This window comes from Salmo trutta, unplaced genomic scaffold (genome assembly GCF_901001165.1).
Source record: "Salmo trutta unplaced genomic scaffold, fSalTru1.1, whole genome shotgun sequence".
Lineage (NCBI taxonomy): Eukaryota > Metazoa > Chordata > Actinopteri > Salmoniformes > Salmonidae > Salmo > Salmo trutta.
In genome coordinates this window covers 1,105,072-1,162,022 of record NW_021823434.1, presented here as the reverse complement: position 1 = coordinate 1,162,022, position 56,951 = coordinate 1,105,072, and the positions used below count along the sequence as shown (strand labels likewise).

Below are 56,951 nucleotides of genomic sequence, written 5' to 3'. Positions count from 1 at the left end.
TGCAAGTGTAGCGCACGGTGCATCTGGCGCTAGGCTACTAGCTAATATGTACATCTCCGTTAGGCTATTATCTAATATGTACATCTCCGTTAGGCTACTAGCTACCATATACACATTAGTGTTAGGCTACTATCTACCATATACATTAGTGTTAGGCTACTATCTACCATATACATTAGTGTTAGGCTACTATCTACCATATACATTAGTGTTAGGCTACTATCTACCATATACATTAGTGTTAGGCTACTATCTACCATATACATTAGTGTTAGGCTACTATCTACCATATACACATTAGTGTTAGGCTACTAGCTACCATATACACATTAGTGTTAGGCTACTAGCTACCATATACACATTAGTGTTAGGCTACTAGCTACCATATACACATTAGTGTTAGGCTACTAGCTACCATATACACATTAGTGTTAGGCTACTAGCTACCATATACACATTAGTGTTAGGCTACTAGCTACCATATACACATTAGTGTTAGGCTACTAGCTACCATATACACATTAGTGTTAGGCTACTAGCTACCATATACACATTAGTGTTAGGCTACTAGCTACCATATACACATTAGTGTTAGGCTACTAGCTACCATATACACATTAGTGTTAGGCTACTAGCTACCATATACACATTAGTGTTAGGCTACTAGCTACCATATACACATTAGTGTTAGGCTACTAGCTACCATATACACATTAGTGTTAGGCTACTAGCTACCATATACACATTAGTGTTAGGCTACTAGCTACCATATACACATTAGTGTTAGGCTACTAGCTACCATATACACATTAGTGTTAGGCTACTAGCTACCATATACACATTAGTGTTAGGCTACTAGCTACCATATACACATTAGTGTTAGGCTACTAGCTACCATATACACATTAGTGTTAGGCTACTAACTACCATACACATTAGTGTTAGGCTACTAGCTACCATACACATTAGTGTTAGGCTACTAACTACCATACACATTAGTGTTAGGCTACTAACTACCATACACATTAGTGTTAGGCTACTATCTACCATATACATTAGTGTTAGGCTACTAGCTACCATATACATTAGTGTTAGGCTACTAGCTACCATATACATTAGTGTTAGGCTACTAGCTACCATATACATTAGTGTTAGGCTACTATCTACCATATACATTAGTGTTAGGCTACTAGCTACCATACACATTAGTGTTAGGCTACTAGCTACCATACACATTAGTGTTAGGCTACTAGCTACCATACACATTAGTGTTAGGCTACTAGCTACCATATACATTAGTGTTAGGCTACTAGCTACATTAGTGTTAGGCTACTAGCTACCATATACATTAGTGTTAGGCTACTAGCTACCATATACACATTAGTGTTAGGCTACTAGCTACCATATACACATTAGTGTTAGGCTACTAGCTACCATATACACATTAGTGTTAGGCTACTAGCTACCATACACATTAGTGTTAGGCTACTAACTTATATGTACAGATTACAGATTACTACTACTACTACTACTACTACTACTACTACAACAACAATCAGTACCACCACCACCATTACTAATCCTTCTACCATTACCATCATTACTACTACTACCACCACCACCATCACTACTGCTACTAGCATCTTCATCATTACTACTATTACTACTACTACCACCACCACTACTGCTACAACTACTACCACCATCATCACTACTGCTACTGCTACTAGCATCTTCATCATTACTACTACTACTACCACCATTACTACCATCATCATCACTACTGCCCAATTGTACTACATCCCAGAATTTGAGAATTGAACAATATTCCTATTTTGGAGAATGTGTAAACGGTCGGTGGAGAAGCCAGCTACGACCCGGTCCGTTTTGTTTCATGTTTGTGACCTCATGAAAAACAATACAGCCACATTACCCTTTAAACAGGTACCTCAGTTATGAGGTTTGCATCCAATTCTTGTATAAAATGAATGAGAAAAGATGAAACTTTCTGCAAAATTATGTAATGTGATGTTAACTTTTAAAATGAGAAAATCGTCTTCCCTGTAAAGTTTAACTAAGTCAGTAGCCATACCCAAGTGAATAGGCATTGGTTGGAAATTATGAGCCAACCCCTTTTCTACATTTCTATAAGAGCCCCCATGACCCAATTCAGGTTGGACTAAGGAAACCCACGCTTGAGCTGTGGTTGCAAATAGTTGAAATACCCACTTTACGTAATGAAAAGTCACTTAAGTTCCCGAATACCATGAGGATTTGTCCTCACATTTAAAAGGGCTAATTCCAATGTCAACCATACAGGCCAGGAAATGTGGAAGCTTGCTCCACACGTGAAATGGTATGAACTCTGAACTATTGATCCCTCAAGAAGAAGTGAGTCCAAGATGACAGCCTAACAGACTGCAGCTGGAAAGGTAGCAAATCTAGTACGAGAACACTGATGGACGTGGACGAATCTCCAGAGTGAGATGAACATCTCAGACTACAAGAACTTCTCACACGACAACCTGGAAGATTCCACAAAGGACAGGGCGACATTGACTGGGCAATCCAGAGCCTCACATCACCAGCTTCACGGAAATACAATGCATTGCTTCTCCGAATGAGTGATCGTTAGTGGCATATGTATTTATGTGAGAAAAGCTTCCCAGGTCCGATAAGGAGCAATGTTCCTTAGTTTTCCATCCAAAACCCCCTTCTCTTCTCTCTGAATTTACTGTGTTCTAACCAAACTGTTTTGTCTTGTTTTGTCCACTAGGGATGGTATTTTACTGTATAATGTTATTATGTATTGTATATTCTGTAATTGTTTACTTAGTGAATAAATAATTGAGCCAATTGGTGTGTGGATGATTCATAGTAGAGGCTGGGTTCGTGCAGATAAACAATTCAGACGTTCAGATGAGACTGACGAAGGTAATTATAATAATTTATTAATAGAAGACTAATTGATCAGATATTAAAATACCTGAAGAGTTATATTTGGAAAATTATAACTTTGTAATCTGAACATTTTCCGTGGTGCCCCGAATTCCTAGTTAATTAAATGTACAGGATTAATTGAATAACATAAAAATAATTACAGAGAATTCATTTGATAAAATAATGGTCTTCACCTTTAATGATACTAAAGACACGACTCTACTAATACCACCACCACTGCTACCACCACCACTGCTACCACCACCACCACCGCTACCACCACCACCACTGCTACCACCACCACTGCTACCACCACCACTGCTACCACCACCACCACCGCTACCACCACCACCACCATCATCACTACCACCACCATCATCACTACTACTACCACCAGGTGTGAAACAGGGAAGGGTCTCAGGGGGTATGCTAATTTGGTATAGATCAGACTTAACCCACTCCATTAAATGAATCAAAACAGCAAAATGGTACATTTGGCTAGAATCCTACCTACAGTATATCCACCCCCACACTGTAAATAGCTGTATGTCAATATATCATGTTCCCATATGGGACACACAGGGGACTCAGACAAAAGCAGAAAGCGATAATCTAGCAGCACATTAGAGGACAATCCCAGATGCTGCAACCCCTTCTCCTCTCTTAAGTGGATGCATTATAATTTCACGATGTGTGTCCCATTTGTCGTCCTTTTCCCTATATAGTGCACTACTTTTGACCGGTGCCTTAAATGCTTTTGCATTCTATTAATATTCATGCCTGAATTAACTTCGACTCAAAGCCAATTTTCTGTCCATCTGGGTTATGGCTGGTGGAGGTAATGAATATGTTCTATTTGTGAGGCAGTGAAACATCATGAATTTCCTCTCCTCTCATTCCTGCTCTATCTTGAATGAGAGAGCGAGAGAGAGCGAAGATGAGCTCTCACATTTTTTTGCAAGTTTTTACAAAAAGATAGATAAACTTGGATTTTTCCACAAGGACATATACAGGATACTACCCTCCACAACACTATGTCACCAGGACATATACAGGATACTACCCTCCACAACACTATGTCACCAGGACATATACAGGATACTACCCTCCACAACACTATGTCACCAGGACATATACAGGATACTACCCTCCACAACATAACCTTCACTATGTCACCAGGACATATACAGGATACTACCATCCACAACACTATGTCACCAGGACATATACAGGATACTACCCTCCACAACACTATGTCACCAGGACATATACAGGATACTACCCTCCACAACACTATGTCACCAGGACATATACAGGATGCTACCCTCCACAACATAACCTTCACTATGTCACCAGGATATATACAGGATACTACCCTCCACAACACTATGTCACCAGGACATATACAGGATACTACCCTCCACAACATAACCTTCACTATGTCACCAGGACATATACAGGATACTACCCTCCACAACACTATGTCACCAGGACATATACAGGATACTACCCTCCACAACACTATGTCACCAGGACATATACAGGATGCTACCCTCCACAACACTATGTCACCAGGACATATACAGGATGCTACCCTCCACAACACTATGTCACCAGGACATATACAGGATGCTACCCTCCACAACACTATGTCACCAGGACATATACAGGATGCTACCCTCCACAACACTATGTCACCAGGACATATACAGGATACTACCCTCCACAACACTATGTCACCAGGACATATACAGGATACTACCCTCCACAACACTATGTCACCAGGACATATACAGGATACTACCCTCCACAACACTATGTCACCAGGACATATACAGGATACTACCCTCCACAACACTATGTCACCAGGACATATACAGGATACTACCCTCCACAACACTATGTCACCAGGACATATACAGGATACTACCCTCCACAACACTATGTCTCCAGGACATATACAGGATACTACTCTCTACAACACTATGTCACCAGGACATATACAGGATACTACCCTCCACAACACTATGTCACCAGGACATATACAGGATACTACCCTCCACAACATAACCTTCACTATGTCACCAGGACATATACAGGATACTACCATCCACAACACTATGTCACCAGGACATATACAGGATACTACCCTCCACAACACTATGTCACCAGGACATATACAGGATACTACCCTCCACAACACTATGTCACCAGGACATATACAGGATGCTACCCTCCACAACATAACCTTCACTATGTCACCAGGACATATACAGGATACTACCCTCCACAACACTATGTCACCAGGACATATACAGGATACTACCCTCCACAACATAACCTTCACTATGTCACCAGGACATATACAGGATACTACCCTCCACAACACTATGTCACCAGGACATATACAGGATACTACCCTCCATAACATAACCTTCACTATGTCACCAGGACATATACAGGATACTACCCTCCACAACACTATGTCACCAGGACATATACAGGATACTACCCTCCACAACACTATGTCACCAGGACATATACAGGATACTACCCTCCACAACACTATGTCACCAGGACATATACAGGATACTACCCTCCACAACAACCTTCACTCTAAATCAAAACTCCAAACCTACCACCTGATTTTGGACAAAATTACCTGAAAGCATTCCTACTACCAAAAGATGTTTATTCCCAATGGTTATACAGCAAATGCTCTGGAAAACCAAAGACCAGCAAAAGTAGCAAAACAGAAACCTGAAAACACCATCCAATCTGGAACTGAGTGAGTAATGTTTAGCCTGAAGCTACTTTTAAAGCCAAGAAGAAAAATACATTAGAATAATATATTTTACTTTATATGGACTGAATGCTAAGGCTACCAAGCTTGACAGGACAGGACAGATCTGGCTGCAACTTCAATTAGCACGGAGGTGTGTCGTGAGAGTAGTCAAAGCCCTTGAGCCCAACAATGTCACAGCTGACCCCACCCAAATGCAGAGGCATTTGAAGCCCCGTCCCTCTCTGCAGAGGTCATTACAATACTGTACCCACTTGATGTAAAAAATGAGAAGCCGAGAAAATAGTACAAAAAGAAGCTCCTTAAGGAAAATCAAGAGACACTTTTTGCTGACTGCTTTAAAAATAGGAACTTAAGCAACTTAATATTGCACACAGACCAACTCCCTGGCATGGCCCAGTGCTATATTAGCACACTAGCCCTCTGTTAGGGGGGGGTGTTAGCAATGGGCGGAAACGCAGGATACTAGACAACAAGGACTATGAGTCAGCCAATGTCAACCTGTACAAGTCTGGAACAGTATTGATAGAGGGCAACCCCAAATAGTTTCAGCTGGATTTTTACATAATCAAAGAGCGAGCGCAGCAGGAGAAGCTCTTGAGAAAGATACCCCCACCCTGAGCATGTCAGACCAGACCTCTTTGTTAAACAACCCCACAGACGAGCAACCCCAAGCGGAAAGTCAATCTCCCAGCACAGAGCACTACCCCCTCATTGAAATGAAGGATAAATTCCCCAGCTGGAGGTAAGGCAGGTGGAGCTGGACACACTCCAGTCAGCACAAAAATATTTCCAGCTCAACAACAGCCCCTCAACCAGACCCAGAGAGCTGGAGAGAGACATATCTGCACTCTGGACTGAGACAACTTACACAGGAGAAAGAGCAGGAGAAGAAGAACAGAGCACTAGAGGGGGTGAGTTCTGGAGGAGGTGAGAGTTCTGGAGGAGGTGAGAGTTCTGGAGGAGGTGAGAGCACTAGAGGAGGTGAGAGTTCTGGATGAGAAGGTGAGAAAGATGATGTGTGACAGAGAACAACCCATTAGAGAGGTGCCCCCCCGCAGAGAAGCCAGCAGGACAGTCCACCCCAGACCCTGACCATAGCCTCAACACCACAGCAGAACAGACCCAGACCATAACCTCAACACCACAACAGAACAGTCCACCTCAGACCCAGACCATAACCTCATCACCACAGCAGAACAGACCCTGACCATAGCCTCAACATCACAGTAGAACAGACAAATGAAGAACCCCAAGCCCAGGGGATCCCACCCCCTATAAGCACCCCCATCAGCCACCCTGATAGCTCTCCTGACAACCCCCCCACACCCACTGAGGACATACACAAGCCACAGATTGTACTCCTTATGGACTCAAACAGGAAATATATACAAGAAAATAAACCTTTTACCAAACACTGTCTAAACTCTGGTGTCCAAACACCCAGCTCGCCCTAGACCTTCTGTCTGAGGACCAACTAGGTTCACCCAGCGCGCCCTAGACCTTCTGTCTGAGGACCAACTAGGTTCACCCAGCGCGCCCTAGACCTTCTGTCTGAGGACCAACTAGGGTCACCCAGCGCCCTAGACCTTCTGTCTGAGGACCAACTAGGGTCACCCAGCCCGCCCTAGACCTTCTGTCTGAGGACCAACTAGGGTCACCCAGCCCACCCTAGACCTTCTGTCTGAGGACCAACTAGGGTCACCCAGCCCACCCTAGACCTTCTGTCTGAGGACCAACTAGGGTCACCCAGCCACAGGCACAAACAACCTTAGAACACAGCAGGAAAGGGTGGCCACAACACTCAAGGGAGTGATTGAAAAAGCTTATTCCACAGGCTGTAACACGCAGCTCCAGCAGCTCTGTCGCACACTGGATATGTACATAGTCAATGGTAGGCTTTGAGGAGACTCCTACGGTAGGTTCACCTATAGCTCTGTTACAGCTCTGGGTCTGTACATAGTCAATGGTAGGCTTTGAGGGGACTCCTACGGTAGGTACACCTATAGCTCATCTCTTGGCAGTAGTACTGTAGACTACTTTATCACTGACCTCAACCCAGAGTCCCTCAGAGCGTTCACAGTCAGCCCACTGACACCCCTATCAGATCACAGCAAAATCACAGTCTACTTGAACGGAGCAATACTCAATCATGAGGCATCAAAGCCAAAGGAACTGAGTAATATTAAGAAATGCTATAGTTGGAAGGAAACTAATGTAGAAATCTACCAAAAAACAATTAGGCAACAACAAATTCAATCCCTTTAGACAAATTCCTGGACAAGACGTTTCACTGTAAAAGTGAAGGTATAAACTTGGCAGTAGAAAACCTAAACAGTATATTTGATTTCCCTATCAAATCCAAACATTTCAAGCAGAAAACGAACAACTGTCACAGGCGTCGAAATGAGTAGACCAAGGCACAGCGTGTATAGTGCTCATAGTTAAACGTTTAATGAAGACACTCGAACAAAAACAATAAAACGACTGACAACAGTTCCGTAAGGTACTCTGACAAAACGGAAAACTACCCACAAAAAACTAAGGAAAAACAGGCTGCCTAAGTATGGCTTCCAATCAGAGACAACGATAGACACCTGCCTCTGATTGGAAACCATACCCAGCCAAAACATAGAAAACAAAACATAGAATGCCCACCCACCTATCACACCCTGACCTAGCTAAACAGAGAAAACGCAGCTCTTCTAGGTCAGAGCGTGACAACAACGACAAATGGTTTGATGAAGAACGCAAAAACCTAAGACAGAAATTGAGAAACCTGTCCAACCAAAAACAGAGACCCAGAAAACCTGAGCCTACGCCTTCACTATGATGAATCACTAAAGCAATACAGAAAGACAATTACGGAAAAAGAAGGAACGACACGTCAGAAATCAGCTCAATGTAATTGAAGAATCCTTAGACTCTAACCACTTCTGGGAAAATTGGAAAACACCAAACAAACAACACGAAGAGTTCTATCCAACACAGAGATGTAATAAGGATAAGGAATAATAAGGATAAACAATTTCTCTAATCTTAATGGCCCTATAACAAAGACCAAACAGCAAAAACATAAATGATCAAATACTATTAAAAAATACCAGAACACACTGGAATCTCTGATTACATTGAATGAACTAGAGGACAAAATGTTGTAACGTAGCACGTTGACAGTCGGGAAGCAAGTTCAGTGAGTGAGTGTTTTAATAAATAAACAACATAATTCAAAATAGAAACACGAACAACAGACATAACACAGGAACAGAACCAATAATGCCTGGGGAAGGAACCAAAGGGAGTAACAAATATAGGGAAGGGAATCAGGGATGGGTGATTAGGCCTGGATTAGGCCTGGCGAGCTTTACACCACTCCAGCCAACGCTTGGCATTGTGTTTGGTGATCTTAAGCTTGTGTGCAGCTGCTTGGCCATGGAAACCCATTTCATGAAGCTCCCATACAGGTAGGTTGGTACAGTAGAAGGTGTAATTTACACTCGGGTACAGGTAGGTTAGTACAGTAGAAGGTGTAATTTATACTCGGGTACAGGTGGGTTAGTACAGTAGAAGGTGTAATTTATACAGTAGAAGGTGTAATTTATACTCGGGTACAGGTAGGTTAGTACAGTAGAAGGTGTAATTTACACTCGGGTACAGGTAGGTTAGTACAGTAGAAGGTGTAATTTATACTCGGGTACAGGTGGGTTAGTACAGTAGAAGGTGTAATTTATACTCGGGTATAGTTGGTTTAAAACTAGTAAAAGCAAAATGGCAACTGAGAACCTAACGACTGATTTGTCTTATATTTGCTTCTTACTTCTTCTTCTATATTATTGGAACTTTGTTGGCATAGCCCTAATTTATTCATTAAATCCTCATTGTTAAATTAATTCATTTATAAAGAATATGAGTATGGCAGTCCTCCAGATTTCAGAATGATTTCCTCCTACGTGTTTATTCAGTGTAGGCTACTAGAATTCATCACCACACAGACATGCCCCTATTCTCCCAACAGAAGCAGGATAAAGGACAGAGAGAGACTACTTCCATCAAGTGGATAACTGCTGTAATCACAGATACTCACTGATATTTCATTTTCAGACTTCAACATCTCCTATATTAGACCCCTTTACTACCATCAATCAAAGCAAAACAACTACACTGATAATATTCACCACAATCTCCCTGAAAGTATAAATATACTTTATACTACTAGTGACAATAACACGATGAATCTCTCACCCTTCAAAAAACTAGACAATGGATTCTCTCAATATTTATCTAAACATTTCCTATTATTTGGTTATTGGGCTGATCATGTGTCAAATATTCTATTAAAATTATAAAGAAGAAGGTGTCAAATGGAATGTCCATCACCATGTTGTTATTTCAACACAGTTTAATTTCTGCTTGAAGTGCAATGATCAGATATCCAAATGAATTTAACTAGAAACCATCCCGTTTCTAATAGATCTCACCTTTGCTTATCCAACATATAACAGTGCATTGTCTCCATACAATTTCCCATCAAATTTGAATAGGCAACACTATATTGAAGCTCACACCAAGGTTATCAGGTGATGCCTAATACACAATGAATATCTGTCTGTACTGGCTGACAGAGGGAAGATAGGAATGCTGAATGGGATCACACACACACACACACACACACACACACACACACACACACACAGCTAAATGCAATGACCGTGTTTTACACAGACAAGCTGTTACAGTGGAATCTCCCGTGCTTTAATCCCATGGATGATTAAACACAGTAATGAAGGTTTTTGGACATTCTCCACAGAGGCACAGATGCAGCAGCTGGTGACATTCATGCATTAGAAGCAGAGGAGGAGCGCGTTACGATGAATCCCCATTAATTTCAATGATCACAAAGTCTGCTTTTGGCACCATTTCAAATTAATAAAAAGGCCATATTTATTGGTGTAACTCTCTGCTGCAATGTGGAAGATGCAGCCGTGGGCTGGGAGCCGTAGAAACCAACTGCTATTCTCTTTCATTGTCTCGGCAACCTTGAACAACTAAGCCTAGAAAAACTCAGACATGTTTTTCTAAATATGAAGTTTGTTTTTGTTAGTTTTAATACGGCCTTGGCATTCCACATGTGTGACTGATTGATTTGATTGATATTATTATTATTATTATAATAGTGGCATGCATCTCAGGATGCCCTGTAAGACATTGATCATATATACACACACATATATATATATAGTAACTGACAGGAAACAGTACCAATAATCAATGGCTCATTTTCTTCCCCTCATGTCAACGACCTTCCTATCGGAAGTTAAAACCTTTTTGTGCTAGGGGGCAGTATACGGAATTTCAGATGACTGACGTGCCCAAAGTAAACTGCCTGTTACTCATATATAACACTGAAGCTTCTAAAACTGTTAAAATAATGTCTGAGTATTACAGAACTGATGTGGCAGGCGAACACCCGAGGAAAATCCATCCAGGAAATGGGATTTTTTTGATGTGAGTGGTTTTCCATTGAAAGCCTATTGACGATATAAGGGTTTAGCGCCTAGGTTGCAGTTCTTATGGCTTCCACTAGATGTCAAGTCTTTAGACATGGTTTCAGGCTTGTTTTCTGAAAAACGACGAAGAATAAGAACTTTTGGTAACTGGTCTATGGAATCATGTAGTACTGGTTTGCATGCGTGACTGTGTGCGTGCTCTTCATTCTTTTTCCTTTCTATTAAATACGCTATTGTCTGGTTGAAATATTATCCATTATTTAGATAATTGACAACCTGAGGATTAATTATAAACATCGTTTGACATGTTTCAACGACCTTTACCGGTACTATTAGGATGTATTCATCTGCATGTTTTGACCGCCTTTGAGCCAGTGGATTACTGAGAAAATGCGCCAACAAAACGTTTTTGGGATATAAAGAGGGACTTTATCGAACAAAACAACAATTTATTGTGTAGCTGGGCCCCTTTGGATTGCCAACAGAGGAAGATCTTCAAAGGTAAGTGATTTATTTAATCGCTATTTCTGACTTTCGTGACACCTCTGCTTGGTTGAAAAATATTTGTATGCTTTTGTAAGCGGGGCGCTGTCCTCAGATAATCGCATGGTATGCTTTCGCCGTAAAGCCTTTTGAAATCTGACAAAGCGGCTAGATTAACAAGAAGTTAATATTTTAACCGATGAATAACACTTGTATTTTCATTAATGTTTATTATTACCATTTTTGTAATTTGAATTTGGTGCTCTGCAATTCCACTGGATGTTGTTGAGGTGGGTCGCTAACGGCACACCTAGCCCAAAGAAGTTTTAATACTACAGTTTACACCGCAAGACAATCAGTTCAACAAGTACAGCAATCTCTACAAGTAGATCTGGGAAATATCAGGGAGTGGTTTTGCCAGAACAAACTTGTTTTGAACTCCAAGAAAACCAAGGTTATGTTGGTCTGTTCTACCAGGAAAAGGCCGAACACAGAATGGGATACAATTAAGTATTTGGGGGGGGGGGAGGGGGGGGTACAAACTGAGGAAGTGTCAGAAACCAAACTACTGGTAGTGCAGCTAGACAACTGCTTATCATGGTCGTCTCAAATAAATAATCTAGGTTAAAAAAAAATATATACTGCTCAAAAAAATAAAGGGAACACTTAAACAACACATCCTAGATCTGAATGAAAGAAATAATCTTATTAAATTCTTTGTTCTTTACATAGTTGAATGTGCTGACAACAAAATCACACAAAAATAATCAATGGAAATCCAATTTATCAACCCATGGAGGTCTGGATTTGGAGTCACACTCAAAATTAAAGTGGAAAACCACACTACAGGCTGATCCAACTTTGATGTAATGTCCTTAAAACAAGTCAAAATGAGGCTCAGTAGTGTGCGTGGCCTCCACGTGCCTGTATGACCTCCCTACAACGCCTGGGCACGCTCCTGATGAGGTGGAGGATGGTCTCCTGAGGGATCTCCTCCCAGACCTGGACTAAAGCATCCACCAACTCCTGGACAGTCTGTGGTGCAACGTGGCGTTGGTGGATGGAGCAAGACATGATGTCCCAGATGTGCTCAATTGGATTCAGGTCTGGGGAACGGGCGGGCCAGTCCATAGCATCAATGCCTTCCTCTTGCAGGAACTGCTGACACACTCCAGCCACATGAGGTCTAGCATTGGGAGGAACCCAGGGCCAACCGCACCAGCATATGGTCTCACAAGGGGTCTGAGGATCTCATCTCAGTACCTAATGGCAGTCAGGTTACCTCTGGCGAGCACATGGAGGGCTGTGCGGCCCCCCAAAGAAATGCCACCCTACACCATGACTGACCCACCGCCAAACTGGTCATGCTGGAGGATGTTGCAGGCAGCAGAACGTTCTCCACGGCGTCTCCAGACTCTGTCACGTCTGTCACGTGCTCAGTGTGAACCTGCTTTCATCTGTGAAGAGCACAGGGCGCCAGTGGCGAATTTGCCAATCTTGGTGTTCTCTGGCAAATGCCAAACGTCCTGCACGGTGTTGGGCTGTAAGCACAACCCCCACCTGTGGATGTCGGGCCCTCATACCACCCTCATGGAGTCTGTTTCTGACCGTTTGAGCAGACACATGCACATTTGTGGCCTGCTGGAGGTCATTTTGCAGGGCTCTGGCAGTGCTCCTCCTGATCCTCCTTGCACAAAGGCGGAGGTAGCGGTCCTGCTGCTGGGTTGCTGCCCTCCTACGGCCTCCTCCACGTCTCCTGATGTACTGGCCTGTCTCTTGGTAGCGCCTCCATGCTCTGGACACTACGCTGACAGACACAGCAAACCTTCTTGCCACAGCTCGCATTGATGTGCCATCCTGGATGAGCTGCACTACCTGAGCCACTTGTGTGGGTTGTAGACTCCGTCTCATGCTACCACTAGAGTGAAAGCACCGCCAGCATTCAAAAGTGACCAAAACATCAGCCAGGAAGCATAGGAACTGAGAAGTGGTCTGTGGTCCCCACCTGCAGAACCACTCCTTTATTGGGGGTGTCTTGCTAATTGCCTATAATTTCCACCTGTTGTCTATTCCATTTGCACAACAGCATGTGAAATGTATTGTCAATCAGTGTTGCTTCCTAAGTGAACAGTTTGATTGCACAGAAGTGTGATTGACTTGGAGTTACATTGTGTTGTTTAAGTGTTCCCTTTATTTTTTTGAGCAGTGTAAATTAAAACTGCATGCCTGATCAGAAAGAGAGCTAAATATTTAAACAAACAACCCAAGCATTCCCCCTAGGTAAAATATGATTGCCTAACAAGTTGGAAGAGAAGAGTTGTTGATAGGTAGGAGCAAGTCCATGTAATGCTTTGTAGGTTAGCAGTAAAACCTTGAAATCAGCCCTAGCCTTAACAGGAAGCACATGTAGAGAGGCTAGCACTGGAGTAATGTGATCACATTTTTTGGTTCTAGTCAAGATTCTAGCAGCCATGTTTAGCACTAGCTGAAGTTTATTTAGTGTTTTATCCAGGAATCCGGAGACTAGAGCATTGCAGTAGTCTAATCTAGAAGTGACAAAAGCATGGATTAACTTTTCTGCATCATTTTTGGGCAAAAAGTTTGATTTTTTTTTTTAAATGTTATGAAGATGAAAAAAAGCTGTCCTTCAAATATTCTTGATATGTTCGTCAAAAGAGAGATCAGGGTCCATAGTAACGCCCAGGTCCTTAACAGTTTTATTTGACATGACTGTACAACCATTAAGATGAATTGTCAGATCCAACAGAAGATCTCTTTGTTTCTTGGGACCTAGAACTAGCATCTCTGTTTTGTCGGAGTAAAACATTTGCCACCATCCACTTTCTTATATCTGAAATACAGGCTTCCAGGGTAGGCAATTTTTGGGCTTCACCATGTTTCATCTAAATGTACAGCTGTGTGTCATCCGCATAGCAGTGAAAGTTTACATTGTGTTTCCGAATGACATCACCAAGAGGTAGAATATATAGTGAAAACAAAAGTGTTCCTAAAATGGAACCTTCAGGAATGCCAGAACTTACAATTGATTTGTCAGAGAACAAAGCATCCACAGAGACGCACTGATATCTTTCCGACAGATAAGATCTAAACCAAGCAAGAACTTGTCTGTGTAGACCAATTAGGGTTTCTAATCTCTCCAAAAGAATGTGGTGATTGATGATGTCAGAAGCAAGGTCTAGGAGCCAGAGGACAGATGCAGGGCCTTGGTCTGACACCATTAAAAAGTTATTTACCACCTTGACGAGTGCAGTCTCAATGCTATGATGGGGTCTAAAACCAGACTGACTGAGCGACACCAGTTGAGCATGCCGACAGCATTTCTTTCCAGAAGAATTGTCCAGCTGCGGGGACTGTGCAGGGGGGGGATTTATACTACCATCTGTACTTACTGGTGGCACAGACGCTGTTTCATCCTTTCCTACACTTAAAATTGCCTTTGCCTAACAATTGCATTTGAAGCTGTGCTTGCAACATGGCTATCCTCACCATAAGGCGATCGTTCTGCTGTATATTATGAGTACAGCGACTGCAATTAGATGTTAATGTTACCACTTAGCTTCGGCTGGTGGAGGTCCTTTTAGAACCATGTCCAGATAAAACATCTGGGGTGAAAAAGTTGAATGAAAAAACGAAGACGTTAGTAAATGTATTAAAAGTAAAAACTGAAAAGTTTTTGCAGATAGCTAAATAGCAACAAGCAGCACGGAGACAAGTCTGGAAGTTGAGGGCGGAGCTCTCAAACCACTCAAAAGCGCTCAAGGCCAACCTTACATGTTTTGCAATGAAATAATGGTAGGACTACTTTGCCTTTTGAACAGCATTAAAGCAGCATTGCCTACTTTCAAACATAGCAAAGTGTGTCGGGTTGAAGGTAAAAAAATGTTTTAAAAAAAAAGGGCTTTTCCCCAACTTTACACATTAGGCCTATTTTAAAACAAAACGGTCAGGTGATAATTAGGCCTACCTGTAGCAGAGAAGAAGAGGTGAAGCGAGAGGGTCTGCTCCGTCACCGTCTGTCTACATGGAAATACAGCGATAAGCAAACCGCCAAAACCGCCTGCCGTCCCGTCTTTAGGGCAACAACTCCCACTGTCAGGGCAACAACTCCCACTGTCAGGGCAACAACTCCCACTGTCAGGGCAACAACTCCCACTGTCAGGGCAACAACTCCCACTGTCAGGGCAACAACTCCCACTGTCAGGGCAACAACTCCCATTGTTAGGGCAAAACCATCTTGTCATTATATACTGTACAGTACCTCTGCCTAGAGTCAAACGGTCCTTGCTATCCGGGAATCCTTGGGATGTCCCAACTCTGACATTACCGCATTGAAGTTGAAATAAAAAAAATTGCTTGCGGTCTGGGTAGGGGTTAAGGGTTAAGGTTAGGGTTATGGGTTAAGGGCTTTAGGGTAGAGACATCCCAAGGATCCCGAATAGCACTAACCGTAGTCAAACGCCTATAGACGACGGACCTGCCATGGTTAGTACTATTCCAGTTCCTTGGTTCATCCTTATCCTAACCCTAAGGGCCAGAGCCAGAACGAATCAGTTGGACGGGTATTTGATTTCCATATGGGGCGGGGGGGGGGGGGGGGGGGTTTCACAGGAAGCGCATGCAACAATTTTTTTTCAATGTTTTTTTTTTAGTAAAGACATAATTTAAACTATAAAATGTATTACCTTTTAATGGGGTATGAACACAACAAAACATATGTTTAATCTGATTGTCAAACAAATCCAATCCAAAAGTAGGTTACCTTCGCACGTTCATCCAAAATAATTCCAGCATCCGAACAGTGCACTGTGCACCGACCTGCCAACTTTCCTTAAATGTCACAAATGGCTAAAACTATACTGAACAAAAACATAAACGCAACATGTAAAGTGCTGAAATAAAAAATCCCAGAAATGTTCCATACGCACAAAAAGCTGATTTCTCTCAAATGTTGTGCACATATTTGTTTACATCCCTGTTAGTGAAAATGTCTCCTTTGCCAAGATAATCCATCCACCAGACAGGTGTGGCTGTCATTACACAGATGCACCTTGGGGGCAATAAAAGGCCACTTTAAAATGTGCAATGTTGCCATACAACACAATGCCACAGATGTCTCAAGATTTGAGGGAGCAGTGCACTTGACATGCTGACTGCAGGAATGTCCACCAGAGCTGTTGTCAGATAATTGAATGTTTATTTTTCTACCATATGCCGCCTCCAACATCGTTTTAGGGAACTTGGCAGTATGTCCAACCGGCCTCACAACAACAGACCACGTGTAACCACACCAGCCCAGGACCTCCACATTCGGCTTCTTCGCCTGCGGGGAACGTCTGAGACCAGCCACCCGGACAGCTGATGAAATGAGGAGTATTTCTATCTGTAATAAAGCCCTTTTGTGGGGAAAATCTAGTTCTGATTGGGTTGATACCATTATTCATTGCTCTGAATCTAAATGTTATTTTGCTTATTTCTATTTTCTGCCGGGAATAGACAGATGGTGGACAATCTATTCCTAGTATTGACTGAATGTCTGTCTCTTACCAACTGAACACTGTTGCGAATGGAGTTTGGTCGTTTTAAATGGTGTACATTGTGAAATAAAATAAGGCTTTTAAAAAGTGCTGGAGAGTAACGTTAGTTCCACTAGATATAATTCAAGAATTAATTAAAGGCAATATCCCCATCTGTTATTATAAGGGGTTGTGTAGACTAAAACCAACTAATGATGATACTTCTGAAATAACTAGAATAACAAATTAATTGTTTAAAAAAGTTAGAATTTTTTTGTAAAAATAAGAAAAATAAAAAATTCACACATGCAGTTGACGTCCATAAAATGTAGGCAGTGACGGAGTACATAGTGGGTGACTCCATTTCCCATCATACTTTAACCGGAAAAAATAAACTCCATGGCAACGGCTCCCGGACGTGAAGCTTGCTAGCTTATTACCCGAGCAAATCAATCACACTCACCCGTTAGCTAGCTAACGTTACCTAATTGCTGGATCAGTAGCTTATCTGCCTCGTAGCATTGTTTTATACTGAATCACATTACCACCTTTTATTGTATAGTTATGAGCCGAACTCCGGATGCAAGGGCAAGGTAAGGCATGTTTACAACATGCAAGACAAAGCAAACTAACGTTAGCTGTCGTAAAGACGTTAGACATTCTGCAAAATTCTTGATTTATATAACTTTTTAGTGATTTGTTAGCTAGCTAACCTTTTCTTCAATTATTTAACTAGCTGTCTAGCTATTGCTTTAGCTTGATTGCTATCAAGCTAAAGTTGAAGCTGTGTTTATATGATAGTTAGGCTAGCTATGTAATTTAGTCAACTTTAACCAGATTAGCTATCTAGCTAGCTAAAGTTACCTGGATGTTCCCGTCACAGAGACAGCCAGACCAGACAGATCCAGCAGAACATCACCAACACAGAGAAGCACTTTGGAGAGATGTGCCAGCTGTTCGCCGCCTACGTGCGTAAAACGGCGAGGTTACGCGACAAGGCAGACCTACTGGTCAGAGAGATCAGCATCTATGCGGAGACAGAAACGCCAAATCTGCAGAGGGGTATGAAACAGTTTGCAGACAACCTTGCCAAAGTTCAGGATTATCGTCAAGCAGAGGTAAGCCTACACACCATAGTTTTGCCTAATAATCATTTATCATAATGGATGCATAATATAAATATGGTTGTTATTGAAAATAGTACGTACTTCTATTGATAATGTTTCATCTGCAGGTATTTTGTGTTCTAATCTAGCTGCCTATGATTTCAAATCCTCACAGGAATGAATTAACTAAATAACTTTGATATTCCAAATGTATTTGCAGGTGGAGAGGCTTGAAGCCAAAGTGGTAGAGCCTTTGAAAAGCTATGGAAGTGTTGTTAAACTTAAAAGGGTAAGATACAGTCCTTTCCCATATTTGGATAAGACTGCTGTTATTTTAATATGGTCATTTTTCTGTTCTGATGTATAGGCCTACTGTTTCGGGTGACAGTTATCCGCTAAGTCTGTTGCACACCAGAGGGGTATCATCATACGAGCAGGTTTGAGGAGTTAGTACTTAAGCACAGCTTAATCTTCTTAAAAAAGTATTATTTGTGGCCTGCAAATGCATTCTCCTTAACTGGATAAAAGATCACCCACCAACAATAAATCAGTGTATTGTGAGATCTTCAAAGTGTTACCACTGGAGAAAATTAGTGCTATATTTAGGAACAAAGGAGATTTCTATACAATATGGGACCCCTTTTTGCTATCTCTTCCCCCTAATCTTGCAGATACCCTGAGAAGTGTCAATATAACTTTGGTCAACTCTGAGTTCAACTCGGGATAACCGGTCATATGAAAGTAGCTCACCTTTTAGCCAGGTACATTTCCATGGCAACAAATCCTTCAGAACGGTCCTGTTCTGGGGCACACGGCTAACTCCACTTATCCTGAATGAAATGACTGAGCCATAAGTTCAGGACCAATGAAATCAGATTCCCTCCCTCAAATAACATTTTTAATTGCCACATGCTTCGTAAACAGGTGTAGACTATCAGTGAAATGCTTACTTGTGGACCCTTCCCAACAATGCAGAGTACAATAAAATACAAAATGAAATAAAAACAAATAATATAAAAAAAATTGTAACACAAGGAAGAAATACACAATGAGCAACAATAGCATGGCTATATACACACGGGGTACCAGTACTGAGTCAATGATAGCATAGCTATATACACACGGGGTACCAGTCAATGATAGCATGGCTATATACACTGGGTACCAGTACCAAGTCAATGATAGCATGGCTATATACATGGGGTACCAGTACCAAGTCAATGATAGCATGGCTATATACATGGGGTACCAGTACCAAGTCAATGATAGCATGGCTATATACACGGGGTACCAGTACTGAGTCAATGATGGCATAGCTATATACACGGGGTACCAGTACTGAGTCAATGATAGCATGGCTATATACACGGGGTACCAGTACTGAGTCAATGATAGCATAGCTATATACATGGGGTACCAGTACCAAGTCAATGATAGCATGGCTATATACATGGGGTACCAGTACCAAGTCAATGATAACATGTCTATATACACAAGGTACCAGTACTGAGTCAATGATAGCATGGCTATATACACACGGGGTACCAGTACCAAGTCAATGATAGCATGGCTATATACATGGGGTACCAGTACCAAGTCAATGATAGCATGGCTATATACATGGGGTACCAGTACCAAGTCAATGATAACATGGCTATATACACAAGGTACCAGTACCAAGTCAATGATAGCATGGCTATATACACAAGGTACCAGTACCAAGTCAATGATAGCATGGCTATATACATGGGGTACCAGTACCGAGTCAATGATAGCATGGTTATATACACAAGGTACCAGTACCAAGTCAATGATAGCATGGCTATATACACAAGGTACCAGTACCAAGTCAATGATAGCATGGCTATATACATGGGGTACCAGTACCAAGTCAATGATAGCGTGGCTATATACACTGGGTACCAGTACCAAGTCAATGATAGCATGGCTATATACACAAGGTACCAGTACCAAGTCAATGATAGCATGGCTATATACATGGGGTACCAGTACCGAGTCAATGATAGCATGGCTATATACACAAGGTACCAGTACTGAGTCAATGATAGCATGGCTATATACAGGAGGTACCAGTACCAAGTCAATGATAGCATGGCTATATACACAAGGTACCAGTACCAAGTCAATGATAGCATGTTATACACACAGGGTACCAGTACCAAGTCAATGATAGCATGGTTATACACACAAGGTACCAGTACTGAGTCAATGATAGCATGGCTATATACAAGAGGCAGCGGCGACCCGTTTAGCTAAAAATAACTCTTTCAGGATCTGGGGCCCATGCTAAATCTTTTCAGCCTCCTGAGAGGGAAGAGGTGTTGTCATGCTTTCTTCACGACTGTGTTGGTGTGTTTGGACCATGATAGGTTCTTAGCAATGTGGACACCAAGGAACTTGAAGCTCTCGACCTGCTCTACTACAGCCCTGTTGATGTGAACGGGGGCATGTTCCGCCTTCCATTTCCTGTAGTCCACCATCAGCTCTTTTGTCTTGCTGATGTTGAGGGAGAGGTTGTTGTCCTGGCACCACACTGACAGGTCTCTGACCTCCTCCTTATAGGCTGCCTCCTCTGACCTCCTCCCTATAGGCTGCCTCCTCTGACCTCCTCCCTATAGGCTGCCTCCTCTGACCTCCTCCCTATAGGCTGCCTCCTCTGACCTCCTCCCTATAGGCTGCCTCCTCTGACCTCCTCCCTATAGGCTGCCTCCTCTGACCTCCTCCCTATAGGCTGCCTCATCTTTGAGGGAGAGGTTGTTATCCTGGCACTACGCTGCCAGGTCTCTATTTTCCACCATAATTTGCAAATAAATTCATAAAAAAACCTACAATGTGATTTTCTGGATTTTTTTTCTTCTCATTTTGTCTGTCATAGTTGACGTGTACCTATGATGAAAATTACAGGCCTCTCATCTTTTTAAGTGGGAGAACTTGCACAATTGGTGGCTGACTAAATACTTTTTTGCCCCACTGTAAGTCATACAATAAAGACGGCATTAACGATAAGTCATTCAATAAAGACGGCATTAACGATAAGTCATTCAATGAAGACGGCATTAACGATAAGTCATTCAATAAAGACGGCATTAACGATAAGTCATTCAATAAAGACGGCATTAACGATAAGTCATTCAATAAAGACGGCATTAACGATAAGTCATTCAATAAAGACGGCATTAACGATAAGTCATTCAATAAAGACGGCATTTCTAAAAGCCTATTTCACACCTCAGACTGCTGAATTTGCATGATAACTTTTATTTTATTTTGATTTCTTCACCAATGAAAATGTGGCCTTGACTCACCCATGGACAGACGTTTCAGCATTGTCTCAATTAAGAGTTTGTCGTTCGATTGGCCACGTGTGAGATGCACGCGCAGTAACAAGCCTGCCAGAGATAGTGGCAGGCTGACGAGTAATGTCCGCCGTTGTAGGACGGATGAAGCCTGAGCTGGAATGTGAAGCTAACCGAAGCTGGTTAGCGTTAGAAACCCCTGATTATATCTAGCTTGCTTCGTAGGATACCCCTCTGGCCAATGGCATGTGAGAAACAACCATGACTTGTTTCTCTTGTTGATGTAGATTCCCCTGCCAACCACTTGAGGGCAGGGACCTAGCCAACCACTTGAGGGCGGTGTCCTAGCCAACCACTTGAGGGCGGTGTCCTAGCCAACCACTTGAGGGCGGTGTCCTAGCCAACCACGTGGGGGGCGGTGACCTAGCCAACCACGTGGGGGGCGGTGACCTAGCCAACCACGTGGGGGGCGGTGACCAAGCCGTGGGGGGCGGTGACCTAGCCGTGGGGGGCGGTGACCAAGCCGTGGGGGGCGGTGACCTAGCCGTGGGGGGCGGTGACCTAGCCGTGGGGGGCGGTGACCTAGCCGTGGGGGGCGGTGACCTAGCCGTGGGGGGCGGTGACCTAGCCGTGGGGGGCGGTGACCTAGCCTGTTGTATTGTGTCACTGTCTGCAGTTCAAACCCATTATGTTGGTGATTCATTTAAATCCATGTTTTACTGTGGCCTGGCTGTATTCTACAGTTGGTTGGATCTTACTGTGGCCTGGCTGTATTCTACAGTTGGTTGGATCTTTCTGTGGCCTGGCTGTATTCTACAGTTGGTTGGATCTTACTGTGGCCTGGCTGTATTCTACAGTTGGTTGGATCTTACTGTGGCCTGGCTGTATTCTACAGTTGGTTGGATCTTTCTGTGGCCTGGCTGTATTCTACAGTTGGTTGGATCTTACTGTGGCCTGGCTGTATTCTACAGTTGGTTGGATCTTACTGTGGCCTGGCTGTATTCTACAGTTGGTTGGATCTTTCTGTGGCCTGGCTGTATTCTACAGTTGGTTGGATCTTTCTGTGGCCTGGCTGTATTCTACAGTTGGTTGGATCTTACTGTGGCCTGGCTGTATTCTACAGTTGGTTGGATCTTTCTGTGGCCTGGCTGTATTCTACAGTTGGTTGGATCTTACTGTGGCCTGGCTGTATTCTACAGTTGGTTGGATCTTTCTGTGGCCTGGCTGTATTCTACAGTTGGTTGGATCTTACTGTGGCCTGGCTGTATTCTACAGTTGGTTGGATCTTACTGTGGCCTGGCTGTATTCTACAGTTGGTTGGATCTTTCTGTGGCCTGGCTGTATTCTACAGTTGGTTGGATCTTACTGTGGCCTGGCTGTATTCTACAGTTGGTTGGATCTTACTGTGGCCTGGCTGTATTCTACAGTTGGTTGGATCTTTCTGTGGCCTGGCTGTATTCTACAGTTGGTTGGATCTTACTGTGGCCTGGCTGTATTCTACAGTTGGTTGGATCTTACTGTGGCCTGGCTGTATTCTACAGTTGGTTGGATCTTACTGTGGCCTGGCTGTATTCTACAGTTGGTTGGATCTTTCTGTGGCCTGGCTGTATTCTACAGTTGGTTGGATCTTACTGTGGCCTGGCTGTATTCTACAGTTGGTTGGATCTTACTGGCTGTATTCTACAGTTGGTTGGATCTTTCTGTGGCCTGGCTGTATTCTACAGTTGGTTGGATCTTACTGTGGCCTGGCTGTATTCTACAGTTGGTTGGATCTTACTGTGGCCTGGCTGTATTCTACAGTTGGTTGGATCTTACTGTGGCCTGGCTGTATTCTACAGTTGGTTGGATCTTACTGTGGCCTGGCTGTATTCTACAGTTGGTTGGATCTTACTGTGGCCTGGCTGTATTCTACAGTTGGTTGGATCTTTCTGTGGCCTGGCTGTATTCTACAGTTGGTTGGATCTTACTGTGGCCTGGCTGTATTCTACAGTTGGTTGGATCTTTCTGTGGCCTGGCTGTCTTCTACAGTTGGTTGGATCTTACTGTGGCCTGGCTGTATTCTACAGTTGGTTGGATCTTTCTGTGGCCTGGCTGTATTCTACAGTTGGTTGGATCTTTCTGTGATCTTAATTGAAATCGTAATTTTATTGAAATATGTATAATTGTGGTTCCCAAATGACACTATATTCCCTTTATAGTTCACTACTCTTGTCCAGCGCCCGTAGATTCCTGGTCAAAACTAGTGCACTATACAGGGAATAGGGTGTGATTTGAGACACCATGATTTAATCCACTAACCCCAGCATGCACCTCTGTGATTGACAGGAGGACCTGAAGACCAGCCAGAGTGCCAGGAACAGAGAGTCTAAACAGATGCAGCAGCTGGAGAGAATGAGACAGAGAAACCCCTCTGACAGACAGATCATCGTATCCTTATCGCTCTCTCACCTGTCATCCCTCTACACCAATCATTTATTAGGCTACAGTGTTATTCACCTAGTGTATGCATGCGTGTGTCAATGGGATGAGTCTAAACACTAGTAGGGATGAGACTAAACACTAGTAAGGTCAATGGGATGAGACTAAACACTAGTAGGGATGAGACTAAACACTAGTAAGGTCAATGGGATGAGTCTAAACACTAGTAAGGTCAATGGGATGAGACTAAACACTAGTAGGGATGAGACTAAACACTAGTAAGGTCAATGGGATGAGTCTAAACACTAGTAAGGTCAATGGGATGAGTCTAAACACTAGTAGGGATGAGACTAAACACTAGTAAGGTCAATGGGATGAGTCTAAACACTAGTAAGGTCAATGGGATGAGTCTAAACACTAGTAAGGTCAATGGGATGAGACTAAACACTAGTAAGGTCAATGGGATGAGACTAAACACTAGTAGGGATGAGTCTAAACACTAGTAAGGTCAATGGGATGAGACTAAACACTAGTAGGGATGAGACTAAACACTAGTAAGGTCAATGGGATGAGACTAAACACTAGTAAGGTCAATGGGATGAGTCTAAACACTAGTAAGGTCAATGGGATGAGTCTAAACACTAGTAGGGATGAGTCTAAACACTAGTAGGGATGAGTCTAAACACTAGTAGGGATGAGTCTAAACACTAGTAAGGTCAATGGGATGAGTCTAAACACTAGTAGGGATGAGTCTAAACACTAGTAGGGATGAGTCTAAACACTAGTAAGGTCAATGGGATGAGTCTAAACAATAGTAGGGATGAGACTAAACACTAGTAAGGTCAATGGGATGAGTCTAAACACTAGTAGGGATGAGACTAAACACTAGTAGGGATGAGACTAAACACTAGTAGGGATGAGACTAAACACTAGTAAGGTGAATGGGATTAGTCTAAACACTAGTAAGGTCAATGGGATGAGTCTAAACACTAGTAGGGATGAGACTAAACACTAGTAAGGTCAATGGGATGAGACTAAACACTAGTAGGGATGAGACTAAACACTAGTAAGGTCAATGGGATGAGACTAAACACTAGTAAGGTCAATGGGATGAGACTAAACACTAGTAGGGATGAGTCTAAACACTAGTAAGGTCAATGGGATGAGACTAAACACTAGTAGGGATGAGACTAAACACTAGTAAGGTCAATGGGATGAGACTAAACACTAGTAAGGTGAATGGGATGAGTCTAAACACTAGTAAGGTCAATGGGATGAGACTAAACACTAGTAGGGATGAGTCTAAACACTAGTAGGGATGAGACTAAACACTAGTAAGGTCAATGGGATGAGACTAAACACTAGTAAGGTCAATGGGATGAGACTAAACACTAGTAAGGTCAATGGGATGAGTCTAAACACTAGTAAGGTCAATGGGATGAGACTAAACACTAGTAGGGATGAGTCTAAACACTAGTAGGGATGAGTCTAAACACTAGTAAGGTCAATGGGATGAGACTAAACACTAGTAGGGATGAGACTAAACACTAGTAGGGATGAGACTAAACACTAGTAAGGTGAATGGGATGAGTCTAAACACTAGTAAGGTCAATGGGATGAGTCTAAACACTAGTAGGGATGAGACTAAACACTAGTAAGGTCAATGGGATGAGACTAAACACTAGTAAGGTCAATGGGATGAGTCTAAACACTAGTAAGGTCAATGGGATGAGACTAAACACTAGTAGGGATGAGTCTAAACACTAGTAAGGTCAATGGGATGAGACTAAACACTATTAGGGATGAGACTAAACACTAGTAAGGTCAATGGGATGAGTCTAAACACTAGTAGGGATGAGACTAAACACTAGTAAGGTCAATGGGATGAGTCTAAACACTAGTAAGGTCAATGGGATGAGTCTAAACACTAGTAGGGATGAGACTAAACACTAGTAAGGTCAATGGGATGAGTCTAAACACTAGTAAGGTCAATGGGATGAGTCTAAACACTAGTAAGGTCAATGGGATGAGACTAAACACTAGTAAGGTCAATGGGATGAGACTAAACACTAGTAGGGATGAGTCTAAACACTAGTAAGGTCAATGGGATGAGACTAAACACTAGTAGGGATGAGACTAAACACTAGTAAGGTCAATGGGATGAGACTAAACACTAGTAAGGTCAATGGGATGAGTCTAAACACTAGTAAGGTCAATGGGATGAGACTAAACACTAGTAAGGTCAATGGGATGAGACTAAACACTAGTAAGGATGAGACTAAACACTAGTAGGGATGAGACTAAACACTAGTTAGGTCAATGGGATGAGTCTAAACACTAGTAGGGATGAGTCTAAACACTAGTAGGGATGAGTCTAAACACTAGTAGGGATGAGTCTAAACACTAGTAAGGTCAATGGGATGAGTCTAAACACTAGTAGGGATGAGTCTAAACACTAGTAGGGATGAGTCTAAACACTAGTAAGGTCAATGGGATGAGTCTAAACACTAGTAGGGATGAGTCTAAACACTAGTAGGGATGAGTCTAAACACTAGTAAGGTCAATGGGATGAGTCTAAACACTAGTAAGGTCAATGGGATGAGACTAAATACTAGTAGGGATGAGATTAAACACTAGTAAGGTCAATGGGATGAGACTAAACACTAGTAGGGATGAGACTAAACACTAGTAAGGTCAATGGGATGAGTCTAAACACTAGTAGGGATGAGACTAAACACTAGTAGGGATGAGACTAAACACTAGTAAGGTGAATGGGATTAGTCTAAACACTAGTAAGGTCAATGGGATGAGTCTAAACACTAGTAGGGATGAGACTAAACACTAGTAAGGTCAATGGGATGAGACTAAACACTAGTAAGGTCAATGGGATGAGTCTAAACACTAGTAAGGTCAATGGGATGAGTCTAAACACTAGTAGGGATGAGACTAAACACTAGTAAGGTCAATGGGATGAGTCTAAACACTAGTAAGGTCAATGGGATGAGTCTAAACACTAGTAAGGTCAATGGGATGAGACTAAACACTAGTAAGGTCAATGGGATGAGACTAAACACTAGTAGGGATGAGACTAAACACTAGTAAGGTCAATGGGATGAGACTAAACACTAGTAAGGTCAATGGGATGAGTCTAAACACTAGTAAGGTCAATGGGATGAGACTAAACACTAGTAGGGATGAGACTAAACACTAGTAAGGTCAATGGGATGAGACTAAACACTAGTAAGGTCAATGGGATGAGACTAAACACTAGTAAGGTCAATGGGATGAGTCTAAACACTAGTAAGGTCAATGGGATGAGACTAAACACTAGTAAGGTCAATGGGATGAGACTAAACACTAGTAGGGATGAGACTAAACACTAGTTAGGTCAATGGGATGAGTCTAAACACTAGTAGGGATGAGTCTAAACACTAGTAGGGATGAGTCTAAACACTAGTAGGGATGAGTCTAAACACTAGTAAGGTCAATGGGATGAGCCTAAACACTAGTAGGGATGAGTCTAAACACTAGTAGGGATGAGTCTAAACACTAGTAAGGTCAATGGGATGAGTCTAAACACTAGTAAGGTCAATGGGATGAGACTAAACACTAGTAGGGATGAGACTAAACACTAGTAAGGTGAATGGGATGAGACTAAACACTAGTAGGGATGAGACTAAACACTAGTAAGGTGAATGGGATGAGACTAAACACTAGTAAGGTCAATGGGATGAGACTAAACACTAGTAAGGTAAATGGGATGAGTCTTAACACTAGTAGGGATGAGACTAAACACTAGTAAGGTCAATGGGATGAGACTAAACACTAGTAAGGTCAATGGGATGAGTCTAAACACTATTAGGGATGAGACTAAACACTAGTAAGGTCAATGGGATGAGTCTAAACACTATTAGGGATGAGACTAAACACTAGTAAGGTCAATGGGATGAGTCTAAACACCAGTAGGGATGAGACTAAACACTAGTAAGGTCAATGGGATGAGACTAAACACTAGTAGGGATGAGACTAAACACTAGTAAGGTCAATGGGATGAGTCTAAACACTAGTAGGGATGAGACTAAACACTAGTAAGGTCAATGGGATGAGACTAAACACTAGTAAGGTCAATGGGATGAGACTAAACACTAGTAGGGATGAGACTAAACACTAGTAGGGATGAGTCTAAACACTAGTAAGGTCAATGGGATGAGTCTAAACAATAGTAGGGATGAGACTAAACACTAGTAAGGTCAATGGGATGAGTCTAAACACTAGTAGGGATGAGACTAAACACTAGTAGGGATGAGACTAAACACTAGTAAGGTCAATGGGATGAGACTAAACACTAGTAAGGTCAATGGGATGAGACTAAACACTAGTAGGGATGAGACTAAACACTAGTAAGGTCAATGGGATGAGTCTAAACACTAGTAAGGTCAATGGGATGAGACTAAACACTAGTAAGGTCAATGGGATGAGTCTAAACACTAGTAGGGATGAGACTAAACACTAGTAAGGTCAATGGGATGAGACTAAACACTAGTAAGGTGAATGGGATGAGTCTTAACACTAGTAGGGATGAGACTAAACACTAGTAAGGTCAATGGGATGAGTCTAAACACTATTAGGGATGAGACTAAACACTAGTAAGGTCAATGGGATGAGTCTAAACACTAGTAGGGATGAGACTAAACACTAGTAAGGTCAATGGGATGAGTCTAAACACTAGTAGGGATGAGTCTAAACACTAGTATGTTGATTGCTGTCACTGTTATTCATAACTATATTAAAAGAGAGGTGAAAGAGGATTTAGTTATTTATATAATTGCTAATGTCCTAATTCCCTTAATGATACCAACAGTCCCAGGTGGGTGTCTTTCTCCTGAATCGGCTGTGAGATCTCTGGAGATGTATGATTGGTGAAATAAATGACTATACTGGACTGTAATCTCTTTATCTTGAGACATATATATATATATATATTTATTTATTTAGTCAAATAGCCATTTATGAAAATGATTTGAAGTGTATGTTATGTGTGGCATTGTGTCGTCGTGACAACAGGCTGAAAGTGACCTGCAGAGAGCCACAATGGACGCCACGCGCACGACACGACAACTGGAGGAGACAATAGACGCATTTGAAAAGCAGAAAATACAAGATATCAAGGTCTCTCTCTATCTCTCAATTTCAATGGAAGGGATTTATTGGCATGGGAAACATATGTTAACATTGCCAAAGCAAGTGAATTAGATAAACAAAGTTAAATAAACAATACAAATTAACTGTGAACATGACACTCACAAAAGTTCCAAAACAATAAAGACATTATAAATGTAATATTATGTGCAAATGGTTAAAGTACACAAGGTAAAATAAATAAACATAAATATGGGTTGTATTTACAATGGTGTTTGTTCTTCACTGGTTGCCCTTTTCTTGTGGCAACAGGTCACACATCTTGCTGCTGTGATGTCACACTGTGGTATTTCACCCAGTAGATATGGGAGATTATCAAAATTGGGTTTGTTATCAAATTCTTTGAGGATCTGTGTAATCTGAGGGAAATATGTGTCTCTAATATGGTCATACATTTGGCAGGAGGTTAGGAAGTGCAGCTCAGTTTCCACCTCATTTTGTGGGCAGTGTTGCACACAGCCTGTCTTCTCTTGAGAGCCAGGTATGCCTACGGTGGCCTTTCTCAATAGCAAGGCTATGCTCACTGAGTCTGTACATAGTCAAAGCTTTCCTTAAGTTTGGGTCAGTCACAGTGGTCAGGTTTTTTTTGTGTCAAGCAATTATCTTTTCTCTCTCTCTCTCTCTCTCTCTCTCTCTCTCTAAATAGCATCCTGTGTTTCTTTGTGATCAGATTTTCAGCAATCATTCTTTGTTGAATGTAATCTGTTTAATCATTATTACAATAATTGATTATGGCCACATCAACCCTTTATTAATTTGATAGTTGTCATTACTTCCTATTGTGCTATATTGACAATGTGATACTGTTCTTACTCTCCTCTCTCTCCCTGTAGAAGATCTTTGGGGAGTTTTTGACGGTGGAGATGTCGTTCCATGCCAAGGCGTTGGAGGCGTATACCACAGCTTACCAGAGCATACACAACGTAGACGAAGAGGAAGATCTGGAGGTAAGGGTTATAGGAGAGGAAGAGGAGGATCTGGAGGTATGGGTTATGGAAGAGGAAGATCTGGAGGTATGGGTTATAGGAGAGGAAGAGGGGGATCTGGAGGTATGGGTTATAGGAGAGGAAGAGGAAGATCTGGAGGTATGGGTTATAGGAGAGGAAGAGGGGGATCTGGAGGTATGGGTTATAGGAGAGGAAGAGGAGGATCTGGAGGTGAGAGGAAGAGGAAGATCTGGAGGTATGGGTTATAGGAGAGGAAGAGGAGGATCTGGAGGTATGGGTTATAGGAGAGGAAGAGGAAGATCTGGAGGTATGGGTTATAGGAGAGGAAGAGGAGGATCTGGAGGTATGGGTTATAGAAGAGGAAGAGGAGGATCTGGAGGTATGGGTTATAGGAGAGGAAGAGGAGGATCTGGAGGTAAGGGTTATAGGAGAGGAAGAGGAGGATCTGCAGGTATAGTTATAATGAGAGGAAGAGGAGGATCTGGAGGTATGGGTTATAGGAGAGGAAGAGGAGGATCTGGAGGTATGGGTTATAGGAGAGGAAGAGGAAGATCTGGAGGTATGGGTTATAGGAGAGGAAGAGGGGGATCTGGAGGTGAGAGGAAGAGGAAGATCTGGAGGTATGGGTTATAGGAGAGGAAGAGGAGGATCTGGAGGTATGGGTTATAGGATAGGAAGAGGGGGATCTGGAGGTATGGGTTATAGGAGAGGAAGAGGAGGATCTGGAGGTATGGGAGAGGAAGAGGAGGATCTGGAGGTATGGGAGAGGAAGAGGGGGATCTGGAGGTATGGGTTATAGGAGAGGAAGAGGAGGATCTGGAGGTGAGAGGAAGAGGAGGATCTGGAGGTATGGGTTATAGGAGAGGAAGAGGGGGATCTGGAGGTATGGGTTATAGGAGAGGAAGAGGAGGATCTGGAGGTATGGGAGAGGAAGAGGAGGATCTGGAGGTATGGGAGAGGAAGAGGGGGATCTGGAGGTATGGGTTATAGGAGAGGAAGAGGAGGATCTGGAGGTGAGAGGAAGAGGAGGATCTGGAGGTATAGTTATAATGAGAGGAAGAGGAGGATCTGGAGGTATGGATTATAGGAGAGGAAGAGGAGGATCTGGAGGTATGGGTTATAGGAGAGGAAGAGGAGGATCTGGAGGTAAGGGTTATAGGAGAGGAAGAGGAGGATCTGGAGTTAGGGGTTATAGGAGAGGAAGAGGAGGATCTGGAGGTAGGGGTTATAGGAGAGGAAGAGGAGGATCTGGAGGTATGGGTTATAGGAGAGGAAGAGGAGGATCTGGAGGTATGGGTTATAGGAGAGGAAGTTGAGGATCTGGAGGTATGGGAGAGGAAGAGGAAGATCTGGAGGTATGGGTTATAGAAGAGGGGGATCTGGAGGTAAGGGTTATAGGAGAGGAAGAGGAGGATCTGGAGGTAAGGGTTATAGGAGAGGAAGAGGAGGATCTGGAGGTAAGGGTTATAGGAGAGGAAGAGGAGGATCTGGAGGTAAGGGTTATAGGAGAGGAAGAGGAGGATCTGGAGGTAAGGGTTATAGTAGAGGAAGAGGAGGATCTGGAGGTAGGGGTTATAGGAGATGAAGAGGAGGATCTGGAGGTATAGTTATAAGGAGAGGAAGAGGAGGATCTGGAGGTATGGGTTATAGGAGAGGAAGAGGGGGATTTTGAGGTAAGGGTTATAGGAGAGGGGGATCTGGAGGTAAGGGTTATAGGAGAGGAAGAGGAGGATCTGGAGGTATGGGTTATAGGAGAGGAAGAGGAGGATCTGGAGGTGAGAGGAAGAGGAGGATCTGGAGGTATGGGTTATAGTAGAGGAAGAGGAGGATCTGGAGGTATGGGTTATAGGAGAGGAAGAGGAGGATCTGTAGGTATAGTTATAATGAGAGGAAGAGGAGGATCTGGAGGTATGGGTTATAGGAGAGGAAGAGGAGGATCTGGAGGTATGGGTTATAGGAGAGGAAGAGGAGGATCTGGAGGTAGGGGTTATAGGAGAGGAAGAGGAGGATCTGGAGGTATGGGTTATAGGAGAGGAAGAGGAGGATCTGGAGGTATGGGTTATAGAAGAGGGGGATCTGGCGGTATGGGTTATAGGAGAGGGGGATCTGGAGGTAAGGGTTATAGGAGAGGAAGAGGAGGATCTGGAGGTATGGGTTATAGGAGAGGAAGAGGAGGATCTGGAGGTATGGGTTATAGGAGAGGAAGAGGAGGATCTGGAGGTATGGGTTATGGAAGAGGGGGATCTGGAGGTATGGGTTATAGGAGAGGAAGAGGAGGATCTGGAGGTAGGGGTTATAGGAGAGGAAGAGGAGGATCTGGAGGTGAGAGGAAGAGGAGGATCTGGAGGTATGGGTTATAGGAGAGGAAGAGGAGGATCTGGAGGTATGGGTTATAGGAGAGGAAGAGGAGGATCTGGAGGTATGGGTTATAGGAGAGGAAGAGGAGGATCTGGAGGTATGGGTTATAGAAGAGGGGGATCTGGAGGTATGGGTTATGGAAGAGGATGATCTGGAGGTAGGGGTTATAGGAGAGGAAGAGGAGGATCTGGAGGTATGGGTTATAGGAGAGGAAGAGGAGGATCTGGAGGTATGGGTTATAGGAGAGGAAGAGGAGGATCTGGAGGTATGGGTTATAGGAGAGGAAGAGGGGGATCTGGAGGTAAGGGTTATAGGATAGGAAGAGGAGGATCTGGAGGTATGGGTTATGGAAGAGGAAGAGGAAGATCTGGAGGTATGGGTTATAGAAGAGGGGGATCTGGAGGTATGGGTTATAAAAGAGGAAGAGGAAGATCTGGAGGTATGGGTTATGGAAGAAGAAGAGGAAGATCTGGAGGTATGGGTTATAGAAGAGGAAGAGGAGGATCTGGAGGTATGGGTTATGGAAGAAGAAGAGGAAGATCTGGAGGTATGGGTTATAGAAGAGGAAGAGGAGGATCTGGAGGTATGGGTTATAGGAGAGGGGGATCTGGAGGTATGGGTTATAGAAGAGGGGATCTGGAGGTATGGGTTATAGGATAGGAAGAGGAGGATCTGGAGGTATGGGTTATGGAAGAGGAAGAGGAAGATCTGGAGGTATGGGTTATAGAAGAGGGGGATCTGGAGGTATGGGTTATAGGAGAGGGGGATCTGGAGGTATGGGTTATAGAAGAGGAAGAGGAGGATCTGGAGGTAAGGGTTATAGGAGAGGAAGAGGAAGATCTGGAGGTATGGGTTATAGGAGAGGAAGAGGAGGATCTGGAGGTATGGGTTATAGGATAGGAAGAGGAGGATCTGGAGGTAGGGGTTATAGGAGAGGGGGATCTGGAGGTATGGGTTATAGAAGAGGAAGAGGAGGATCTGGAGGTATGGGTTATAGGAGAGGGGGATCTGGAGGTATGGGTTATAGAAGAGGGGGATCTGGAGGTATGGGTTATAGAAGAGGAAGAGGAGGATCTGGAGGTAAGGGTTATAGGAGAGGAAGAGGAAGATCTGGAGGTATGGGTTATAGGAGAGGAAGAGGAGGATCTGGAGGTATGGGTTATAGGATAGGAAGAGGAGGATCTGGAGGTAGGGGTTATAGGAGAGGGGGATCTGGAGGTATGGGTTATAGGAGAGGAAGAGTAGGATCTGGAGGTAGGTGTTATAGGAGAGGAAGAGGAGGATCTGGAGGTAAGGGTTATAGAAGAGGGGGATCTGGAGGTATGGGTTATAGGAGAGGAAGAGTAGGATCTGGAGGTAGGGGTTATAGGAGAGGAAGAGGAGGATCTGGAGGTAAGGGTTATAGGAGAGGAAGAGGAGGATCTGGAGGTAGGGGTTATAGGAGAGGAAGAGGAGGATCTGGAGGTATAGTTATAATGAGAGGAAGAGGAGGATCTGGAGGTATGGGTTATAGGAGAGGAAGAGGAGGATCTGGAGGTATGGGTTATAGGAGAGGAAGAGGAGGATCTGGAGGTAAGGGTTATAGGAGAGGAAGAGGAGGATCTGGAGGTAAGGGTTATAGAAGAGGGGGATCTGGAGGTAAGGGTTATAGGAGAGGAAGAGGAGGATCTGGAGGTATGGGTTATAGGAGAGGAAGAGGAGGATCTGGAGGTAAGGGTTATAGTAGAGGAAGAGGAGGATCTGGAGGTATGGGTTATGGAAGAGGAAGAGGAGGATCTGCAGGTATAGTTATAATGAGAGGAAGAGGAGGATCTGCAGGTATAGTTATAATGAGAGGAAGAGGAGTTTCTGGAGGTATGGGTTATAGGAGAGGAAGAGGAGGATCTGGAGGTATGGGTTATAGGAGAGGAAGAGGAGGATCTGGAGGTAAGGGTTAGGGTTAGATTAATCCAAAGCGATTAATCTGAAATAGCGTGATGTAGCCTAGGTTAATTAAATAATCCAAATAGAAATTAGATTATTTAGTAGCCTCGTGGTTATAAGTGAAATAGGCTTTGTGAAATGTCTTTATTTTTACCCATAAGAGGAAAATGTTTCCATTCTCAACTCTGAGACGCGTTGTGGATATGGCCCCAGTTCTGCCTTTTTAGATCCTAATGAATCAGATTGGACAGTGGGGACCTGATCCTAGATCAGCATAACTCTGAGACGCGTTGTGGATCCTAATGAATCAGATTACATGAACAGTGGGGACCTGATCCTAGATCAGCACAACTCTGAGACGCGTTGTGAATACAGGTCTTGATGCTTGCAAAAACACCCCGTCTCTCAGGCTGTTGGCAGTTCTGGGGTGAAGTTTCCCCCCTTGGTACAGATCTAGGATCAGCTTCCCCTCCCCCAATCTCAACCTTAACCTTTAGTGGGGGGGGGGAATGCAAAACACACCCAAGGTCAGCGTCTAGCGGTTACTTCCCACTGCTCCATGTCTGCAGTATGCCTGGTGCTATGGGGTACTGGGCAGACCAGGGTCATGTTCAATACTGTAGCAAAACATGTTGCAACAGAAAGTGTGTTCCTTTATTTATTTTTTAATGCCTCCCTGTTTCACTCAGTGTTCAAAACGTTTCTCCCTACTGTACACGACCCAACATTATAGCACTGTTGTTAATCCATGGCTTTGAGTGGTTTGACTGACACCCAAGCCAACAATTTACTATGTTCTATCTATCTATGCAGTAGTTGTGTAATGAAAGCATTTTTTTCATTCTGCAGCAGATACCTATTTTTCCATTCTCCTTTTTGTTTGTTTTTAAACTCGTCTGCCATTCATATCATCCGTTCATATCAAATGAAACTGGATCCCTGGATAACCTGTTTGAGTGACTCACCTTGTGCGTGAGCAATGGGAGATTGATTCATTCTAAAAGCACAAACGACAACAAGCATCTAGCTCGACCTGATCAAGTCCTTTAACCTAAATGACTCCCTATTCCCTATATAGTGCACTATCTTTACATATGGCTCTGGTCAAAAGTGATGGACTAAATAGGGAATAGGTTGCCATTTGGGATGCTACCAAGGACTTAGTGGAATGGAATGCATTCTCCACACTTCCCCCTCCCTGATGAGTCCTCGATTAACACACTTAGTGGTTTCTGGTTGGTTGGTTTTATACTGAGGTGTAATTAGATTGTCAGTTTGATTACTGGGCTCCTCGCTTGCACAATATTTTCTCATTGTGTGCGTAGCGTTTCTATTCTTAGAATTGTATGATTAGCTACAGATCCCGAAGGAAGGGCAGAGGATGATGCGTTGTTATGGAGGAAAGTTTGTATCGTCAATGACATACGGCCCGTTGTTTGGCTTAGCGACGACCACGAAGGGTAAAGAAAGTTTTCGTAACGTCGGAACCTGTCTTCCTCCGTACGTGTTTTGCTTGAAATTAAAATCCTGCTTATCTGGCTCTATAATATATCCTTTACTACAGCACTACTAATATCCAACTTTGACTTGAAGAATGTCTCTTCCGTACTATTAATATTTATCTAGCTAACTGCCTATTGCTAGCTAGTTGGATGGGCAGCTAGCTAGCCAGTTTAGAATTGCATCGCTAGTTAGCTAGCATTACAGAGCAACAAACAATTGCAAAAAGTATCATCTATGCAGGCTAAATGAAGCTAGTTTGCAACTTTTAGCTATGTAGTTTATGAATTGAATGCCTAATTGTAAAATAGTTAGCTAACTAACTACAGTAGCTAGCTGTCTCTTGGTTGCTAGAAAGTTTACATGTTCAAAATGCTCAACAGACTAGCACGGCAGCTTGATCGCTCACGTTCGGCCGTGCAAGTCTGTTCCGACCTTTAAAACAGGTTTAGGTTATTTGAACCTGATCTGTCATCGACGACAACTAGCTGGCTCTGGTCTTTGAATTGCACAAAGTGGTGATGTTGTTTTCTCATAAATATTTTGGATTTATGCTGATGAAGAGTTACACTGCTTCTGCCTGGCCTCAAGCTAGCTGAAGAAAGTTCCTCTCTTTAGTTTAGTTATATCTCAAATAAATTACACCGATTTCAAATCATATTTGCCTCATCGATATTGGCTATAAGTAGTATTTTGCAGCCAAATTCCTGCCAATTTAAACTACCGTAATTTCCGGACTATTGAGCACACCTGAATATAAGCCGCACCCACTGAATTTTAAAAAATATATTATTTTGAACACAAATAAGCCGCACATGTCTATAAGCCGCAGGTGCCTACCGGTACATTGAAACAAATGAACTTTACACAGGCTTTAACGAAACACGGCTTGTAACAAAAAATGTGAAAGCGGGAAAAATCCATATATTAGCCGGGTCATTGTTTAAGCCGCGAGGTTCAAAGCCTGGGAAAAAAGTTGCGGCTTATAGTCCGGAATATATATATTTTTTTTACAGTAGCATGGATACCCGCATGCATGCAGTTGTTGTAGCCTGTATTGAATTAGCATTTTGGCGTTGTATTTGTATTTATTAGGGATCCCCATTAGCCAAGGCATCAGCTACTCTTCCTGGGATACAAACACATTAAAGCACTTTATATTACATATAAAACAAAAGATAAAACAGTATAAAACATTATTACACCACTACATATCTACAATACAAAATGTATAATACCACCATACAACACTATTACAATGTATGTGTGTGCTAGCGCTTATGTGTGTGTGTGTGTGTGTGTGTGTGTGTGTGTGTGTGTGTGTGTGTGTGTGTGTGTGTCTCTTCACAGTCCCCGTTGTTCCATAAGGTGTATATTTATCTGCTTTTTAAAAATCTGATTCTACTGCTTGCAACAGTTACCTGATGTGGAATAGAGTTTAATGTAGTCATGGCTCTTTGTAGTACTGTGGTGCCTCCCATAGTCTGTTCTGGACTTGGGGACTGTGAAGAGACCTCTGGTGGCATGTCTTGTGGGGTATGCATGGGTGTCTGATCTGTGTGCTAGTAGTTTAAACAGACAGACATGGCAGCTCTGCTTCCAGCTCCTAAGCAACTTTGTAGTATTTTTTTGTTGTTGTGTGTTCTTTCTTACATTAGTAGCACAGAAAGTTTGTGTTATTACATACAGCCGGAAATAACTTTTGTGGCATAAACTCACCAGCATTACGACCAGGAATACGACTTTCCCGAATTGGATCCTTTGTTCGTACCCCCTTTGGGCAATTTAACTTATTCCAGAGGCTGCTCCAAGATGCCACCGGCGGAGAAAAGGTGTTCGGAGTGAACATCTAGTCCGACTCAGGAGGAGTGCACACCATCCACCACTTCCGAGTATAATACTCGCTAATGTTCAGTCTCTGGACAATAAAGTAGACGAGCTCAGGGCGAGGATATCCTTCCAGAGAGACATCAGGGACCGTAACATACTCTGTTTCACGAAATCATGGCTCTCTCTGGATATACTGTCCCCGTCCATACAGCCAGCTGGGTTCTCAGTACATCACGCAGACAGGAATAAATAACTCTCAGGGAAGGGCGGTGGTGTATGTTTCATGATTAACTACTCATGGTGTGATCATAACAACATACAGAAACTCAAGTCCTTTTGTTCACCCGACCTAGAATACCTCACAATCAAATGCCGACCGTATTACCTCCCAAGAGAATTCTCTTCGGTTATAATCACAGCCGTGTATATTCCCCCTCAAGCATAAAGTCCAGTGTAGTTCCTCAAGGAACTACACTGGACTTTATGCAAACTGGAAACCACATATCCTGAGACCACATTTATTGTAGCTGGGGATTTTAACAAAGCAAATATGAGGAAAACGCTACCGAAGTTCTATCAACACATTGACTGTAGAACTCACTCTGGTAAAACACTCGATCAATGCTACTCTTCCTTTCGAAATGCCTACAAGGCCCTCCCTTCGGAAAATCAGATCACGACTTCATTATGCTCCTCCCTTCCTATAGGCAGAAACTCAAACAGGAAGTACCTGTGTTACGGTCTATTCAACGCTGGTCTAATCAGTAAGAATCCATGCTTCAAGATTGTTTTGATCACGCGGACTGGAATGTTCCCGATAGCCTCTGAGAATAAAATGGAAGTATACACGGACACGGTGACGCAGTTCATCAGAAAGTGTATAGGGGATGTTGTTCCCACTGTGACTATTAAAACCTACCCAAACCAGAAACCATGGATAGACGGCAGCATTCGCGCAAAACTGAAAGCGAGAACCACCGCATTTAACCATGTCAAGATGATTGGGTATATGATTAAATACAAACAGTGTAATTATAATCGAGAGCATCCTGTCGGGCTGAATCACCGCCTGGTACGGCAACTGCACCGCAGGGCTTTCCAGAGGGTGGTGCGGTCTGCCCAATGCATCACCTGGGGAACATTGCCTTCCGTCCAGGACACCTACAGCACCCAATGTCATAGGAAGGCCAAAAAGACAATCAAGGACATCAACCACCCGAGGCACTGCCTGTTCACCCCACTACCATCCAGAAGGCGAGGTCAGTACAGGTGAATCAAAGCTGGGACCGAGAGACTGAAAAAACAGCTTCTCTCAAGTCAATTAGACTTAAATAGCCATCACTAGCCGGCTACCACCTGGCTACTCAACCCTGCACCTTAGTGGCTGCTGCCCTATATACAGTCATGTGAAAACCCCCTTGAAATTTGCCTTTTTCCCCCCTTTTTTGAAATGCATATTTGGACAGATGGGTATGTCATCTTCACTTCAACACTTGACAGATAAATGTAACCTAACTTAACAAATGACATTGAAAGAATATACTTTGCAATCGTTTGGTATGAGGTTTTTCTGTTCAAAGCCAGAGTTCAATTTTTGCCAAACATGGCATCTGACATTGCAGTCAAACAACTCCACCTTTGACTCACCTGTCCAGAGCACTTTGTTCCAGTAGTTTTCGTCTTTACCCAGGTGTTGTCTGGCAAACGTGAGTCGTGTCTTGATATTCTTTTTTTTTGAGAGCAGAGGCTTCTTCCTTCCTGACCTCCCATGTAGGCCAAGTTTGAGGCTTCTTCCTTCCTGACCTCCCATGTAGGCCAAGTTTGAGGCTTCTTCCTTCCTGACCTCCCATGTAGGCCAAGTTTGAGGCTTCTTCCTTCCTGACCTCCCATGTAGGCCAAGTTTGAGGCTTCTTCCTTCCTGACCTCCCATGTAGGCCAAGTTTGAGGCTTCTTCCTTCCTGACCTCCCATGTAGGCCAAGTTTGAGGCTTCTTCCTTCCTGACCTCCCATGTAGGCCAAGTTTGTCTCTTTCTGACAGTTGACTCATGAACGTCAACATTGATTGTGGCAAGAGAGGCCTGTAGATCCCTTGACGTTACCCTGGGTTTTTTACAGACTTCTTACAGACTTCTATGAGCATCTTTCGGTCAACTCTTTGGCTGAATTTGGTGGGACGATTGCCAGTGGTCGGGAATTTTCTCCATTTGTAGTTGAGCCATCGGACAGTGAAATGATGTACTTCGAATTGCTTGGAAATGGATTTGTAACCCCTCCCAGACTCACAGGCATCAATAATGTTTCCTCTGAGGGCCTCTGCGGTCTTTTGATCACACAGCCATATGGTTAAGACCAAGCCAAACCAAGTTTCTAATCTTTATGGAGGGCTGCACCCTCCCAAGGTACTCTCTAATGATTTTCTAATCATTTGCACCTGTTTTGTTGCACCTGATTCTAATTTGAGCAATTTTATGTCATAGTACACCCCTACTTTTACTAACTTTTTTTCCGTGTAAGGAAAATGCATTTTTGTTTATTTTAATTGCATAACATTTTCAAAGTTTATTTATTTTGTATGATTTGTTAAATTGGGTTACCTTTTTATCAATGAATGTGGTGGGAATTTAGCTCAAATATACGTATCCAAATATGTATAAAAAAAAAACAACAACAAAAAACATGACCACTTTCCAGAGGGTGTACTTACCTTTTCACATGACTGTACATAGACATGGAATTACTGGCCACTTTAATAATGCTTACATACTGCTTACTCATTTCATATATACAGTTGGAAGTTGGAAGTTTATATACACTTAGGTTGGAGTCATTAAAACTCATCTTTCCAGCAATTGTTTACAGACAGATTATTTCACTTAGAATTCACTGTATCACAATTCCAGTGGGTCAGAAGTTTACATACACTAAGTTGACTGTGCCTTTAAACAGCTTGGAAAATTCCAGAAAATGATGTCATGGCTTTAGAAGATTCTGATAGACTAATTGACATCATTTGAGTCAATTAGAGGTGTACTTGTGGATGTATTTCAAGGCCTACCTTCAAACTCAGTGCCACTTTGCTTGACATCATGGGAAGATCTATAGAAATCAGCCAAGACCTCAGAAAAAAAATTGCAGACCTCCACAAGTCTGGTTCATCCTTGGGAGCAATTTCCAAACGCCTGAAAGTACCACATTCATCTGTACAAACAATAGTACGCAAGTATAAACACCATGGGACCACACAGCCGTCATACCGCCCAGGAAGGAGACGCGTTCTGTCTCCTAGAGATGAACGTACTTTGGTGCGAAAAGTGCAAATCAATCCCAGAATAACAGCAAAGGACCTTGTGAAGATGCTGGAGGAAACGGGTACAAAAGTATCTATATCCACAGTAGAACGAGTCCTATATCGACATAAGCTGAACAGCTGCTCAGCAAGTAAGAAGCCACTGCTCCAAAACCGCCATAAAAAAAGCCAGACTACGGTTTGCAATTGCACATGGGGACAAAGATCGTACTTTTTGGAGAAATGTCCTCTGGTCTGATGAAACAAAAATAGAACTGTTTGGCCATAATGACCATCGTTATGTTCTGAGAAAAAAGGGGGAGGCTTGCAAGCCGAAGAACACCATCCCAACCGTGAAGCACGGGGGTGGCAGCATCATGTTGTGGGGGTGCTTTGCTGCAGGAGGGTCTGGTGCACTTCACAAAATAGATGGCATCATGAGGTAGGAAAATTAGGTGAATATATTGAAGCAACATCTCAAGACATCAGTCAGGAAGTTAAAGCTTGGTCGCAAATGGGTCTTCCAAACGGACAATGACCCCAAGCATACTTCCGAAGTTGTGGCAAAATGGCTTAAGGACAACAAAGTCAAGGTATTGGAGTGGCCATCACAAAGCTCTGACCTCAATCCCATAGAGAATGTGTGGGCAGAACTGAAAAAGCGTGTGTGAGCAAGGAGGCCTACAAACCTGACTCAGTTACACCAGCTCTGTCAGGAGGAATGGGCCAAAATTCACCCAACTTATTGTGGGAAGCTTGTGGAAGGCTACCTGAAACGTTTGACCCAAGTTAAACAATTTAAAGGCAATGCTACCAAATACTAATTGAGTGTATGTAAACTTCTGACCCACTGGGAATGTGATGAAAGAAGTAAAAGCTGAAATAAATCATTCTCTCTACTATTATTCTGACATTTCACATTCTTAAAATAAAGTGGTGATCCTAACTGACCCAAGACAGGGAATTTTTACTAGGATTAAATGTTGGGAATTGTGAAAAACTTGAGTTCAAATGTATTTGGCTAAGGTGTATGTCAACTTCTGACTTCAACTGTATTCTATTCTACTGTATTTACTGTACTGTATTTACTGTATTCTATTCTACTGTATTTACTGTATTCTGTTCTACTGTATTTTAGTCTATACCACGCCGACATTGCTCCATCAAATATTTATACATTTATTAATTCCATTCTTTTACTTTTAGATTTGTGTGTACAATTGTGAATCGTTTTTAGATACTACTGCGCTGTTAGATACTACTGCACTGTTGGAGCTAGGAACACCAGCATTTAGTTAGATATTACAGCACTGTTGGAGCTGGGAACACAAGCATTTAGTTAGATACTACTGCACTGTTGGAGCTAGGAACACAAGCATTTAGTTATATACTACTGTTGGAGCTAGAAACACCAGCATTTCGCTACACCCACAATAACATCTGCTAAAAATTTGTATGTGACCAATAAAATGTTATTTGATTTGTCAACACTTTTTACAAAAACAAGTAGTGATGAAGTCAATCTCTCTTCCACTTTTCCCTTTTGTAGCTTGAAATAAGTGGTGAAAATAATACATTTTTTGAAATCACAAGTTAAGCATGAACGTTTATAGATAGAATACATGATTATATTAAAATTATATTTTAAGCCATTTAATGCAGCACTAACATTTAATTATTTTCTTTACCCTTTGTGGATGGGACCGAAGCTGTTGCCAGGGGGGAAAAAAGGCCCAAACAAACGTTTAAACCTGTCTTCCTTCCGTTGTTTTTATAAGACATGTTCTATTCCCAGGGTAACACTGCATGTACGTCCAGTGTAATAGGCCTTTTATCCAGGGTAACACTGCATGTACGTCCAGTGTAATAGGCCTTTTATCCAGGGTAACACTGCATGTATGTCCAGTGTAATAGGCCTTTTATCCAGGGTAACACTGCATGTACGTCCAGTGTAATAGGCCTTTTATCCAGGGTAACACTGCATGTATGTCCAGTGTAATAGGCCTTTTATCCAGGGTAAAACTGCATGTATGTCCAGTGTAATAGGCCTTTTATCCAGGGTAACACTGCATGTACGTCCAGTGTAATAGGCCTTTTATCCAGGGTAACACTGCATGTACGTCCAGTGTAATAGGCCTTTTATCCAGGGTAACACTGCATGTACGTCCAGTGTAATAGGCCTTTTATCCAGGGTAACACTGCATGTACGTCCAGTGTAATAGGCCTTTTATCCAGGGTAACACTGCATGTACGTCCAGTGTAATAGGCCTTTTATCCAGGGTAACACTGCATGTACGTCCAGTGTAATAGGCCTTTTATCCAGGGTAACACTGCAAGTACGTCCAGTGTAATAGGCCTTTTATCCAGGGTAACACTGCATGTATGTCCAGTGTAATAGGCCTTTTATCCAGGGTAACACTGCAAGTACGTCCAGTGTAATAGGCCTTTTATCCAGGGTAACACTGCATGTACGTCCAGTGTAATAGGCCTTTTATCCAGGGTAACACTGCATGTACGTCCAGTGTAATAGGCCTTTTATCCAGGGTAACACTGCATGTACGTCCAGTGTAATAGGCCTTTTATCCAGGGTAACACTGCATGTACGTCCAGTGTAATAGGCCTTTTATCCAGGGTAACACTGCATGTATGTCCAGTGTAATAGGCTTTTTATCCAGGGTAACACTGCATGTACGTCCAGTGTAATAGGCCTTTTATCCAGGGTAACACTGCATGTACGTCCAGTGTAATAGGCCTTTTATCCAGGGTAACACTGCATGTACGTCCAGTGTAATAGGCCTTTTATCCAGGGTAACACTGCAAGTACATCCAGTGTAATAGGCCTTTTATCCAGGGTAACACTGCATGTACGTCCAGTGTAATAGGCCTTTTATCCAGGGTAATGTCTAGGATTCTGCAGATTATTGACAGTGTTCCATTCTTCATACTCATTTATAATTGGCTATCAAAGACAGAACACATTTGTTTACATTTTGGAAATGTCCATTGTTTTACACCCAATTGTCAGTTCAAGAGGCCAGCAGAAGCACCATTTTTTGGGGGGGGGGATTTCTAAATGAAAGAGTATAGCCAGCCCTCCATCCTGTTTTGGCAGGTATTCAGGAGCTTGCTGCACCCCCCTGACTACCAGTCTCGCTTAGAAATAGTGCGTGCTAATTCCAAAACATCACTCAATCTGACTGCGTCTACCCTGAGTAAAACGGGGACATTACAGGTAAGATACTGGATGGTGCCTAAAACCAACTTACTTTCTTCAGGTTCTGAACCTTTGACCTTTTGGCTTCTTCTGTGGCCAGGCGTCTACTGTTGGTGCCCGATAACTGTAGTGTAACTCAACCACTTGTTTTGATTGATGGGAGTGTTAATGGGGTAATCTTGATGCTTCCAACATGGTTTTTGCTCCATGCAGAATCCCCCATGTATCAGTTTTCCTCATAGAAAAGCACAGCATTCTATAGTCCGTGTTGATATCCCTTACTGTTCCTTTATCAGTCAGGCTGTATCGGAGCTGTGTACACCAACATCAACCTTATCATCACAACCTAACTAACCTCTTCACAGGAACTCGGAGAGGTCGCCTTTAATCTGACATCAAACTGCTTTATTTCACAGGAAGACTTGAGAGATGTAGCCTGCTTTATTTCCATCTCCTCTCTGTCTTTGAAGATGCTGAGCCTGGTCTCTGATGCTAGCCCTGGTTTCAGACGCTAGCCTAGCCCTGGTTTCAGACGCTAGCCTAGCCCTGGTCTGAGACGCTAGCCTAGCCCTGGTCTCGGACGCTAGCCTAGCCCTGGTCTCAGATGCTAGCCTAGCCCTGGTCTCAGACGCTAGCCTAGCCCTGGTCTCAGACGCTAGCCCTGGTCTCAGACGCTAGCCTAGCCCTGGTCTCAGACGCTAGCCCTGGTCTCAGACGCTAGCCCTGGTCTCAGACGCTAGCCCTGGTCTCAGACGCTAGCCCTGGTCTCAGACACTAGCCCTGGTCTCAGACGCTAGCCTAGCCCTGGTCTCAGACGCTAGCCTAGCCCTGGTCTCAGACGCTAGCCTAGCCCTGGTCTCAGACGCTAGCCTAGCCCTGGTGTCAGATGCTGGTTGTGTGCTTGCCAACTCCAAATATGGCTTGGTAATGAGTAACAAGGAGTTGGCATGATAGCACAAACAGACTGATACAAAGTTGTATTGAATAATGTACTTTACAGCACAGTCACAGAATACATGGTTTTAGTATGGTAACAAGTTCTCGTTACCATAGTGATAATATTTTTCGTTAGTTAGCCTATTTACTGAATCACTGCCTGCTTTCTATAGCAATCACTGACCCCGAGCAGACAGAGGAGGAGAGAGGAGGAGGGAGATGACGAAGATGTGGATGATGAAGAGGAAGATGATGATCTTGAAGAAGTCACAGATGATGAATGAATTGTAAATCTGTTTCGATTAGTATCTTTTCATTCACGATGGGAGGAGGTTTTCCAGCAAATACTGTGTGTTCTTTATGGCCAGGAAATGATGTCCTAAACAGGGACCAAAGGGCTCTGGTCAAAAGTAAGTGCACTATGTAGGGAATAGGGTGCCGCTTGGGACACAGGAATAATATTCACGTAAAGTGTTTTTAACCCAGAATAGCAGTTGTACATGGTTATTATTTCCAATTCTGGAGCTGAAATAACTGATATGTTATTTTTTTTTACCATTTCATTGACCAAAGGGATGGTGGAATATCAATGTCTTTGTAATGTGGCAGTATTAATGTCTTACTTGTATTTGTATATAACAAAGTGCCAAATCTGTATTTGTTTTGTGTGGCAATGTTGCCTGTATTGTATACGCCTTCCAGAATAGAAAACTGTTGTTTTATGGAATAAAGTTATGCCAGTGGACTCAACAATGGAATTCAGAAATTGTTCATAAGTCTTAATTTCACCCTTCGATGTCTTGTTTTTGTCATGTAGACTTATCGGTACCATGTGCTGAATGATACACAGTCACAGCGGTGATAACAGGAGGGTTTAGTTGCAGTTGAAACTGACACTGGTTATAATGAACTGACCCATCCACTCTCTGGTCATGCAGTGATATTCAATAACCCTCTACATACTGTTTAGTAAGCACTAAACTAGCCTGGTCACAGATCAGTTCTGTCTGTTTAGTAAGCACTAAACTAGCCTGGTCCCAGATCAGTTATGTCTGTTTAGTAAGCACTAAACTAGCCTGGTCCCAGATCTGTTTGTGCTGTCTGTTTAGTAAGCACTAAACTAGCCTGGTCACAGATCTGTTCTGTCTGTTTAGTAAGCACTAAACTAGCCTGGTCCCAGATCAGTTATGTCTGTTTAGTAAGCACTAAACTAGCCTGGTCCCAGATCAGTTCTGTCTGTTTAGTAAGCACTAAACTAGCCTGGTCCCAGATCAGTTATGTCTGTTTAGTAAGCACTAAGCTAGCCTGGTCCCAGATCTGTGCTGTCTGTTTAGTAAGCACTAAACTAGCTTGGTCCCAGATCAGTTTGTGCTGTCTGTTTAGTAAGCACTAAACTAGCCTGGTCCCAGATCTGTTCTGGAGTCTTCTCCACTCCTAGGGTGACATGGATATCAGTATGCTGCAATGAACTACATGACCAAATGAGTAGGGGATATGATATGATCCAATGACGTCCTGCGGTGGTGAGGGACATCCCAGGGGGATAAGGGGCCCTCACTGAACCCTCGGACTGCTCGGTCTGTCTATTTGTCTTTTTTTAGGGATCCCCATTAGCTGCTGCCAAGCTACTCTTCCTGAGGTCCAAACACACCAAAGCTCCCACATTACATATAAAACAGGATTAACTATGTTTTATCTGAATGAACTAAAGATGAAACAGTGAACTATGTTTTAACTGAATGAACTAAAGATGAAACAGTGAACTATGTTTTATCTGAATGAGCTAAAGATCAAACAGTGAACTATGTTTTATCTGAATGAGCTAAAGATCAAACAGTGAACTATGTTTTATCTGAATAAACTAAAGATGAAACAGTGAACTATGTTTTAACTGAATGAACTAAAGATGAAACAGTGAACTATGTTTTATCTGAATGAGCTAAAGATCAAACAGTGAACTATGTTTTATCTGAATGAGCTAAAGATCAAACAGTGAACTATGTTTTATCTGAATAAACTAAAGATCAAACAGTGAACTATGTTTTAACTGAATGAACTAAAGATGAAACAGTGAACTATGTTTTATCTGAATGAGCTAAAGATGAAACAGTGAACTATGTTTTATCTGAATGAACTAAAGATGAAACAGTGAACTATGTTTTATCTGAATGAGCTAAAGATGAAACAGTGAACTATGTTTTATCTGAATGAGCTAAAGATCAAACAGTGAACTATGTTTTATCTGAATAAACTAAAGATCAAACAGTATATCATATAACATCCCTACAGCACCACATATCCACAACACAACATGTTTAATACCACCATACAACATGTTCAGCACCACCATACAACAATATCACCATGTGTGTATGAATGTGTCTGTACCTTTAAGCTTTGTGTGTGTGTGTGTGTGTGTGTGTGTGTGTGTGTGTGTGTGTGTGTGTGTGTGTGTGTGTGTTTCTCTTCACAGTCCCTGTTGTTCCATAAGGAGTATTTTTATCTGTTTTAAAATCTGATTCTACTGCTGACATCAGTTACCTGATGTGGAATAGAGTTCCATGTAGTCATGGCTCTATGTAGTACTGTGCTCCTCCCATAGTCTGTTCTGGACTTGGGGACTGTGAAGAGACCTCTGGTGGCATGTCTTGTGGGGTATGGATGGGTGTCTGAGCTGTGTGCTAGTAGTTTAAACAGACCTCTGGTGGCATGTCTTGTGGGGTATGGATAGGTGTCTGAGCTGTGTGCCAGTAGTTTAAACAGACCTCTGGTGGCATGTCTTGTGGGGTATGGATAGGTGTCTGAGCTGTGTGCCAGTAGTTTAAACAGACCTCTGGTGGCATGTCTTGTGGGGTATGGATAGGTGTCTGAGCTGTGTGCCAGTAGTTTAAACAGACCTCTGGTGGCATGTCTTGTGGGGTATGGATGGGTGTCTGAGCTGTGTGCCAGTAGTTTAAACAGACCTCTGGTGGCATGTCTTGTGGGGTATGGATAGGTGTCTGAGCTGTGTGCTAGTATTTTACAAAAACAAGTAGTGATGAAGTCAATCTCTCCTCCACTTTGAGCCAGGAGAGATTGACATGTATATTATTAATGTTAGCTCTCCGTGTAATTTAAAGGGCCAGCCGTGCTGCCCTGTTCTGAGACAACTGCAATTTTCCCAAGTCCCTCTTTGTGGCACCTGACCACACGACTGAACAGTAGTCCAGGTGCGACAAAACTAGGACCTGTAGGACCTGCCTTGTTGATAGTGTTGTTAAGAATGCAGAGCAGCGCTTTATGTCTATCATAGTATTGCATCCCAAATAGCACCCTATTCCCTACATAGTGCACTATCTTTGACCAGGGGCCATAGGGCTCTATGGAGGGAATAGGGTGTCATTTGGGACTCAGACCTGCCTGGCTGTTCTGCTAGCTAGCTGGTCCTCTCCTCACCACCTCTCTGTGTTTATGGAGGAGGAGGAGGGGGAGGAGTGGTACCTGTTCTGCTAGCTAGCTGGTCCTCTCCTCACCACCCCTCTGTGTTTATGGAGGAGGAGGAGGAGGAGGAGGAGGAGTGGTACCTGTTCTGCTAGCTAGCTGGTCCTCTCCTCACCACCCCTCTGTGTTTATGGAGGAGGAGGAGGAGGAGGAGGAGTGGTACCTGTTCTGCTAGCTAGCTGGTCCTCTCCTCACCACCCCTCTGTGTTTATGGAGGAGGAGGAGGAGGAGGAGGAGGAGGAGGAGTGGAACCTGTTCTGCTAGCTAGCTGGTCCTCTCCTCACCACCCCTCTGTGTTTATGGAGGAGGAGGAGGAGGAGGAGTGGTACCTGTTCTGCTAGCTAGCTGGTCCTCTCCTCACCACCCCTCTGTGTTTATGGAGGAGGAGGAGGAGGAGGAGGAGGAGGAGGAGTGGTACCTGTTCTGCTAGCTAGCTGGTCCTCTCCTCACCACCCCTCTGTGTTTATGGAGGAGGAGGAGGAGGAGGAGGAGTGGTACCTGTTCTGCTAGCTCGCTGGTCCTCTCCTCACCACCCCTCTGTGTTTATGGAGGAGGAGGAGGAGGAGGAGGAGGAGGAGGAGTGGTACCTGTTCTGCTAGCTAGCTGGTCCTCTCCTCACCACCCCTCTGTGTTTATGGAGGAGGAGGAGGAGGAGGAGGAGGAGTGGTACCTGTTCTGCTAGCTAGCTGGTCCTCTCCTCACCACCCCTCTGTGTTTATGGAGGAGGAGGAGGAGGAGTGGAACCTGTTCTGCTAGCTAGCTGGTCCTCTCCTCACCACCCCTCTGTGTTTATGGAGGAGGAGGAGGAGGAGTGGTACCTGTTCTGCTAGCTAGCTGGTCCTCTCCTCACCACCCCTCTGTGTTTATGGAGGAGGAGGAGGAGGAGTGGAACCTGTTCTGCTAGCTAGCTGGTCCTCTCCTCACCACCCCTCTGTGTTTATGGAGGAGGAGGAGGAGGAGGAGGAGTGGTACCTGTTCTGCTAGCTAGCTGGTCCTCTCTTCACCACCCCTCTGTGTTTATGGAGGAGGAGGAGGGGGAGGAGTGGTACCTGTTCTGCTAGCTAGCTGGTCCTCTCCTCACCACCCCTCTGTGTTTATGGGGGAGGAGGAGGAGGAGTGGTACCTGTTCTGCTAGCTAGCTGGTCCTCTCCTCACCACCCCTCTGTGTTTATGGAGGAGGAGGAGGAGGAGGAGGAGTGGTACCTGTTCTGCTAGCTAGCTGGTCCTCTCCTCACCACCCCTCTGTGTTTATGGAGGAGGAGGAGGAGGAGGAGGAGGAGGAGGAGGAGTGGTACCTGTTCTGCTAGCTAGCTGGTCCTCTCCTCACCACCCCTCTGTGTTTATGGAGGAGGAGGAGGAGGAGTGGTACCTGTTCTGCTAGCTAGCTGGTCCTCTCCTCACCACCCCTCTGTGTTTATGGAGGAGGAGGAGGAGGAGGAGGAGGAGGAGGAGTGGAACCTGTTCTGCTAGCTAGCTGGTCCTCTCCTCACCACCCCTCTGTGTTTATGGAGGAGGAGGAGGAGGAGGAGGAGGAGTGGTACCTGTTCTGCTAGCTAGCTGGTCCTCTCCTCACCACCCCTCTGTGTTTATGGAGGAGGAGGAGGAGGAGGAGGAGGAGGAGGAGTGGTACCTGTTCTTCTAGCTAGCTCACCACCTGGGGGCAGCCCGTCAGGAAGTCCAGGATCCAGTTGCAGAGGGAGGTGTTTAGTCCCAGTGTCCTTAGCTTATTGATGAGCTTTGAGGGCACTATGTTGTTGAACGCTGAGCTGTAGTCAATGAACAGCATTCTCATGTAGGTGTTCCTTTTGTCCAGGTGTGAAAGGGCAGTGTGGAGTGCAGTAGACATTGTATCATCTGTGGATCTGTTTGGGTGGTATGCAAATTGGAGTGGATCTAGGGTTTCCGGCATGATGGTGTTGATGTGAGCCATGACCTTCCTCCTCCATATCTCCTCCATACCTCCTCTATGTCTCCTACTCCATACCTCCTCCTCAAAACCTCCTCTATATCTCCTACTCCATACCTCCTCTATGTCTCCTCCTCCCTACCTCCTCCCTACCTCCTCCTCCATACCTCCTCTTTACCTCCTCCATATCTCCTTCATATCTCCTCCTCCATACCTCCTCCATTCCTTCTCCATACCTCCTCCATTTCTCCTCCTCCATACCTCCTCTATGTCTCCTCCCTACCTCCTCCTCCCTACCTCCTCCTCCCTACCTCCTCCTCCATACCTCCTCCATTCCTCCTCCATACCTCCTCCATTTCTCCTCCTCCATATCTCCTCCTCCATATCTCCTCTTTACCTCCTCCATATCTCCTCCTCCATACCTCCTCCATTCCTCCTCCATACCTCCTCCATTTCTCCTCCTCCATATCTCCTCCATACCTCCTCTATGTCTCCTCCTCCCTACCTCCTCCTCCCTACCTCCTCCTCCATACCTCTTCCTCCATATCTTCTCTGTACCTCCTCCATACCTGCTCCATACCTCCTCCTCCTCCTCCATCTCTCCTCTTCCATACCTCCTCCTCTTCCATACCTCCTCCATACCTCCTCCTCCTCTGTTTCTCCTCCATACCTCCTCCTCCTCCATATCTCATCCGTATCTCCTCTGTACCTCCTCATACCTCCTCCTCCTCCATATCTCCTCTGTATCTCCTCCTCCATATCTCCTCCATACCTCCTCCATATCTCCTCCGTATCTCCTCCGTACCTCCTCCTCCATATCTCCTCTGTACCTCCTCCTCCATATCTCCTCCATACCTACTCCTCCTCTGTACCTCCTCCATACCTCCTCCATACCTCCTCTGTACCTCCTCCATACCTCCTCCATACCTCCTCCTCCGTATCTCCTCCATACCTCCTCTATACCTCCTCATCCATATCTCCTCCATACCTCCTCCATATCTCCTCCATACCTCCTCCATATCTCCTCCATATCTCCTCCGTACCTCCTCCTCTGTACCTCCTCCATACCTCCTCCTCCTCTGTACCTCCTCCATACCTCCTCCATACCTCCTCCTCCGTATCTCCTCCGTACCTCCTCCTCCATATCTTCTCCATATCTCCTCCGTACCTCCTCCTCCATATCTCCTCCATATCTCTTCCATACTTCCTCCATACCTCCTCTGTACCTCCTCCATATCTCCTCCGTACCTCCTCCTCCATATCTCCTCCATATCTCCTCCATATCTCCTCTGTACCTCCTCCTCCATATCTCCTCCATACTTCCTCCATATCTCCTCCGTACCTCCTCCTCCATACCTCCTCCATATCTCAGTCAGCCATGTTTAATCAACCATTTGATTCCAACAGGCCCCTCAGGCGCGATGTCCGCTGAAGGCCCATTCTGCTAACCGGCCTGCTAGCTATCTAGAACTACTTGGAACCCTACTAATTCCACGACTGGTCTATCGACGTCACTGCACGAAGAGGCAAAAACAGACTTACCCCCATCGCGACGTCCCCCAAAGGCTAACTTGCTAGCCCCGGTCTGCTAATTGCTAGCTTGTTTAGCCCCGGCCTACTAACTGTTAGCATCGGCCCAACCAATCACTGGACCCATATGTTCACTTGGCTACACATGCCTCTCTCTAATATCAATATGCCTCGTCCATTATTGTCCAGGTTAGTGATTATTGTCTTATTTCACTGTAGAGCCTCTAGCCCTGCTCAATATGCCTTAACCAACCATGTTGCTCCACCTCCTACATATGCGATGACATCACCTGGTTTAAACGTCTCTAGAGACTATATCTCTCTCATCATTACTCAATGCCTAGGTTTACCTCCAATGTACTCACATCCTACCTTACCTTTGTCTGTACTCTATGCCATGAATCTATGCTATCATGCACAGAAACCTGCTCCTTTTACTCTCTGTTCCAAACGTGCTAGACGGCCAGTTTGTATAGCCTTTAGCCATACCCTTATCCTACTTCTCTTCTATTCCTCTGTTGATGTGGAGGTTAATCCAGGTCCTGCAGTGCCTAGCTCCACTCCCACTCCCCAGGTGCTCACATTTGTTGACTTCTGTAACCGTAAAAGCCTTGGTTTCATGCATGTTAACATTAGATGCCTACTCCCTAAGTTTGTTTTATTCACTGCTTTAGCACACTCTGCCAACCCGGATGTCTTAGCCGTGTCTGAATCCTGGCTTAGGAAAACCACCAAAAACCCTGAAATCTCATTCGCTAACTATAACATTTTCCGCCATGATAGAACTGCCAAAGGGGGCGGTGTTGCAATCTACTGCAAAGATAGCCTGCAGAGTTCTGTATTACTATCCAAGTCTGTACCCAAACAATTCGAGCTTCTACTTCTAAAAATGCACCTTTCCAGAAACAAGTCTCTCACTGTTGCCGCTTGCTATAGACCTCCCTCTGCCCCAGCTGTGCCCTCGATACCATATGTGAATTGATTGCCCCCCATCTATCTTCTGAGCTCGTGCTACTAGGTGACCTAAACTGGGACATGCTTAACACCCCGGCCATCCTACAATCTAAGCTTGATGCCCTCAATCTCACACAAATTATCAATGAACCTACCAGGTACAACCCCAAATCCGTAAACACGGGCACCCTCATAGATATCATCCTTACTAACTCGCCCTCCAAATACACCTCTGCTGTTTTCAATCAAGATCTCAGCGATCACTGCCTCATTGCCTGCATCCGTAATGGGTCTGCGACCAAACGAGCACCCCTCATCACTGTCAAACGCTCCCTAAAACACTTCTGCGAGCAGGCCTTTCTAATTGACCTGGCCCGGGTATCCTGGAATGACATTGACCTCATACCGTCAGTAGATGATGCCTGGCTATTCTTTAAAAGTGCCTTCCTCACCATCTTAAATAAGCATGCCCCATTCAAAAAATGTAGAACTAGGAATAGATATAGTCCTTGGTTCACTCCAGACCTAACTGCCCGTGACCAGCACAAAAACATCCTGTGGCGTTCTACATTAGCATCGAATAGCCCACGTGACATGCAACTTTTCAGGGAAGTTAGGAACAAATATACACAGGCAGTTAGAAAAGCTAAGGCTAGGTTTTTCAAACAGAAATTTGCATCCTGTAGTACTAACTCAAAAAAGTTCTGGGACACTGTAAAGTCCATGGAGAATAAGAGCACCACCTCCCAGCTGCCCACTACACTGAGACTAGGAAACACTGTTACCACCGATAAATCCACTATAATTGAGAATTTCAATAAGCATTTCTCTACGGCTGGCCATGCTTTCCACCTGGCTACCCCTACCCCAGTCAACTGCCCGGCACCGTCCACAGCAACCCGCCAAAGCCCCCACCATTTCTCCTTCACCCAAATCCAGATAGCTGATGTTCTGAAAGAGCTGCAAAATCTGGACCCGTACAAATCAGCCGGGCTAGACAATCTGGACCCTCTCTTTCTAAAATTATCCGCCGAAATTGTTGCAACCCCTATTACTAGCCTGTTCAACCTCTCTTTCATATCGTCTGAGATTCCTAAAGATTGGAAAGCTGCCGCGGTCATCCCCCTCTTCAAAGGGGGTGACACTCTAGACCCAAACTGCTACAGACCTATATCTATCCTACCCTGTCTTTCTAAGGTCTTCGAAAGCCAAATTAACAAACAGATTACCGACCATTTCGAATCCCACCGTACCTTCTCCGCTATGCAATCTGGTTTCAGAGCTGGTCATGGGTGCACCTCAGCCACGCTCAAGGTCCTAAACGACATCATAACCGCCATCAATAAGATACATTACTGTGCAGCCGTATTCATCGACCTGGCCAAGGCTTTCGACTCTGTCAATCACCACATTCTTATTGTCAGACTCAACAGCCTTGGTTTCTCAAATGATTGCCTCGCCTGGTTCAGTGTGTCAAATCGGAGGGCCTGTTTTCCGGACATCTGGCAGTCTATGGGTGTGCCGCAGGGTTCAATTCTCGGGCCGACTCTTTTCTCTGTATACATCAATGATGTTTCTCTTGCTGCTGGTGATTCTCTGATCCACCTCTATGCAGACGACACCATTCTGTATACTTCTGGAACCTCTTTGGACACTGTGTTAACTACCCTCCAAACGAGCTTCAATGCCATACAACTCTCCTTCCGTGGCCTCCAACTGCTCTTAAACGCAGGTAAAACTAAATGCATGCTATTCAATCGATCACTGCCCGCCCCTGCTTGCCCGTCCAGCATCACTACTCTGGACGGCTCTGACTTAGAATACGTAGACAACTACAAATACCTAGGTGTCTGGTTAGACTTTAAACTCTCCTTCCAGACTCACATGAAGCATCTCCAATCCAAAATTATATCTGGAATCGGCTTCCTATATCGCAACAAAGCATCCTTCACTCATGCTGCCAAACACACCCTCGTAAAACTGACCATCCTACCGATCCTCGACATCTATAAAATAGCCTCCAACACTCTACTCAACAAACTGGATGCAGTCTATCACAGTGCCATCCGTTTTGTCACCAAAGCCCCATACACTACCCACCATTGCGACCTGTATGCTCTCGTTGGTTGGCACTCGCTTCATATTCGTCGCCAAACCCGCTGGCTCCAGGTCATCTACAAGTCTCTGCTAGGTAAAGCCCCGCCTTATCTCAGCTCACTGGTCACTATAGCAGCACCCACCCATTGCATGCGCTCCAGCAGGTATATCTCACTGGTCACCCCCAAAGCCAATTCCTCCTTTGGCTGCCTTTCCTTCCAGTTCTCTGTTGCCAATGACTGGAATGAACTGCAAAAATCTCTGAAGCTGGAGACTCATATCTCCATCACTAGCTTTAAGCACCAGCTGTCAGAGCAGCTTGCAGATCACTGCACCTGTACATAGCCCATCTGTAAACAGCCCATCTATAATTTAGCCCAAACAACTATCTCATCCCCATACTGTATTTATTTATTTATCTTGCTCCTTTGCACCCCAGTATCTCTACTTGCATATTCATCTTCTGCACATCTACCATTCCAGTGTTTAATTGCTATATTGTAATTACTTTGCCACCATGGCCTATTTATTGCCTTATTAACTTACCTCATTTGCACTCATTGTATATAGACTTTTTGTTTTCTTTTGTTCTACTGTATTATTGACTGTATATTTTGTTTATTCCATGTGTAACTCTGTGTTGTTGTATGTTTTTATTTTTAATTTTTTTATTTCACCTTTATTTAACCAGGTAGGCAAGTTGAGAACAAGTTCTCATTTACAATTGCGACCTGGCCAAGTGTCGAACTGCTTTGCTTTATCTTGGCCAGGTCGCAGTTGTAAATGAAAACTTGTTCTCAACTGGCCTACCTGGTTAAATAAAGGTGGAGAAAAAAAACAAAAAAACATTTAGTTGGAATATCTCGCTCTGTGTGTGTGTGTGTGTGTGTGTGTGTGTGTGTGTGTGTGTGTGTGTGTGTGTGTGTGTGTGTGTGAGTGAGTGAGTGAGTGAGTGAGTGAGTGAGTGAGTGAGTGAGTGAGTGAGTGAGTGAGTGAGTGAGTGAGTGAGTGAGTGAGTGAGTGAGTGAGTGAGACAGACACAGACCGAGTCATCATTACATAGGCAGCTCTGGAATGATACGTGTTGTCAGATGTAGACACCGTGAGACTTTAACATGGTGCAGAGGAGAGATCTGTGTTCATTCAGTATCTCATAGTGCTGATCATGTCCCCCCTGTCCATTCATTATGATTCTAGATCAGCAGTCTTACTCTGAGGAACTATATTGATACAGTATCTTATCAACTTCTATTGAAATCTAAACTGTCACAAGAGGGCACTTGATGAGAGCCCGTACCCATACCGCAGCGCTGCTGCATGGTCATTGGAAGGCTGAAACATTGTGTTCTTTCATCTGGCTGCAGAGTCAGACGGTAATCTGTTGTCAATTACATCGAGACAGAGAGAGATAGGAAGAGAGAGAGGGGAGGGAGAAAGAGGGAGAGAGAGAGAGAGGGAAGGGAGGAAGTGAGGAAGGGAAAGATGAAGAGGGAGGGAGAGGGAGGGAGAGAGAGAGAGAGGAAGAGTGAGAGAGAGAGAGAGAGAGAGAGAGAGAGAGAGGAGAGAGAGAGAGAGAGAGAGACAGAGAGAGAGAGAGAGAGAGAGAGAGAAGAGAGAGAGAGAGAGAGAGAGAGAGAGAGAGAGAGAGAAGAGAGAGAGAGAGAGAGAGAGAGAGAGAGAGAG

General features: G+C 43.8%; 1 protein-coding gene and 3 long non-coding RNA genes across 5 annotated transcripts; 3 read left to right on the top strand and 1 right to left on the bottom strand.

Annotated features, from left to right (window-relative positions):
• Nucleotides 1-17,668: 17,668 nt before the first annotated feature.
• On the top strand, nt 17,669-46,061 carry cibar1 (CBY1 interacting BAR domain containing 1). 2 transcript variants are annotated; one of them, XM_029748973.1, is made up of 9 exons: nt 17,669-17,860; nt 18,151-18,385; nt 18,594-18,662; nt 24,016-24,117; nt 28,970-28,975; nt 29,173-29,277; nt 30,141-30,254; nt 44,264-44,383; nt 45,475-46,061. In XM_029748973.1, exons 1-9 carry the CDS (start codon nt 17,832-17,834, stop codon nt 45,583-45,585), a joined length of 891 nt encoding a protein of 296 aa, XP_029604833.1. In that variant the 5' UTR covers nt 17,669-17,831; the 3' UTR covers nt 45,586-46,061. The 2 variants fall into 2 exon arrangements, with proteins under 2 accessions (XP_029604833.1, XP_029604834.1); XM_029748974.1 differs by lacking the exon at nt 44,264-44,383 and having other exon boundaries at nt 17,672-17,860.
• Nucleotides 24,126-25,172, top strand: LOC115190935 (uncharacterized). Its single transcript, XR_003877478.1, has 3 exons — nt 24,126-24,309; nt 24,422-25,045; nt 25,076-25,172. It is a non-coding gene; the product is annotated as an uncharacterized LOC115190935 (long non-coding RNA).
• On the top strand, nt 32,846-33,734 carry LOC115190936 (uncharacterized). The gene is made up of 2 exons (XR_003877479.1): nt 32,846-33,087; nt 33,561-33,734. It is a non-coding gene; the product is annotated as an uncharacterized LOC115190936 (long non-coding RNA).
• LOC115190937 (uncharacterized) lies at nt 39,590-40,041 on the bottom strand. Its single transcript, XR_003877480.1, has 2 exons — nt 39,869-40,041; nt 39,590-39,828 (listed from the first exon to the last, which is right to left on the bottom strand). It is a non-coding gene; the product is annotated as an uncharacterized LOC115190937 (long non-coding RNA).
• Nucleotides 46,062-56,951: the final 10,890 nt, after the last annotated feature.

Coding starts and splice junctions, on each gene's coding strand:
- cibar1 (XM_029748973.1), top strand. CDS start 17,832: ATGAGCCGAACTCCGGATGCAAGGGCAAG. Junction 17,861..18,150: donor ACTCCGGATGCAAGGGCAAG/GTAAGGCATGTT, acceptor TTCCCGTCACAG/AGACAGCCAGACCAGACAGA. Junction 30,255..44,263: donor ACGAAGAGGAAGATCTGGAG/GTAAGGGTTATA, acceptor CTGTTTTGGCAG/GTATTCAGGAGCTTGCTGCA.